This window comes from Balaenoptera ricei, chromosome 1 (genome assembly GCF_028023285.1).
Source record: "Balaenoptera ricei isolate mBalRic1 chromosome 1, mBalRic1.hap2, whole genome shotgun sequence".
Lineage (NCBI taxonomy): Eukaryota > Metazoa > Chordata > Mammalia > Artiodactyla > Balaenopteridae > Balaenoptera > Balaenoptera ricei.
In genome coordinates this window covers 78,535,769-78,607,857 of record NC_082639.1, presented here as the reverse complement: position 1 = coordinate 78,607,857, position 72,089 = coordinate 78,535,769, and the positions used below count along the sequence as shown (strand labels likewise).

General features: G+C 38.7%; 1 protein-coding gene across 3 annotated transcripts; it reads left to right on the top strand.

Annotated features, from left to right (window-relative positions):
* The first annotated feature begins 18,820 nt into the window (after positions 1 to 18,820).
* LOC132350628 (golgin subfamily A member 6-like protein 22) lies at positions 18,821 to 46,998 on the top strand. Of its 3 annotated transcripts, none has more exons than XM_059899962.1 (17): positions 18,821 to 18,906; positions 28,708 to 28,919; positions 30,016 to 30,064; positions 30,499 to 30,683; positions 32,120 to 32,168; positions 32,559 to 32,717; positions 33,071 to 33,255; positions 34,679 to 34,763; positions 35,125 to 35,280; positions 35,639 to 35,803; positions 36,152 to 36,339; positions 43,739 to 43,787; positions 44,170 to 44,334; positions 44,685 to 44,843; positions 45,201 to 45,356; positions 45,710 to 45,894; positions 46,844 to 46,998. In XM_059899962.1, exons 2-17 carry the CDS (start codon positions 28,869 to 28,871, stop codon positions 46,907 to 46,909), a joined length of 2,052 nt encoding a protein of 683 aa, XP_059755945.1. In that variant the 5' UTR covers positions 18,821 to 18,906; positions 28,708 to 28,868; the 3' UTR covers positions 46,910 to 46,998. The 3 variants fall into 3 exon arrangements, with proteins under 3 accessions (XP_059755945.1, XP_059755938.1, XP_059755930.1); XM_059899955.1 differs by having other exon boundaries at positions 33,065 to 33,255; positions 35,639 to 35,797; XM_059899947.1 differs by having other exon boundaries at positions 33,065 to 33,255.
* The last annotated feature ends 25,091 nt before the right edge of the window (positions 46,999 to 72,089 follow it).

Sequence of the window (72,089 nt, the reverse complement as noted above, 5' to 3'; positions counted from 1 at the left end):
CCATAAAACACACCTTAACAATTTAAAGGAATAGAAAGTTTACAATTTATGTTTCAGATCATGGTGGAATTAAACTAGAGACCAATAACATAAAGATATCTGGAAAGTCCTAAAATACCTGGATATTAAACAACACACCTCTACATTATACATAGGTCAAACAAGTCTCAAGAGAAATTTTAAAATGTATGAAATGAAATGAAAATGAAAATACAACTTCTCAAAATTTGTGAAATGCAGTGAAAGTTGAAAGAGACTTGTAAGTTTTTCTTTGCCATGATATATAATCTTATGGAGACTGTAAATGAAATTTTAGGAGAGAGACTAAGAAGACACCAAGCAGCTGTCTGGGTGTTTTAAAAACTCATCTGAGTGGATAAAATATCCACTCTGTTCCAATTAGTCTTTTCAGCCTCTGGTAGTTGCATTTGGGGTCCCTACATTTCTCAAGAGCTCCAGAGGAGAAGGAAGCCTAAAGCTTGAGTGACTGTAGAGAGTTTAAGGGCTAGAGTGGGAAGGGGAAATTCTTACAAGGGTGGATTGAGGGTTGAAGTATGTAGAAAGGGGGACATATTGACAGAGCTCAGGATAGGGATCTCCTAGATTTGTAGGGGAACATATTAATATCTCAGGTCTTGGAAGAGCCAGTACCATTTCCATTTGGATTTTTAACAGACAGAATGGAGGTGCTGCATGGGCTAGAAGTAGTAACCAGAAGTCCCTTATCTAATAATCCTTGAATTATTGGGCAGAGTTCCTCAAGTCCCTCTGGTGTTAAGTTATATGGGGGAATCCTAGGGAGGAGCATGGAGAGAGCTACCTCTACCTAACATAGCATTCAATTATGGGGTTCTGCACCACAAAATTGCCCAATATCAGTGGAAATTCCTTGTCTACAATGAGGAGAAATCCTGTCCACTAATTGGCTTAAATCCTTAGTAAAATGGGTACTAGGTTGAAGAGGACAGAGAAACTTAGGGAAGTCATGCAAAGCCATTAGAGAAAACAGGTGTGAAGGAAATGAGTAGGGGACTTGTGAAAGAAGTCCTTCAGTGTACAATGAAGTTTAATACTCCAATTCATGAAGTTTTTGAGATAGTTGATCTAAGAAGCAAACTGTGTCGATATTGAAGGGATCTCATAAAGATATTGAGGGACTGGCAGGCAAACTGTGAAGCAAATTGTCAAAGCCCACCACTGGCAGTTTGGTGATTTTGAAGGGGCCAGAAAAAGAAGCAGTGTTAAGGGTGAAATGTGTCACTCCTATATCTATGAGAAATGTGGTAGGGTAATTCACAAAGGTAACTAATATCACCTTGTGAATTTAGTGGGAATTAAGGACATGGAATGTCTGCTTTCTCCAAGCTAAGTTAATATTACTCCTGTGAAAAGGGTTTTGGGTTCTTTTCTTTCCATTTGAGAACAGGACATTCCTAAAACCAATAGACTTTTTCTTTGCAATACCAGCAAGCATCCTGGTCAATGGAGGCCCATAATTTGGGGTCCTGTCTTTGTTTAAGTTTTTCTAATTGCTTTAATTGTAAAGTCATATGATTTGGTTATGTATTTTCTCTTTTTTTAAGAAATGTTACCCTCACAGTGCTGGGCTAATGTCTGAGGTTCGGACACCTCAGCATTTTAACAGTAGACATTTTTTTTTTTGGTAGTTTCATGAAGCTCGAGTCTTAGACCATTCAGAAAGTTGTGGCTAGAGTAAAGCCTGCTTGGTAATTGAGTTCAAGCCCTGAATGCTTTTTCCAAGTAATGTCTAGTTGCTGGTGATAATTTGCCATAGTTTCATCCTTTAGTTGTTTTCAATTTTGAGTACATGACCAATCAATTTTAACAGGATAAAACTCAGAATGGCTTCTAATAATTTTTCTTTAATACTTTTACTCTCTGACTGGACTCTGCAGTGGTTTGAGATCTCTTAAGGTCTTCCAAGATAGTAGTCCATTTAGTTTCTGAAACTAAAGAAAGGCATCTCTACAAATAAGTGGATAAGTTGATATAAGTTGGCGGATCTCAGAGAGTAAGTACCCAACACCTCCTGAATTGCTAAAAAAATTTCTTTCTTTCCTTTTGGGACTTGGGGGAAATCTTTAGTCATGGAATGTGATTGAAGACCAGGGTTTAAATGTTACTTTCTCAGTTTGTTCCTGGTTGAAAGTAGGTAGTGGGCGTGGCTTGAGCATCGTCTACAGAACGTGGAGTTTCAACACATTTATCTTTGAGGTTAACTGAAAGGCAAGAGAGTATTTTGAGAGGGGAAGGAAAAGGGACAGTAGAGAGGGGAGTATGGAGACACTGGAGGATGGGGTGTAGGGGACTGTGTTTGGGGAAAGGCAAGAAGGGTCTCAGGTTCTGAATGAGTGATCTTGGAATCTTTTTTGTTCCAGACTTTCTCTAAGATAAAGGTAGTCAGCAGGGATTCAAGAAGGGGGTGTTCAGTCAACTGAGGAGTTCTCATGTTTTAGGTCATAGACGTCTGGAATTCTAACCCAGTTCCAAGATTATACACAGACTCTTAAGAATCAAAAATCTGTCCTTACTGTGCTGTCATCTGGAGCACTGGATCAGGAGTTGAACTCACTAATTGATCCCCCATCAATTAGTCAGGAATGAAGAAAAAGTCTCAACAGGTGCACAACTGAAGTTCAAGGTGAAGGTTCTGTGGGCACAATGGTGAATCTGATGCAACAACAGACTGTAATAGAAACATTATACTAACACTTCTTAAAATGGCAAGGAAGACTTTATTCAAGATTATTGCAATAAGGGTCAATGCTGTTTCAATAGAGAAGAAATATTGAGCTCTGTTACAAATATAGCAAAGTCAGTTGGGAATATATAGCTGACAAGCAGAGCTAGAGGGTCAGTGGATGAAAACTTACTGAAAGGTAAGGATAGGGAAATTCTTGCTAAACTGGTTTAATAGGACTCTTGCTGAAGACAGACCAAGGGCTTAAATATTGAGTCTTAGTTCAGGTGCTGTAACAAAAATACTATAGACTGGGTGACTTAAACATCAGAAATTAACTTTTTAATAGTTCTGGAGGCTGGGAAGTACAGGATCAAGTTGCTGGCAGATCCTGTGTCTGGTGGTTTGTAGTTACCTGTTTACTCATTGTATAGTCATGTGGCAGAGAGCAGAAAGAGATACTATGTTTAACTCTCTTTTTATTAGGGCATAATTCCATTCATGAAGGTTCTACCTTATGATCTAATTACTTTCAAAAACCCCCACTTCCAATACTATCACATTGGGAATTTAGGCTTTAACAGATGAATTTTGGGGGAACACAAACATGATGTCCATAGCATTCCATCACTGGCCCCACCAAATTCATGTCCTTTTCACATGCAAAATACATTCACTTTATCCCAACAGACTCCAAATTACAATTCTTAACACATTCCAACATCAGCTCTAAAATCTAAAGTCCAAAGTCTCATGTAAGTATAATCTAAATCAGATATGGTGAGGCTTGCGGTAAGAATCATCCTGCGACAAAATTCTCCAGTTGTGAACTCGTGAACACAGACAAGTTATATGCTTCCAAAATACAATGGTGGGACATGGATAAATAGCATAAGGATAGACATTCTATCCCAAAAGGGAAAAATGGAAACAAAGAAGGAAGGTGTGCGTGTCCCAAGCAGGTCTAAATCCTAGCAAGGTAAGCTCTACTAGATCTGAAGGCACAAGAATAATCCACTTTTTCTCAGTGCTCTGCCTTCTATATTTATTGGGGCAGAATCCTGCCCCAGGACCCACTGGGGCATCAGCCCTGCCTCCACAATTTTGCCTGGTGGGGGTTGTGTGGTTGAATCTCTTCCTGGCAGGGGTCATGTGTTCTGTGGCTCTGTTGGGTGGAGGTCATGCTGCTACAGATTCTCTGCTGGGCATTTTTCCCGCCCTTTGAAATCAAAATAAAGGCAGACCTGTACCCCTACCCCCCAAGTCCATGCACTTTGTGCTTGTGGTGCAAGTGGCAGCCCTGGTGATCTCTGAATTATATTTGGGTGTTCTTCTTCCCTTATCTTAAAGAATAGCACATATTAGCAGACATAGTCCTATGGTCCAGTTCTCTTGGGTCTAAGAAGTCCAACAGTCTTTCTTCATTTTATCCTATTTTCTCTGTTGCCTGTAGTTCCAGCTGGCAGTGTTTTTGCAATTACAGTCTCATCTCTATTCTTGCTTTTTGTTGAGATGGTTAATTAAATCCATGCTTCACACCACACTGATTTCCTTATCAAATGGTCTTGCCTCCACAACCTTACTGTGCTCTTCTGAATACATTTTCTTATTTTTTGTAATATGGTCAGCCTGAGAATTTTCCAAATCTTTACCTTCTGGTTCCTCTTTCCTTAACAATTACATCTTCATTATTTTCTCTCTTCTCATATTTTACTCTAAGCAGTTAGAAGGAATCAAGCCTCTCTCTCAACACTTTTCTTAGAATCTCTTCAGCTAAATATCCAGTTTCATCTATCTTCTACCAAATAGTAGAACATGAACAAATTTGGGCAGGTTCTTTGTCACTTTATAAAAAGAATCATCTTACTTTCAGTTTCAAAAAAGATGTTCCTCATTTCTGTCTGAGTTCTCACCAGTATCATCTTTTTAGTTCTCTTCACTGCAATATTGGCTTTTTTTTTTTTGCATCTACTTCAAAACTCTTCCACCTTCTCTCCATTACCTAATTCCAAAGCTGCTTCCACATTTTTAGGTATTTGTTAAACTTTAGCACCTCACTTCTTGATACCAAATTCTGTCTTGGAGGGAACAAGCATTCAGTCCACGGCATCAAGAGTAGGTGTTGAGAGTTTTGATCTGATATCAAAGGTGGGGAAATTCAATAAACTAACTTAGCAGGATTCTTATTAAAGTTGGGCTAGACAAGTTAAGGACAGGGATCAAGGTCAAGTCCTAGCTGAGAAGAGTGCTCAGAGGAAACCTAACTAATATTTGGTGAAAGAGAACATCTTTGTCACTGGGAGAGGGGCTATATGTTTAAGAAGCAGATTAGACCCAAATGAAGAGAAACTGATTGAGGTAGAGGAACATCAGAAAAAGTGATTCATGTTGAAAAATAGGGTAGTAATGGAGGGAATAGAGCAAGTTGTCTAACCTATATGTAATCAGAAGTAGTAGCAGAGGAAAGAGAAAAGGGACAGAGGTCATATTTGAAGATACAGTGTCAGAGAATTTCCCAGAACTTTAAAAATCAACCATGTGCAAATGGAAGATTAAGTTCAAGTAGAAAAAAATTGTAAATCTACACCTGGGAAATCAGAGCAAAATTATAGCATACAAATGAGAATGTCTGAAAAATATTTACAGAGGAAAAACATTTCATTTACAGCAAGACAAAAGAAAGCTGATTTCTCAGTAGCATCAGTGGAAGTGGAATGATAGTGCAAGAGAAAAAGTTCAAGGTAAAGAAAAAGATAGTTGTCAACCTAGATGTATGCAGGAAAAAAAAACCTTTCAAAAATGGGTATAAAATTCATATCTGGAGGAGAGTTTACCATGAGCAGACCAACTCTAATGGAAGTTCTAAATATTTTACTTTAAGCAGAAGTAAAAAGATCCAAGAGGAAGGAAGTCTGAAATGCAAAAGCAAATGAAGATCCAAGACAGCAGTACATATGTGAAATAATCAATAAGTGCATGAAACAATCATAATAATATATACTGGGATTGAAAAATGAGAAGACAGAATTAACATAAAATAATTCAGAAAGAGTGAGGTATAGATCAAGTGTTCTAAGGTCTTTGAATTATTCTGGAGGAGAGTAAAGGTAAATAATTTTGAGTTTGACGATTTAAGCATGAATTTTTTCACTTATATTGTAATCAGGTAAAGAACAGAGAAGGCTTTCAATTTCCATACTGTGAGGTATAAAAATGATTTTAACACATCTCAGTAATTCAGAAAATAAAAGACCAAAACATCAGAGAAGTTAGAAAATATTTTAAAAACATGATGAACAAACTTGGCCTAATGTTCAATTGTAGAACCTGCACCCCCAAACAGAATACTCATTCTTTTAAAACAGACTTGGAACCTTCACATGAAGTTTACTTATATTAAACCACAAGGCAGGATTTGTAATATCTTAGGTCAGTTTTCCTAGAAGCAGAGACTGAGAGATGTAGTTTTGTGCAAGTGACTTATTGAGGGAGGGCTTTCAACAGAAGGGGTCTGAGGGAAGCAGGAGAGGGCAAGAAAGTAAAAATTAAAAAAGGTTATAGTCTCAGGTAGAAACTGGCTTCAGGTTCGTTCCATGGGATCTCTGTAGCACAACCAGCACCAGAGTTGGTCCCTCCTTGAAGCAAAGGGTTGGATATCTATAGCCCACATCAAGCATTGCCCGTGGGTCATCCCCTTTGGGCAGAGCAGTTCCCATTTATTCAAGGGAAATTCTCCAGAGAAGAGGGCTCACCAAGCCTATTATGACAACCAAATATGTCTTCAGACATTGTCAAATGTGACCTGGAGGCAAAATCAGCACCATTGGGAGGTACTGAGCTGGAATAATTAAAACCATCTGTACGCAAACACATTCTGATCTCATAATTGGTGCTCCAGGGTTTGAACAGTCTCAAGGACTGAAGAAAAGCATTGAGGAAGGGGCCACTTAACAATGTCTACAGAAGATGTCTTGTTTGCCTTAAAATATGTTTAAATTGCCTAACTCTCTGTGTAGAAGATAAAAGTAACAGGGTTCAATCCACTGACTCAGGCTGTACTTCCTCAGGTCTCTGTTTTTTGTTGCTTTATTAATGGGGAAGGAAGGGTGCCCTATTTTACTAAATTTTTTCAATAACTTTTTGTTTCATTTTTTATTCAGAATGATATTATGTAAACAACTGAACTCAGAATAAAATCCAAAACTCTCAGTATTAATTCAAAATAAGGCTAAGTAAAATCCCTAAATTTCCCTGCTTTGTATAATACATTTATCTTTTAGAGAGAGTGCTTTCTTTTGAGACACAGAACCATCAAAGGCAAACCCAATGTAAATGACGATGGTGATGATGATAATGATGATGACAAGAGCAACAAATACAATACTAGCAAGATTCACCTTCATCAATTCATGCTTTGATTATTAATGATGGATTTTCTATATTTTTTAAAAACAAAGTTACACTGCAGAGAGTAAAAGTCATACACAGTTCTGAATGACATCAAAGTGGATTCTTTTAAATATAACTGCATTTAGTCACTCAGAAAATATGTATTGACCACTGACCATGTGCTGGGCACTGTGGGAGGTATTGGGAAGGCATCGAGCATTCTGTGGTTAGTATAACAACCGTGGTCCCTGCTCATGCATTTTTTTTAATTCATAAATAAGACATTAAATCAAGTTATACAAACAAGTATAATATTTGAATTTCTAGTAAGCAATGTAAAGGAATACAGCACAGGGTGCTATGAGTAAGTATGGAAAGGAGACCCAGTTTAGATTAGTCAGTCAGCAAGCCTTCCCTGACAGAATGAGAGTTCAGATGAATTTTAGTAAGAGCACAATTAGGAACAAAATGAGAGAAGTGAATTCTAGACAGAAGGAGAGTTTGTGTACAAAATTCCTGATTGGAGAAGAGTTGGGTGTGTTTGGTACCTGAAAGCAGGGCCATATGCTGAAGCTGAGATAACACGTGAGGAGGGGAGGGGCAGGCAAGAGCCAGATGATGTAGGATCCTGTAACCTCCATATGGAGAATGCGTGCTCTTAAGACTTTTATGTAGAAAGGTGACATGACTTACTTTGTATTCTAAGGGGCTTCCCTCGTGACGCAGTGGTTGAGAGTCTGCCTGCCAGTGCAGGGGACACGGGTTCGAGCCCTGGTCTGGGAAGATCCCACATGCCGCGGAGCAACTAGGCCCGTGAGCCACAACTACTGAGCCTGCGCGTCTGGAGCCTGTGCTCCGCAACAAGAGAGGCCGCGATAGTGAGAGGCCCGTGCACCGCGATGAAGAGTGGCCCCCGCTTGCCACAACTAGAGAAAGCCCTACGCACAGAAACGAAGACCCAACACAGCCATAAATAAATAAATAAATAAATAAATAAATAAATAAATAAATAAATAAAATTAAAAAAAAAAAAAACCTCACTGCGACTACTAGGTGAAAACGAATTGGGCACTGATAAAAATGATGATACCTGGCCATGCCATCAGCCCTACAAACAAGCCAGTCTGGGGCTTCCTAAAATTACTAGCCTGTTTATAAAAGATTTAAATGTTAAGTGCCATATACTTGCTCTTGAAAAATAACAATGAGAGGTGCTGTAACTCTTAGATGTAATTGTTGATGAAAAACTAATCAGTTGATCTATGAAAGAAATGGAAAATTTTATTCAAGCCAAATTTGAGGACTGTAACCTGGGAAGAGCATCGCAGAAAGCTCTGAGAACTCGTTTCACCCATTAGAAGTCAAAGCACAGTTTGTTTATTTTTTTTTAACTGGGGTATATTTGTTTTACAATGTCATGTTAGTTTCTACTGTACTACAAAGTGAAGTAGAGTTCCCTGTGTTATACAACAGGTTCTCATTAGTTATCTATTTTATACAAGGCACAGTTTTAAAAGATTTTTGAGACAGAGGGCTGTACATAAAATGACGTATTATTGGTAGTTCACACAATCAAGAGCTAAGCGTCATTGTGGCCCTTAACAAGATCAGGAAGGAATGTTACCTCTTAAAGAGTTGTCTTGGTGCTAGGAGAACGTTGTCCTTTATGGTTGAGCAGGTATTTCTGCCAAGGCTGGAAGTCTGGTTGATGCATAATGCAGTTACGCAATGCACAGAAGGAGGGAGACAGGCAACCAAAGGTCAGAGAAAATTTTTATGCTTAAATTTTTCTTCTCTTGCCATAAAATATAAACTTTATTTCACGTAATGTTTCTCCCCTTGCTCCCTCCAAATTGCACATGCTCCCAGTCATGACTTCTTTTTTATTTCTTCTAGCTTTAGTGAGATATAATAGATATATAACATAGTTTATGTTTAAGGTGAAGAGTAATTAGGTTTCAAAATGATCTAGAATAACGGTTGTCCAGCCAATCTCTTAAATCACTCAAGGCGACTTGAAATGGCATTTCTTGTAAACATAATTCAGGCTGAAACTGAAAGCATGGAAGAGCTCCTTTTATAACAGGCTCATTTCTGGGAAATCAGCATGTTTTCTGTATGAGCAAAAGGAGAGCCTGATTTTGAATATCTAAATCCGTAACAGGATGTGAAAAGTGTTCAGACAATTAAGTCAGTGTCCCTAAAGTGTTTCTGCAGATTCTCTTTAGACACCACACTCTTCCTCTGGGATACACTGTATTTCACTGGCCAGAAAAATCCCATGGAATGTTCAACTTCTGCTTAGTTGGGAATGAAACAAAGCAGGACCCTGTGGGGCTCCTGGGCATGGAAATCTTTCAAACAGTTGCCAACCAGGGAAGGGAGGGGATGCAGAGACAAGGGAGGGGCAGTCAAGAAACAATAGTGCAACCTTGGGGCAGGGTCCTGGTTCCACTTCAAGGGGCACACATAAGAATATCTTTGAGTTCTTCTGCAGAAACAAACCCCGCAACAAATGGAAGATGAAGTACTTGATGAAGCATTCTTCATTCCAGAGAGAAGGTGATAGTTTGATAACCTTGAGAACCACAGCTCATCAGGACATGGCCTGAGGCCAGATTAAAAGAATGTAGGCCCTGCACACACCAAGATCCTTATTAGCAACCCCAACATTGAACCATTGCTATAAAACTTCCCAGCTAATCCCTCCAGTTTGGGACACACAGTTTTTGAGGGCAAGAGCCTGCTGTGTCCCCCTTTGCCTGGCAAAGCAACAAAGCTATTCTTTTCTACTTCACGCAAAACTCTGTCTCCAAGTTTCAATTTGGTACCCGGTGCACAGAGGTTGAGTTTTCAGCATCAGGAACTTCACCAACTCCCAGAGTGGTATAATTCAAAATGTGTAATTCAATTTAAGCTGCATGCCTCTGTCCTCCTATGGTACATTTTGCCAAAGATTTCCAAAGCAAAGTTATCTGGCCACTATTTGAGCTCTTAGAATATAGCAGAATAGATATTGGGATAACATTATCAAAAGATAAAACAAAGGTTCATTATTTTAACATCTGACCCCCCCCCAAAACTTGATAGAGAGGAAAATGCACATGTTAGTAAAATGTTTTGGCAGGCCTTCTGGAGCAGAGAGGGAGAAAACAAGGATGTGTCAGTGTTGTCCAAGTTACTGTGCCTGACACACAGTGAGGCCAAACAAACCAAAACGTCAGAGTTTGGAGCAGAGAAAGTTTATTGCAAAGGCCAAGCAAGAAGAACAAGAGGCTCCTTCTCAAAAGGCCTAAACTCTCTGATGGTTTTCCTGGAAGTGTTTTTAAATGTAAAATTTGCAGGATGTGTGTCTTCCTTTGGATATGTTTGTTGTGAGGTAACAGGGTGATATCTCTGGAATCTCCACCTCTGGTTCCAAGCAGTCTGAGGTCTATGAGCTTATGGTCAACATATAGTCACCATCCTCCACCTGCCTGGGCATCTTAGTTTCTGTCTAAGAACTCAGAGATATGTATCCTTGTATTATCTCTATCCCTTCCGGAGGAACTAGGAGTCCTGTGACTCTATTGTCCTATTAACTGCTTGAGCCTGCTCTTTGGAACTCAGGGAAGGCTTAGGAGACTGAAGCCTTTTTTTTGTTCTTCAAACAAAGAACAGGAGACACAGATGGGTTTTTGTACCTGGGAGGGCCCCTCAGGGTCCTGCTAGGTTTCATCAGCAGAAATCTAAGCCATAAAGATGTTGCTAAATTGCTTTGTTAGAGAAATTTCAATTGCTCCCCAAAGAAGGGAGTGAGTAATGGAAAGAATGAAATAGGGAGAGGAGAAAGGATCCAGCAAGGGAGAAAGGGCTGGACTTTGATGGAATGAAGAGCTCACGGTTCCCTTCAAAGTTGAGTTGGGCAAATAAATCTTAGGAATAAAGTTGTTTTCCCCCATCTTCAGTAAAATCTATAACACTTACATGATCTTTTTGGATGGTCTTGCATTTTTCAGTGGGTTTATAGGAGGTGCTATCTGCAGCTCTGACTCTTATTGAATTACCATCTAAAAAGTGAGAGGTCTCTTTCCCCAGGACTGCAAAAGTCATGCTGCAAGTGACCAGACATTGAGAAAGCATGATGTCATCCAGCCCTAGAAATTGCCCAGATGCCACAGGAAAAAATAAAAGCACTCCTTGATCTGTTTTCCCCTTCGGGAGGCTGTGTAATTTAGACAGACTGCTTGAATTAGATAAATGAGTTTTTATTCCCATAAATTTTCTTAGCAGAGTGAAGAAGGCTGTCATGTACTAATCAACAACAATAAAAAAAAGAGCTCTGAACGTGAATTCCTAGGGAAAGGAATAGAAGTCCATGACACATAATATTGGACTGTTCTAAACTCTTTACTATGTCTCATGTGTCAAGACAGAGTGCCTTGGTGACTGGGTTCTCTGCATGAGATTGGCTCTGAGGTAAGTACTGAAGGATGAGCTACAGACTCATGTGCTGCCAAAAACTAGGGATGGTCTTAGAAGTATTGAAAAATGAAAGCAGCCTAAATGTGTTTCAGTGGGTAAACCCAAATGTTATATCCATATCTGTATAAACAGCTCTACAAGAATACATACATCCACACACAGATATCAGAACAAAACCAGAAAAAAGATCATGTGAATAAAGAAATGTTAAAAACAGCTACATACTGTGGACAAAGAATGCCACCTGCCATGTCAGCAAACAGAGGATGTTGTGGCTATCAAGCCATCAGCCACCACAGTTGCCCCCAAAGGTGAGCCCTGAGGGAACTAGGATGGATGAAATGGCACAGGACCAGGTGGGGCCCTCCCAGGTACAAATACTTTCTGTGTTCCTCCTTTCTTGTTTGTAGGAAACAGGCCTTATTTAGCCTCCTTGACCTTCCCTGAGTTCCAAAGCGCGTATTCAAACAGTGGCTTTTCCGGGAAGGGAGGAAATGAGGACACAAAGGAGGAGCAGTCAAGAAACAATAGTGCAGCAATAGGTCAGGGTTCTGTTCCTCCTCAAGGGATATGCATAACAATATCTTTGAGTTCTTCTGTAGGAACTAAGGCCCCCCCCCCCACCCAGGTGAAGGATGGTAACTTGAGGCTGAGCACAAGATTCCTGGAACACCGCCCTGTTACCACATCACCAACCAATCAGAAGAAAGTCTCCACACAGTGGAAGATAAGGAAGATTCTGCTGTCCTCCCCAAATGTTTCTCCCTGTAAAAAGTATCATGGTCCAGCAGGATCTTTGTAGTTGGCTTCTGGACACAAGTTGCCTTCTTCCCAGGTTGCTGGCCTCCTGAATAAAGCAACCTTTTCTTTCCAACCAACACTTGCCTCTAGAGTATTGGCTTTCAACTGATGATCAGCTGAACCTGCATTTGGTAACATGGAGATAAACAGGCTGTCAACCACCAAGCCACCACCCACTGCAGCTGCCCCCATCAGGTGATTCAGGGTGGAAAAGAACAGTATACTGGCCTTAGATAGTTACATTGCATATCAAAGGAATGATTTCAGTGAACCCAGACACTTGCAACTTCCCACACTTGGAAAAGTGCTAAATTCATTAACTTGAGACATCTGGTTTTCTTTAATTAACAGTAATCTTTTGCTGTTCTGACTGCCTGGTTTTTGTTGCAAAAACATATATACTGCTCCTCCCTTTCCTCTTCTGAGCAGTCTCTCAGAGCTATCTGAGAGGCTGCCTTCCAGGCTTAAGTCCTCAGAAAATCTGCTGAATAAAACATGATTCTCAACTTTTAGGTTGTGCAGTTCTTTCAGTGGACAATACATAAGTGATATCATTTTTATAACAAAGTCACAAAAGCAGATGTCAAATGGCCAATAGAGATGTGAAAAGATGCTCACTATATGAGTCATTAAAATTACAATATGTTACCCTACACATCTGCCAGTATTTAGGATTGATGAGGTTGTGGATCCCGTGGAAATCTCCACACTGCTAATGCAAATACAAATTAGTACGACTATAAGATTGTTTGACAGTGTCTGCTAATGTTGAACATATGCTTTTACAGCTCATTTTCTATGTATATATAAAAGAAGAATGTGCACATATGTGCATATTTGAACTGAAAGATATGTACAAGTATTTTGATAACAATTTTGTCATAATAATCCAAAAAACTGGACAATGCTTAAATGTCCATCAACACTCATGTGGATAAATAAAATGTGGTGTATATTTAGAATGGAATACTATATAGCAATGAGAATAAATGATCTACATCTACATATAAAATATAGACTAACCTTACAAGCATAATATTGAAAAAATATACTAGAAGTGCACATTTTATTATTAAATTCATATAAAATGCTAAAGCAGGATAGTGGTTATGCTTGATGGGGAGAGATGGGAGTTGGTAGAACCAAAATGTGAGCATGAGGAAAACTTTGGGGGGTCCAGTTATGATCTAATTTTTGTATTTAGGTGTGACAATGTGGATGTGTCGTGTTTGAAAATACATAGAGTTCTACACTTATGAAATGTGCACTGTTCTGTATGTATATTTATGCCCTAAGAAGTTTGTGTAAAACATATGTGGGAATAAATCTAACAAATATATACAAAGGCTATACATGGAAAAGTACAGACTATTACTGAGAGATTTTAAAAGGCTTAATAAATGGTGGAACATATAAAGATCAAAGAATGCAAGATTCATTTTTTTAAAAAGTCATTTATTCCCAAATTTATCTATGGATTCAATGCAATTCCGAACAAAATTCCAAAGGGTATATATTTGTGAACATAAAGATAAGGTTAGGGCTTCCCTGGTGGCGCAGTGGTTGAGAGTCTGCCTGCCAGCGCAGGGGACACGGGTTCGAGCCCTGGTCTGGGAAGATCCCACATGCCGCGGAGCAACTAGGCCCGTGAGCCACAACTACTGAGCCTGCGCGTCTGGAGCCTGTGCTCCGCAACAAGAGAGGCCGCGATAGTGAGAGGCCCGCGCACCGCGATGAAGAGTGGCCCCCACTTGCCGCAACTAGAGAAAGCCCTCGCACAGAAACGAAGACCCAGCGCAGCCACAAATAAATAAATAAATAAATAAAATTAAAAAAAAAAAAAAGATAAGGTTATTCTAAAGCTTACATGAAAATGCAGAAACCCAAGAACAGCCAAGGCAATTGTGAAGAAGAACAAAATGAAAGAACTTATTCTGTCAGATGTCAAATCTTATTATAAAGCTAGAATAATTAAGATATCATGATATTGGTGCACACGTAAAGAAATGGATAGATGCAACCAGCTAGAGAGCTCAGAAACAGACTGACACATTTATGGAGAGGTGATTCAGGGCAACTATAGGAAAACCATATTTTTTTGAATAAATGGTGCTGGGTCAATGTTATATCTACGGAGAAACAAACCCCAAAGCCTGATTTTTTCATCACAACATTCACAAAGTCAGTTGCACAGGGATTGTAAATCCAAAGGTAAAAGGCAAAATAATAAAGTTTTAAGAAAATGTTAAAGAGATTATTTTCATGTCCTCCAGGCTTAGAAAAAGGACACTAAAGTACTGACCACAAATAAAGAATTGAAAAATTTAACCATTTAAAATTAAGATTCCCAGTACATCCAAAGACACCATAAAAGAATGAGAAGCAAATCAAGGATTTTATATATATATATATAAATATATATATATATAAATATATATATATATAAATAAATATATATATATAGACAGCTTTGTTTGTAGACATGTATTATGTATGTATATATGTATGCATACACACACACAGAAAGAATCTCAACCTCAGAATATATAAAGGGATCATCGAGTGAAGAATAAAAGACAGAAAACACCTAAGACTAATAAGCAAGACATTAAACAGGTAAGACCAAAATAAGATATCCAAGTAAGCAATAGATGTGAAAAGTTGCTGCACCTTCCTATTTATCAATAATAATTATCTAAGAGAATCAAACTTATCTGCAACTTAAACTAGACACTCACAAAAATGACTACAGTTTTGAAGTCTGGCATTTCCACATGATGGTGACAATATGAAGCACTGGAAATTTTATACATTTTTGGTGAGAGTATAAATTGGGATATCCATATTGGAAAATTGTTGGATAATATCTACCATTAAAGGAACAAATGTATACAATAGGATGAACTAATTTTAGTCCTAGATAACCAACTGAAATATTACTCAACATTATAACTGTGAGGTTAATCCATGTTGTTGGGTTTAACTATAGTTTCACTATTTTCTTTACTATAAGACATTCCATTGTACAAATACATCACAGATTATTTAGCTATTTTACTGTGGGTGGACATTTGGGTTACATTCACTTCAGAGCTTTTATATATACTGCTGCTAAGATCATTCTGCCCCTATTTTTTTATGCACATGTAACCACATTTCTGTTGGATGTGTACTTAGGAGTGAAATGGCCAGGTCATAGGGAACTTAAGTTCAACTTAAGTAGATGATTCCAAACAGTTTTTCTGAGTGTACGTTGAGTCATCTTGAGATAAACATATGTTTCCTAAAAGAGAAATAACCTTTCAGAAGCATTACTAGTCTGAAATAATGTGTGTATATTTAATGATTCTATGTCTTCATAGTGGCAGACAGTTTATATTTATTTGGATACGGTGTATCCATGGCAGCTAACAAAATAATGTGTGGAATGAACTTTGCTGTAAGTAGATATCTCTGACTCAACAGGCTGTGTATAATATCCCAGAAGTGGGAGGAGCAAAATGGATGAAAAGGAGAGAAGAGGAAGAGGACAAGACAGAAGAAGGAAAAGAGAAAGGAAAAAAGGCATCAAGGATGCTGATTCTGTCAAACTTTGGTGAAATATACTGGGCATACAATCTTAGCAAAAGTTAGCCACAGCTTTCCTCAGTTATAAGGACTTGATCTCTTTCTTCAGGTTTGATCATTTCTCCTACACTTTGGGAAGAATATTTGCTGGGTAGCTCTGCCACTGTGACCTAACTCTGGTGGTCAGGTTTGGGGTGGAGCACCTCAAGATACACAGAAGTAGCCCATCTGACAACCGGAACCCACTACGACCTGGGGCCCTGGACCCTTCAGAGAGCACTCATACACCTGAAACTAATACATTGTTAATCAACTATACTCCAATATAAAATAAAAAATTAAAAAATAATAGATAACCAACAAGGACCTGCTGTATTACACAGGGAACTCTATGCAATATTCTGTAATAACCTATATAGAAAAAGAATCTGAAAAAGAATGGATATATGTATATGTGTAACTGAATCACTTTGCTGTACACCTGAAACTAACACATTATAAATCAACTATATGTCAGTATAAAATAAAAATTAGATAAAAAAAAAACAATAATGAGAGAGAGAAAGAGGGAGGACAGGCAGCATTCCTTGACTCAGTTGGTCAGGAAGGACTCTTTCTTTGGGCTTGGATCAGTGCCCAACCATCATCCCCTCATTGTCATTTGCTGTGTCTCAGTAAGTACAAGGTCACTATCCTTTATCCCAGTTAAGTTTCAACTCTAGAAATTGCCAAGTTTAATTTAAGGCATTTTAAAAAAGCTGTCTCTGATATTGTTGCATATACTTTTAGAGATAGGACCAAATTTTAAGCTGTAAATATGATTCTGTTTTATGAGATGAGCTCAGGATAACCCAGGTAAAGATTGTAGTTTTCTAGCTGCTCTTGTATCTAGGTGTGACCATGTGCACACGGAGGATGAGCAGAAGTATATGTTCCTTACTTGTGGGTCTGGGCCAGAGAATTTTGAGCCTGTTCTCCACCAGTCACTCCTGTTCAACTTACTGTCTGGATACCAGATGATGTGGCAGTAGTTAACCTTTGAACTTGCAGATGTGTACCATGTCTTAGGGGGTACCGAACAACAAATAGAAGGAACCTGAATCTCTGAATGACTCTGTGGAACCTAGAGTAGTGGGACCGTATAGTAATATGTCCTCTAAGCTGTAGTACCAACCTCCTGAGCCATCTCTATCTCTAGTGTTCTCACCTTATTCTCTCTTCCTGCCATTAGAGAGAGGAAGCTCAAACGTGACTCTGAGCATGCCTAGTAACCTTCAAAGTCTCTATCTGCCTGTGGATTATAGTCCATGAGCCAGGTCTTTCAACTTTATTCTCAGTGAGCCTATTACACTGGCTACATGGACCTGGCTGTTTCCCAGCACCTAGCCCTTACATGTGTATATTTGGTCATTGCCTTCCTTTGCTTTAAAATATGTTTCCTCCAATTACCCTTTCTGAAATCTGAATCACCCTTTAAGATCCAACAGAAATGATACCTCCTCAATGAAGCTATCTATAACCTTCCAAACATAATTAACTGTTGCTTTTGCAGAAAATAAGCACTTTATTTATGACATCATATTTTACACCCAATCACGTCTTGCTTTATTTTATAATATTTGCCTCCTTCAAGGTATAGGTTGGATGTAGGTGAGAACCTTGCTCTGTTCATCTTTAAATATGCAATAGCGATGGGCTTCACAATTGTATTACATGTACCAGTAAGTTGTACCACCAAGTGTTGCAGGAAAAAAATCAAGTATTAAAAAATACCAAGTAAGACAATTATTAAAAATTGCTCAGGGACTTCCCTGGTGGCACAGTGGTTAAGAATCTGGCTGCCAATGCAGGGGACATGGGTTAGATCCCTGGTCTGGGAAGATCCCACATGCAGCGGAGCAACTAAGCCTGTGCACCACAACTACTGAGCCTGCGCTCTAGAGCCCTCAAGCCACAACTACTGAGCCCATGCACCGCAACTACTGAAGCCTGAGTGCCTAGAGCTGGTGCTCTGTAACAAGAGAAGCCACCGCAATGAGAAGCACACACATCACAAGGAAGAGTAGCCCCCTCTCGCTGCAACTAGAGAAAGCCCTAGCGCAGCAACGAAGACCCAATGCAGCCAATAATAAATAAATTAATTTAAAAAATTGTTCATACTAAAATTCAAATATGAGGGGAAGAACCTTAATAGACAATAAAACCAGAAAACTGAGAGAAAATATTTGAAGCATTTGCCAGCTTTAAAAACTTTGTTGATGATTATGATTTCTTTACTCATTTTGAGTAAATAAACACTTTTGAATTTGTACCTTTATATTATTTTATTTGAAATAAACACTCAAAACATATAACCTCCAGACCGCCATTCCCATAGATCCACTACAAAAAAAAAAAAGGAAAAGTATGCTACAAAATAATAGTGATTATTTCTGGACTGTAAAATTAGGAGTTTCATAAACTCACTTATTGTTAATGAAAAAGTACTTATGTTAATAACAAGAGTACTTTAAAAAGAGGGAGAGCGAGAGAAACGAAAAGAGATTCAAAGCAAAAAAATTGAAACCAAAAAAATCCTGCTTGCCTCCCACCAGAAGTATCCCTGAGAGACAGGCTGCTGAACGATCTCAGCCCACTGCTACTTTGTTCACATTCACACCTTCTGCTCTGTCCCCACTGTGGTGTCAAGGACACCTAAGCCAGCCGTGGAGGAGGGGCTGGCCTGGATTTCGCCCGCACTCTGGGGTCCCTCGCCTCGGTTAAGAAAGATAAAAACCTGTAACAATTAAACCCAGGAGAAGCGCGTGTCCTTTCGATTTCGTTTCTTATAAACCTCACCCATAACAGGATGGCTATAATAGCTTGCTTGCTTTTCAGCTTCTAAAGAGAAGAGTTTGTTTCCGGAGGAACCAGACGCAAGGGGAACCCCAGCGTAGAGCCAGAGCGGCTGAGAACTTGTCCCCCGACTGCAGCGCCTGCGCCAAGTAAGCTTGCTTCGAAACTTTACCTTCCAAGCACATTTCCGTTAAATAACAAAAATAAATCCCCCAGCCCAGACCCCACACTGCAGGAGGGAAGGGTGCCAGCGGCCGGGGCGGGACTGTGTGAGGTCAGCGGGGTGCTTTGCTGGGGTAGCTCAGCGTCTTCGTTTGGATCTGGGGCGGCTGCGAAGCATGTCCCCAGATGGCGCTGCTCTCCCTGGGGCCTCAGTCCAGGGCTGCAGCAAAGAGACCTGCTTGGGAGGAGGAGTGCATCCTACCTCATCTGAGGAAAGGGAGCTGACTTCCTTTTAAGGACTGAGGGACCAAATCCCGCCTCCTAGTAGGGGAGCCGGGTGGGGAGCTCCCTCCTGCCCCCTCCTTCCATCCTCAGACACTTCCTGGCTGCACTCCGCTGGGCAGTGTAAAAACAAAAAAGAAGGTCCTCGACATACAATTTAAACATTTCAAAAAAATTCTTGTATTGACCATATGTAATATTCCAAAGATTCTGCAAAGCTGTATTTATATGAAATAATTCATTCTCACACTTTCTAAGCAACCCTTAAAAATAACTATAAGGTCTAAGCCTGTTTTCTGATGCTTCGTTGCTTCCAAATGTGTAGTCCCTACCAAACAAACAAAAACAATCCATAAATTACTGTTATTTTCAGTTTCAATTTTTTGCTGTTTCCTTTGTGAGAATGAAAAAAATTCCTCAGTTTGCTATCAACTTCCTTAAGATAGCAGCAGAAAAGTGGAAGGAGGACAGAGAGGAAGGATGAGTGGGAAACAACCAGGAGCTTTTTCTGGAACTCACTGATCTGAAGAGCTGTGGAGCAGAAATGCTGATTTGTCAACTTTCTTTTGCATGCAAATTAGTCTTGAGCTCAAAACTCTCAATTTCTGATTCAAAATGGTATGTGAGGAATGAAGAGGTCCGGGGAATGTAGCGGGGAATGTAGCCTGATAGTCTATACTGCAGGGTTCAGATGCTGGCTTTAGTTCTGAGAAAGCTCAGCTTTTCCATTTGGACCAGTGGTAGGTACGAGGTGACAGCCTCACACTGTGTCACATAACCAGGACAGCAGCAGGTGGAGTGGAAAGAACCCTGCCTGGAGAGATGAGAGATTAGGGTCTCCTCCTGGCTCTTTGGAGGGGGGAGCAGGGGAGGGAAGCATTTTTTCCATCCATGACCTCAAGCTTCCTCAGTGTATATGCATTAAGAGAGACTTATCGCTGGTTCTCAACCAGGGCTCCACACTACATTCACCTCCTACACTTTTTTTTTTTTTTTTTGAATGAAGACCCTACTTGGCTCAGACAGTTCTGCCTGCCTTTATGTATTGAATAAGGAAAAAAATGAGACCCCCCCCAAAACAAATGGACTACCTAAGGACTGCAGCCTCACTCTCACCCCCAGTTGCATCCTTAAAAGTTGGGAAACAAGCATGTTGTCTCCTGGTCTTGGCTGTAAGTCATTGCTCAGGCCCAAGCTTGCCTCTGACACCTCCCAGGGCAGCTTCTTTCTGGGTACAGTTTGAAAATTGGGAAGGACCAACTCAGCACTCCTGGGAAATAAGTAATTCTTTCTTCTTCCTTAATGAAGTCCTGTGATAGACATATCCAGGAGTTATGCAGACCCACCTGAGGGCAGAGTTTGGTTCTGAGTCTTTTCACATGGATATTTTTGAACAGTTACGTGTAGGGTGCAGAAATCGGTCTCTTGTTATTCTTCATTGACTTTTTAATTAAGATACACTTTTTGTTGGCTTATTACATACATCTTTTTCTTGATGTTGATGCACATTTGTATTTCGAAAAACAAAATCAATTTCCCAATGACTCAATTTCCCTGCACAGAGGATGATTCTTAAACTGTGTGGCCAAAAGGATTTTGATGACTTCTAAAAAAGAAGAAACAAAAGCTGTTTCCCTTTTGGAATCCCAAACTCCTTCAGTCCCTTGAATAGTATAAATAGTTCTATAGATATTGCGTTTCATTGATCTGTCATATGTCAAACTGGAATTGTCAATTTAAAAGCTCAGATTCTGATGAATACTTGCTATCCTCATCACTAGTTCTACAGCTGTTCTCAACAACTAAGATCAAGGGACAGAAGAGATGCATGAAAACCATGTTTTAACATTTCATGGCTTGTGTTCCCAAGGTCATCGTAGTCCCAGGTCTTCCCTCAGCATTGTCTTCACTGATCAGTTTTCTCTTAGCATCTGCTTAAGCCTTAGGTTTGGGGAGAGGACGGTCAGGTGAGGCGATGACGGCTTCTCAGTAATGATGGTTGCCCTCCACCCCCTCCCCCGTCCCATCTCCTTGGCTTTGGGTAGAGCCACTGTACTGCATCATAGGATGTGACTGCCCTGTGCCAGCAATAACATCCAACCTGAGATCCTCACAGTATTAAGAGCACTTTCACCCTTGTGGAGTCATTATAAGGGCAGAATTAAAGATAGATGAATTTATTTATTTATTTATTTATTTATTTATGGCTGTGCTGAGTCTTCGTTGCTGCGTGCGGGCTTGCTCTAGTTGCGGCGAATGGGGGCTACTCTTCACTGTGGTGTGCGGGCTTCTCATTGCGGTGGCTTCTCTTGTTGCGGAGCACAGGCTCTAGGCACACGGGCTTCAGTAGCTGTGGCGCATGGGCTCAGTAGTTGTGGCTCATGGGTTCTAGAGCTCAGGCTCAGTAATTGTGGCACACGGGCTTAGTTGCTCTGCAGCATGTGGAATCCTCCTGAACCAGGGCTCAAACCCGTGTCCTCTGCATTGGCAGGCGGATTCTTAACCACTGTGCCACCAGGGAAGCCCGGAAAAATAGATGAGTTTTTAATTGTAGGCCTTAGCCTATGCATACTGTGTCAGGCATGCAGGAAGAAAGAATGACTAAACTCAGAGACTGCTGAAGTGCAGCCTAGATATGAAGACCTTCTTCCCAGAGAGGCACAGGTGGTGATTATCCCTGTTGGTGTTGGAATGGTGGTTTGGGAACCCCAGAAAGAGTTGTTGTTTTTCAGCTTTTCCTTTTGGTTACTCATTTTGTGTCTCTTTCCTCCAAGTTTCCCTGAAATATAATTAAGGAATAGAGTTTCCACTAGGACCAGAATGTAGGCTGGCCTCAGAAACCATCAGGGCATTGATGGATATTTGAAGGGAAAGGGCCAAGCATTTACAGTTACCAAACTTGTTTTAATGAAGACTCTCTTATTTTATCAGCCTGTGGCTTGGACAGCAAGCTTATCTTTGGTCCTATGGTTCCCTGCCCTGTGCACATGAACGTGGTCAGGGAAGAAGTCAGTATTAAGAGCTTGGAATGACTGAGATTTTTTTCAGGGCCCTTCTATGCACTTTTTCTTCATGGCAGAAGCACCAGTGAAATAAATAAAGATCTCATTAAAGGTAAATATGTGACCAAGTATAAAAGCTAGTATTACTATAACAACATTTTGTAACTCTATTTTTTGTTCTCAACTATATTTAAGAGATCAATCTCTTAAAGAAAATTAGCCTAAAATCTAGTATCATTTTATCTTTGATTTGTAAATGCACATTTTTTTCTACATAATTTAAGAGACTAACGCTTTAATGAAAACACTGATTAGTTCATGTTTTTGGACACACAATATAAAAGTGTCATTTGTGACATCAACAACTGAAAAAGATGGGAACAGAACTGTAAAGGAGCAGAGTTTTTGTATATTATTCAAGTTAAGCTGGTAAACTTAAAGTACAGTGTTACAGCTTTAGGATATTAAATGTAATCCCCATGATAACCACAGAGAAATTAGCTATAAAATATACACAAAAGGAAATAATTGGGGAATTAAAATATTTTAGTACAAAAAGTCAGCTAAACATAAAAGAAGATAATGATGCAGGAAATGAGGGACAAAAGAATCATAAGGTGTATAGAAAACAAATAGCTAAATGATAGAAATAATCGCTCTTTAACAGGAATTACTCTAAATATAAATAGATTAAACTGTGCAATCGAAGGACTGAGATTGGCAGAATTGATTTTTAAAAAATGATCCAACTATATGCTGTCTGCAGGAGACTTACATTGGAGCCAAAGACACAAATATGTTGATAGTGAAAGGATGGAAGAAGATATTCATGAAAACAGTAACCAAAGGAGAGCATAGGTAGCTATATGGATATCAGAAAAAATAGACTTTAAAATAAAAAATCTGTTACAAGACACAAAGAAGGACATTATACATCAATAAAAATTTCAATATAGAAAGAAGGTCTAAGAATCATAAGCATTTGTATACCTAATAACAGAACCTTCAAAATATACACAGCAAAAATTGACAGAATTGAAATGAAAATAAAGAGTTCTATGATAATATTTGGAGACTTCAATATCCAACTCTCAATAATGGATAGAATAACCAGACAAAAGAAAATTAAGGAAAAAGAGGACTTGATAAATAAAGTAAACCGATTAGATCTAACAGACATATACAGAATGCTCTACAAACAACATCTGAATACACATTCTCCTCAAGGGCATGTTGGAATATTTTCCAGGATAGACCAAATATATGTTAGGCCACAAATAAAGTCTCAATAGATTTTAAAAGGTAGATATCATATAAAGTATCTTCTATGACCACAATGGATGAAGTTAGAAATCCATAGCCAAAGTAAAACTGGAAAGTTAACTAACTTGTGGAAATTAAACAATGCACTCTTAAACAATCAGTAGATCAAGGAAGAAATCACAAGAGAAACTGGAAATACTTAGAGATGAGTGATAACAATAACACAACATACCAAAACTTATGGTAAACAGTTAAAGCAGTGTCAAAAGGGAAATTTATAGGTATAAATGCTTATATTAAAAAAGAAGAAAGACCTCAAATCAAAAATAGAACTTTACTACTTGAAAAAACTAGCAAAAGAAGAACGAACTAAATCCAAAGCTAGCAGAAGCAAGTAAATAATAAAGATCAGAGTAAAGATAAATGAAATATAGTAGTCTCCTCAGATAGGGCCAAACCCTACATATACTATGTTTTTCCTATATTAACAATCAGGTAACATATACAGGGTGGATACGCTGGACAAAGGCATGATTCATATCCTAGGAGAGACAGAGCAGGATGGTGTGATATTTCATTATGTTTCTCAGAATGGTGCACAATTTATAGTTTATGAATTGTTTATTTCTGAACTTTTCTATTTAATATTTTTAGGCTGAGGTTGGCTGCAGGTAACTGAAACCATGGAAAGCAAAATTGTGGATAAAGGGGGCTACTGTAGAGAATAGAGAAACAATAGAGAAAATCAATAAAACCAAAAGTTTGTTCTTTGAAATGATCAACCAAATTGGCAAACCTTTATCTAGATTACCTAAGGAACAAAAAGAGATGACACAAATACTAAAATTAGAAATGAAAACGGGAACATTACTACCAATATTTTAGAAAGAGAAATGGTTGTAAGAGAGAACTATGAACAATTGTACACCAACAAATTAGATAACCTAGGTGAAATGGACAAATTCCTAGAGACAAAACCTACCACGATTAAGTCATGAAGAAAATCGTTATGGACCTATAATTAGTAAGGAGATTGTATCAGTAATCAAAAATTTCCTGGAACCACCCCCCACCGAGATCTGAGAGCTTCACTGGTGAATTCTACCAGACCAACTGAACTTCTTCAACAATGCTATCAACAGAATAAAAATGCGACTCAGATAGTGGGAGAAAATGTTTGTAAGTCATATATCTAATTAGGGATTAATATCCACGATATATAGAGAACCCCTAAAACTCAAGAATGCAGAAACAGACAACCGTATCCAAAGAGGGGCGAAGGACTTGAATAGACATTTCCCCAAAGACGATATACAGATGACCAGTAAGCACATGAAAAGATGCTTTACAACACTAATCATTAGGGAAATACAAATAGACACTAAAATGAGAAACTACCTCACACCCATTAAAATGACTACTATCAAAAAATAGAAAATAACTAGTGTCAGAGAGGATGTGGAGAAATTGCAATCTTTGTGTGCTGTTGATCGGAATGTGAAATGATACAGCCATTGTGGGAAACAGTATGATGGTTCCCCTCAAAAATGCAAAATTGAATTTCCATATGATCTAGCAATTCTACTTATGAATATATATTCAAAAGCATTGAAAGCAACATCTCAAAAAGATATTTGTATATGCATTTTCATAGCATCATTATACACAATATGTAAAATGTGGAAGTCACCCAAATGTCCATCAGCGGATGAATGGAAAAGCAAAATGTGATATATGCATATGATGGAATATTTTTAGCCTTACTTAGAAATGAAGGAAATTCTGACATATAGCACAACATGAATGACTCTAGAGGACATTATGCTGAGTGAAATAAGCCAGTCACAGAAGGACAGATGCCATGTTATTCCAGTTACATGAGGTACTTTGAGTAGTAAAAATCATAGATACAGAAAATAGAATGGTGGTTACCAGGGGCTGGGAAAATGGGGATTGGGGAGTTATTGTTTAATGAATATAGAGTTTCGGTTTTATAAGATGAAAACTGTTCTGGAGGTGGATGGTGGTGGTGATTGCACACAGTATGAATGTACTTAATACCACAGGGCTATATACTTAAAAATGGTTAAGATGGTAAATATTACATTATGTATATTTTACCACAATTAAAGAAATGGGAAAAAAAAAAGCACTCCTATAACAATTTTCCAACCGATTTTCAAAAGGGGAGGTTCAATTCTCTTTATGGACCTCCTTGATCAAATACCATCCCCTTACAGAAATGGTGGTTTGTAGATCCAGAGAACAAATACAGTCTTCATCCAGGAGGCTACAAACAATTATCATTGGAAGAGATTGTTTCACATTTATAGAGCACTGCTGTAAGAGCTTTGAAAATCATCAGGTAGGAATGAATTTAGTCCTACATAACAGAACTTTATCAGATAAAAATAACCAGTCAAAACTGAGTTTTTTTGTAGACGTTTCCCTTAGAAACTTCAGTGGTGGCTTTTGTTACACGTGTAGACTCGGGCTTGGGAATCTGGGTTTTACAACCACTCCGGGTGATTCTTGTGTACATCAAATTTGAAAACTACTTCTTTTTTTAAAATTTATTTTTATTTATTTATTTGAATCTTTTACTTTTAATGTAATTTTTAAATGTTACACTCCATTTACAGTTATTACAAAATATTGACTATATTCCCCATGTTGTACAATACATCCTTGTAGCCTATCTTCTGAGCAGGAGTGAACAACACTACTTTGTTAATGTGAAGCTAAAATTTGTGATTCTTTCATAGCTGAGACAACACAGATTAGTTTTATACAAAAGACTTTGCAGTAAAATCCACATTTTTTGCAGGTTCCCTTAATCTTGTCCCTGAAAAGGGGAATCCAAATCTAGTGATTATAATGCGGTGATTAGGGGTTACATTTTACCTTCATATGACTTATTCCTCAGAGCCTGAAGAATCTAATAAAGGAAGGGTGAACAGAAACTGTGTGTTTTCAGCAGATTATTGTTTTGTTCTAATGAATAATTTATTCTCACAACTCATATCTCTGGAATTTACAGTTCATAGACTGCATTAAAATACATTAATGGACTAATTTGTCACTGTAGTTTTTGCAGGTTAATTTTCATCTAATATCAAGGAATAAAAACATGAAAAAATGTCTTTCATAAACCTGAGGTGAACTAGAGCCCCTGGTGAGCACTACCTGTGCCAGGAAAGAGCCAGGTCTGGAAACTGTGGAGTGGTGTGTGGTGTGAGGGCTGACTCTGCAGAAGTAAGAGGAGCCCATCAGGTCACAAGAAGACACTAGTGAGAATCTTTTTGGTACAGGAGAGTCTACAGAAAGCCCCAGGAAGTTACTGATCAAGGAGTGTGGAGGAACCAATGTTTTTGAGGAGGGTTATTTTGTCAGATATTTGGGTGCAAAGCGCGGAATATGCAAACAGACCATCCAGGTTTCAAATCCTGGTTCTACCACTTATTCACTATGTGCTTTGGGCAAATACCTTAGATTTTCTGAGCCCCACTAATCTCATTTGCAAAGTGGGTATAGTAAGGGATGTAAGTAAGGCATGTATGGGGAATGTAAGCAAATATTAGACTGTCAATAAATGCTTAAATATTATTATTTTACAGAAGCAAAACACTAGAGACAATACCCTGTATTTCATCGTTGGCTTCAGCAGAGACTTGGGAAATAATGAGGCAGCACTCTGTGTAGGTCTAGCACTAGCCGACATCTTGTGCCATAGAAAAGTACAGAAGTGCTGACATACACATGCTTTGGATGACTCTGAAGCAAGAGAATAACTCTGTGATTATATTGCACTGTGAGACTCTCTTGGGTTTTCAAGTTACCATAGCCTCCAAGGAGACATCTTATGTAATAAGTGCTAATCTCAGAGAGAACACAAACAACATATATATTTTTTAATCCAGAGAAATCTAAATTTCAAACAATTGGTTCCTTAAGGTTAGGTGGAATTTCAATAGGGACAAATGTAATCTCATATAACTGCCCTAATTGTTTACCTCTTATCTATTTAATTTTTTAAAAAATTATTGTTACTGAGATAAAATTGATATATAACATGGTATAAGTTTAAGGTGTACAAGGTGTTGATTTGATACATTTATATATTGAAGTATGATTATCACTGTAGCTGTAACTAACATCTCTCTCACATTACCTAATTATTAACGTATTTGTTTGTAGTGGGAAGGATTAAGATCTAGTCTCTTAGCAACTTTGAGATTTATAATGCAGTATTGTTGTCTATAATCTCTATGCTGTGCATTAGATCTCCGGGACTTATTTATCTACTAGTTGAAATTTTGTACCCTTACACCATATACCCCCAACTCCTCCACCCTACCCCCATCCTCTTGTAGCCACCATTCTACTCTGTTTTTTACAAGTTCAGCTATTTAAGACTCCACACATAAGTGATATCATACAGTATTTTTCTTTCTCTGTTTGACTTACTTAGTATGATGCCCTCAAGGTCCACACATGTTGTCATAAATAACAGCATTTCCTTCTTTCTCAGGGAGAAATTATATTTCCTTATATAGATGTACCACAACTTTTAATCCATTCATCCATTGATGGACACTTAAGTTGTTTCCATATCTTGGCTATTGTCACTAACACCACAGTAAACATGGGAGTGTATACATCTTTTCAATATCTTGTTTCCATTTCCTGTGGGTATATACCCAGAAGTAGAAGTACTGGATCATATAGTAATCCTACTTTTAATTATTTGAGGAATATTCATACTGTTTCCCATAGTGGCTAAACCAATTTCTATTCCTCCCAGCAGGGCACAAACGTTCCTTTACCTTCACATCCTCACCAATACTTGTCTCTTGTCTTCCTGATAATAACCATTCTAGCAGGTGTGAAGTGATCATTCATTGTGGCTTTGATTTGCATTTCCCTGATGCTTAGTGATGTTGAGCATCTTTTCGTATACCTGTGAGCCATTGGGATGTCTAATATGAAACGTTTTTTTCATTCCTATGGCCATTTTATAATTGAATTATTTATTTAATTTTGTTTGGTTATAGAGTTGTATGATTGTGCAGTAACCTGGAGAACCGTAAAGATTAATAGAAAAAACCACTAATTTAGTAGGAGGAGATGTGGTTTATGAAGATTTTCATACTACATAGGATTAAAAAATCATTTTAGATTTGTAGTTTCAGATTTATTGATCATTAATCATTGCTTCCCTAAATTTCCTACCTTATTCAGGACTGTGGATTCTCGTGGTGATCTTCTGGATGCCTTCAACAATGGGAGGTTCCTTGTTTGGAGAACTTCTGTCCCAGTGTGGAAATTAAGTGGCTATACAGAAGGAGGTTCCCACCAAAACTGTCCCGGCACTGTCAACGGCGGCCAATAAACAAGACGCAATGGAGTACTCCATCAAATATGACAAATCGGAGTCGCTAAAACAGTACATGGTAATTTGTCTCAATAGTTGATTCTTCATGTTACTTCCGCTACCTTGAGCCCACCTTACTGTCCACAGGTTTATTACCATTCGTAGTAGAAGGATCCTGATTCTTTTGAGTAAGAGAGTTCTAATAGACTATATTACTCCAATTTATCTCCTCCTCTCCCAAGCTCAGGCACTTTTTCTGGAAATCTGTCTGACCTCTGAAACAAAGTCAGTAAAGAGACTCAGATGTCCTCCTTGACTGAATACTTGAAAACACACAAGTTATTTTGAGCTTGTTGCTTTTACTGTGTACTCTCTCCCATTCATAGTAAGCCAAGTTCCTCTGGGAAGATTCTCTTATCAGATCTTTCTTTACCTTTGCTTTTAGTTGTCTTACTGTTAATCATGCCCTGTTAATAGAACCTCAGGATGCTACAGCTGCAAGGAACCATAGAGTTATGTAGTACAAGCCCAACATTTCACACGGAAGGCTCAGGGAACTTAGAAACTTCCTAGTAGTCTTAAAGAGAGTATAGTAGTCTTAAAGAGAGTATTTCAGGTTTTTTTTTTTTTTTTCTGAGATGGGAGTAATTCAAGTTTCTTTAACTAGTTTTATTGAGCTATAAAACAAACACCACAAATTTAATGCATTTAAAATGTACAGTTGATACACATGTACCAAGGTCAATGTCCAATGATTTCACATGGGGAAGGTGTATTTGGAAATCTTCCTGGAAGAGGTGTGGTATGTAAACTGTGAAATATTTTTACGTATTATCCAGGGTGGGATGTCTCCAGAAGAACTGTAAGTGGGAAAAAAATTATGAAAAATATGAAAGTGTTCAAGGTTACCTATGTGTAAAACTGCACATTCTTCTGACTGGTAGAAGCTAGCATGTGGCAGGGATGGGGTGGGAGGGGTGGGGGGCAGGGTGCAGGAGGCAGCACTGGCAAGGAGGCTGCAGTGGGAGCGAGGTAGGCAGAATCTTGGAAACTTTACTTGTAGGCAGTGGGAAGCAACCAGCGAATGTTATTTGAAACAGTTGATTTCTCAGAATATTTCAATGGAATTCCAGGTTTGACCTGCCTGACGTGTTTTTGCCCCTTTCTGTCTCCAGAGCTCAGGGAAGACAAAAGAGGAACTAGAGGAATGCTTCATGAATAAAGGTGAGCTCCTTCAGGACACAGAAAAGACCTTAGCAGGTACAGGGGAGAACTCAGCTCACACAGGGGTGGGTAGGTTCCTGCAATGCCCTCTGAGACTCTGACAGGAGGAACTTCCAGAAGCAGGGACCTCCTTCTATGAACACACTCTGTTTCATCTCAAAATAACAAGGACAGTTGTGGTTATAGGTCCAGGCAGCCAGTCAGGGCCTTTCCTAGCAAAGGAACTGCCCTTGATGTGTGGTCACAGGTGAATTCAGACATGTCCATTCCCAAAACTGCCCTTGATGCATGGTCACAGGTGAATTCAGACATGTCCATTTGCTTGTTTAAGACAGTTTGGTCACTGAGAAAGTGGAGGTTTGGGGGATGGGGGTTGTAGCTCTCAGGGCTGACTTTTGTTTTCTTCCCTCTCTAACATCTTCCTGGAGCAACAGAGCAGACCAAAAGAGAGTCAGCTGAGAAGGAAAAGGATCCTCTTGAGCAAAAGTTTAAAGAGCTGCTGCAAATGTTAGAGGACCAAGAAAGAGCCTTCAAGGGATTTAGAGTCAAAATCACAGACGAGATGAGAGAAAGAGACAACCTTCTGAGAAAGATGAATGAGAGGATTCAGATGCTGGAGGTAACCTGGTCTGGATCTGGGCAGTGACTGTGGAAATAGTCCTCGAACCTCAGGAAGGGGTGGGTGAAAATTAAAACAAAGTCCTAGGGAGAAGCACCATTGCCCTTCACTGCTTTTGATTCATTAGAAGCTCTGAGATTTTAATGGCTTATATCCAGGCATTTGAGTTCTGATCACAGCAAGTTTTCTGAAGATTTCAGGAGGATCTTTGTACCTCCAAGCATTTATAGAATATAAATAACTTTTCCAGGGCTTGTGCTGCTCTTTTGAGGGATTCCTGGATGACCTCACGGAGTCAATATTATATGGGTTCTCAGGATTATCAAGTAGTCAGTCTGAGAGTATCTAATATCAGCAGGAGAAGTTACTGAAGCAGTACATGTAATTTGTCTTAATAGTTGATTTTTCATGTTACCCCATCTACCTCGAGGCCACCTTATTGGCCACAGATTTACTACTATTCATAGTAGTAGGATCCTGATTCCTGTGGGTAAGAGTCTAAATCACTATATTACTCCAAGTGATCTCCTCCTCTTCCAAACACAGGCACTTTTTCTGGAAATCTGTCTAACCTCTGAAGCAAAGCAAAAGCACTCAGATGTCCTCCTTGACAGAACATGTCCAAAGTTTCCTTATGTGCTTGGAACACACTTAGGTTATTTTGAGCTTGTTGCTTTTTCTGTACTTCTTTCCATTCACAGTAAGCTAAGTTCCTCTGAGAAGATTCTCTTACCAGATCATTCTTTATCTTTATTTTACTTTTAGTTGTATTACTGTTAATCATACCCTGTAGATGGAATCTCAGGATGCTACAGCTGCGGTGAACCATAGAGATTATATAATGTAAATCCAACATCTCATAAGCATGGCTCAGGGAGTTGACACTTACTAGTAGCCGTAAAGAGAGTATTGCAATATTTTTTCTGAGATGGAGTGATTCAGTTTTCTTTAAGCAGTTTTATTGAGATATAATTTAAAAACTATCAATATAAATTTTGTTTATTAAAAATATACAATTGATGCAAATGTACCAATGTAAATGTACAATGATTTCACATGGGGAAGGTGTTTTCTGAAATCTTCCTGGAAGGGGCATGTAAAGTAAGTTTTGAAAAATTTGTACGTCTTATTCAAGGTGGGATGTATCAGAAGAACCACAAGCAGAAAAAACAGCATATGAAAAATATAAAAACCCCCCAAATTACCTATTTGTAAAACTGCACATCCTTCTGACTGGTGGAAGCTAGCATTTGGGGGGAAGCCACACTGGCAAGGAGGCTGCAGGGGTAGAGAGATAGGCAAGACCTGGAAACTTTGCTTGTAGGCAGTGGGAAGCAACCAGGGAATGTTACTTGAAACAGTTGATTTCTCAGAATATTTCAGTGGAAGTTCAGGTTTGACCTGCCTGACATGTCTTTGCCCATTTGTGTCTCCAGATCTTAAGAAAAATGACAGAAGAACAAGAGGAACACTACATGAAGAAAGGTGAGCTCCTTCATGTTTCAGAACAGACCTCAGCAGGTACAAGGGAGGGCTCAGCTCACAGTGGGGTGGGTAGGTTCCTGCAATGCCCTCTCAGACTCTCACATGAGGAACTCCCAGAAGCAGGGAACTTCCTCTCCTCTTGTGGACTCACTCTGCTTCATCTGAAAATAACAAGGAGAGTTGTGGTTATAGGTCCAGGCAGCCAGTAGTGGCCTTCCCTAGCACATTCCCACATGTGTCCTGATATGTGGTCACAGGTGAATTCACACCTGTCCATCTGCTTTTTCCAGTCAGTTTTGTCACTGAGAACGTCGAGGTTTGGGGGATGAGGGGTTGCAGCTCTCAGGATTGACTGTTGTTTCCTTCCCTCTCTAAATCTTCCTGGAACAGAAGAGTGTGCCAAAAGAGAGGCAGCTGAGAGGGAAAAAGACCCTTCTGAGCAAAAGGTTAAAGAGCTGTGGCAAAAGTTGGAGGACCAAAGGAGACTCTTGGAGGGGTTAAGAGCCAAAATGACAGAGGAGATAAGAGAAAGAGAGAAGACCTCAGCAGGTACAGGGGAGGGTTCTGCCCACAGTGGGGTGGGTAGCTGCCTGCAGTGCCCTGTGAGACTGGGACAGGAGGAACTTCCTGAGACAGGGACCTCCTTCTCCTTCCCTGAACACACTCTGCTACATGTGAAAACAACAAGGCAAGCTGGTGTAGGTCCAGCCCGGCAGCCAGGACCGTTCCTAGCACATTTCCAAAACTGCCCTTGATGTGTGGCCACAGGTGAATTTAGATGTGTCCACCTGCTTTACCTACAGTTTGGTCACTGAGAAAGTGGAGGGTTGGATACAGGAGGGTGTAGCTCTCAGATCTGACTGTTGTTTTTTTCCTACTTTAAATTCTTCCTGGAGCTGAAGAGTGGGCCAGAGGAGAGGCAGCTGAGAGGGAAAAGGAGCCTCTTAAACAAAAGGTTAAAGAATTGCAGCCAAAGATGGAGGACCAAGAAAGAGCCTTCAAGGGATTTAGAGTCAAAATGACAAAGGAGATGAGAGAAAGAGACAACCTTCTGAGGAAGATGAACGAAAGGATTCAGATGCTGGAGGTAACCTGGTCTGGTCAGGGCAGTGACTGTGGAACAAAGCCCTAGAACCTCAGGAAGGGGTGGGTGAAAATTAAAGCAAAGTCATAGAGAGAAAAACCATTGTCTTTTATTGCTTTTGATTCACTAGAAGCCCTGAGATTTTAATGGCTTATATCCAAGAACTTGAATTCAGTTCACAGTTTTTGAAGAGCCCAGGAGGACCTTGGACCTCTAAGCATTTATAGAACATAAATAACTTTCCCAGGGCTTGTGCTGCTGTTTTGAGAGATTCATGAATGGTCTCATGGAATCAATATTAAATGGGGTTCCCAGGTTTAACAAGTAGACATTCTGAGTATATTTAATATAAGCAGGAGAAGTTACTGAAGCAGTACATGGTAATTTGTCTTAATAGTTGATTCTTCATGTTTCCCTCACTACCTAAAATCCATCTTATTGGCCACAGGTTTACTGCTATTCATAGTAGAAGGATCCTGATTTCTCTGAGTAAGAGAGTTCTAATAGACTATATTACTCAATTCCAAACTGAAGCACTTTTCTGGATACATGTCTGACCTCTGAAGCAACGTCAGTACAGGCACTCAGATGTCCTCCTTGACTGAACACTTGCAAAATTTCCTTATGTGCTTGGAGAAGACTTCAAGTTATTTTGAGATTGTTATTTTTCCTGTGCACTCTCTCCCATTCATAGCAACTCAAGTTCCTCTGTGGAGCTTCTCTTACCAGATCTTGCATTATCTTTATTACTCTTTCAGTTGTATTACTGTTAATCATACACTTTAGATAGAATCTGAGGAATCTACAGCTGTGAGGAACTATAGACATTATATAAAGCAAACCCTACATTTCACCTGGAAGGCTCAGGGAATAAAGACACTTACTAGTAGTCTTAAAGAGAGTATTTCAGCACTTTTCTCTGAGATGCAGTCATTCAAGTTTATTTAAACAGTTTTATTGAGATGTAATTCACAAGCCATAAATTTCACACATTTAAGTGTACAATTGATACAAATTTATGAATGTAAATGTACAGTGATTTCACATGGGGAAGGTGGTTTAGCGAACCTTCCTGGAAGAGGTGTGATGTAAATTTTGAAAATTTAGTACCTATTATCCATGGTAGGATGTTACCTGAAGAGCCAGAAGCAGAAAAAACAGCATATGAAAAATATGAAATTGCCCAAGGTCAAGTATTTGTAAAACTGCACATTATTCTGACGGGTGGAACCTCCATGGATGGTGGAAGCAACACTGGAAGAGGAGGCTGGAAGGGTAACAATGTAGGCAGGATCTTGGAAACTTTACTTGTAGGCAGTTGGACACAACCAGGGAGTGTTATTCAGAATAGTTCTTTTCTCAGAATATATCAATGGAAGTTCAGATTTGACCTGCCTGACATGTCTTTGCCACTTTGTGTCTCCAGAGCATAGGGATGATAAAGAAGGAGCTAGAGGGATGCTGCATGAAGACAGACGGGCTCCTTCGTGATGCAGCAAAGACCTTAGCAGGTACAGGGGAGGCCTCAGCTCACAGTGGGGTGGGTAGGTTCCTGCAATGCCCTCTGAGAACTCTGACAGGAGGAACTTCCAGAAGCAAGGACTTCTTCCCCTTCTGTGAACACACTCTGCTTCATCTGAAAATAACAAAGCCAGGTGTGGTTTTAGGTCCAGCCAGCCAGTCAGTGTCTTTCCTAGCACATTCCCAAACCTGCCCTTGATATGTAGTCACAGGTGAATACAGCCTCGGCCATCTCCTTTCTCACGGCAATTTGGTCACTGAGAAAGTAGAGGTTTAGTGGATGGAGGAGGTTGTACCTCTCAGGGCTGACTGTTGTTTTCTTCCCTCTCTAAAATCTTCTTGGACAAGCAGAATGGACTGAAAGAGAGCCATCAGAGGGGGAAAAGGAGCTTCTAAAGCAAAAGTATAAAGAGATGTGGCAGAAGTTGGAGGACCAAGAAAATGGCTTCGAAGGATTCATAGGCAAAATGACAGAGAAAATAAGAAAAGGAGAAAAGACCTCGGCAGGTACATGGATGGGCTCAGCACACAATGCGCTGGGTAGTTTCCTGCAATGCCCTTTGAGAAGTCTGATGGGAGAAACTTCCAGAAGCAGGGAGCTTCCTCTCATCTGTGAACACATTCTATTACATTGGGAAAGAACAATGTGAGGTGTGGTTGTAGGTCCAGCCTGCCAATCAGGGATCTTCCTAGGAGATTCTCCACCCTGCCCTTGGTGTGTGGACACTGGTGAATTCAGACATTTCCATCTGCTTTTTCATGACAGTATGGTCACAAAGAAATTAGAGGATGGGGAGCGGTGAAGGGTTACAGCCCTCAGATCTGACTATTGTTTCCTTCCCTCTCTAACATCTTCCTGGAACAGAAGAGCGTGCCAAGAGGGAGGCAGCTGAGAGGGCAAATGAGCTTCTCGAGCAAAAGGTTAAAGAGCTGCAGGAAAAGTTGGAGGACCAAGAAAGAGTCTCTGAAGAATTAAGAGTCAAAATGACAGAGGAGATAAGAGAAAGAGAAAAGACCTCAGCAGGTACAGGTGAGGGCTCAGCTCACAGTGCGGTATGTAGGTTCCTGCAATGCCCTCTGAGACTCTGACAGGAGGAACTTCCTGAAACGGGGACCTTCTTCTCGCTCTGTGAACACACTCTGCTACATCTGAAAATAACAAGGAGAGTTGTGGTTGTACCTCCAGGTAGCCGGTCATACCCTTTCTTGGCACATTCTCACGCCTGTCCCTCTGTGTGGTCACAGGTGAATTTAGACATGTCCATCTGCTTTTCCCAGACGGTTAGGTGACTCAGAGAGCAAGGGTTGTTGGTTGGGGAGTTGTAGCTCTCAGTGCTGACTGTTGTTTTCTTTTCTCTCTAAAATCTTCTGGGAGCAGAAGATCTGGCCAAAAGAGAGGTCGCCAAGTGGGAAAAGGAGCTTCTCGAGCAAAAGGTTAAAGAATTGCAGCAAAAGTTGGAGGACCAAGAAAGAGCCTTCGAGAGATTTAGAGTCAAAATCACAGATGAGATGAGAGAAAGAGACAACCTTTTGAGAGAGACGAATGAGAGAATTCAGACGCTGGAAGTATGTCTGGTCTGGGTCAGGGCAGTGACTGTGACACAAAGCCTGGAACCTCAGGAAGGGATGGGTGAAAATTAAATCAAAGTCATAGAGAGAAGCACTATTGTCCCTTACTGCTTTTGATTCACTAGAAGCCCTGAGTTTTTAGTGGCTTATATCCAGGCACTTTAGTTTGGTAAACAGTGAGTTTCTGAAGAGTCCGTAAGGACCTTGGTATCTCCAAGCATTTACAGAATATAAATAACTTTCCCAGGGATTGTGATGCTGTTTTTTTTGTTGTTGTTGTTTTTTTAACATCTTTATTGGAGTGTAATTGCTTTACAATGGCGTGTTAGTTTCGGCTTTATAACAAAGTGAATCAGTTATACATATACGTATGTTCCCATATCTCTTCCCTCTTGCATCTCCCTCCCTCCCACCCTCCCTATCCCACCCCTCTAGGTGGTCACAAAGCACCGAGCTGATCTCCCTGTGCTATGTGGCTGCTTCCCACTAGCTATCTATTTTACGTTTGGTAGTGTATATATGTCCATGCCACTCTCTCACTTTGTCACAGCTTACCCGTCCCCCTCCCCATATCTTCAAGTCCATTCTCTGGTAGGTCTGTGTCTTTATTCCCATCTTGCCTCTAGGTTCCTCATGACCTTTTTTTTTTTTCTTCTTAGATTCCATATATATGTGTTAGCATACAGTATTTGTTTTTCTCTTTCTGACTTACTTCACTCTGTATGACAGACTCTAGGTCCATCCACCTCACTACAAATAACTCAATTTCATTTCTTTTTATGGCTGAGTAATATTCCATTGTATATATGTGCCACATCTTCTTTATCCATTCATCTGTTGATGGACACTTAGGTTGCTTCCATGTCCTGGCTATTGTAAATAGAGCTGCAATGAACATTGTGGTACATGACTCTTTTTGAATGATGGTTTTCTCAGGGTATATGCCCAGTAGTGGGATTGCTGGGTCGTATGCTAGTTCTATTTTTAGTTTTTTAAGGAACCTCCATACTGTTCTCCATAGTGGCTGTATCAATTTACATTCCCACCAACAGTGCAAGAGGGTTCCCTTTTCTCCACACCCTCTCCAGCATTTATTGTTTCTAGATTTTTTGATGCTGGCCATTCTGACCGGTGTGAGATGATATCTCATTGTAGTTTTGATTTGCATTTCTTTAATGATTAATGATGTTGAGCATTCTTTCATGTGTTTGTTGGCAATCTGTATATCTTCTTTGGAGATATGTCTATTTAGGTCTTCTGCCCATTTTGGATTGGGTTGTTTGTTTTTTGATATTGAGCTGCATGAGCTGCTTGTAAATCTTGGAGATTAATCCTTTGTCAGTTGCTTCATTTGCAAATATTTTCTCCCATTCTGAGGGTTGTCTTTTCGTCTTGTTTATGGTTTCCTTTGCTGTGCAAAAGCTTTTAAGTTTCATTAGGTCCCATTTGTTTATTTGTGTTCTTATTTCCATTTCTCTAGGAGCTGGGTCAAAAAGGATCTTGCTGTGATTTATGTCATAGAGTGTTCTGCCTATGTTTTCCTCTAAGAGTTTGATAGTGTCTGGCCTTACATTTAGGTCTTTAATCCATTTTGAGTTTGTTTTTGTGTATGGTGTTAGGGAGTGTTCTAATTTCATTCTTTTACATGTAGCTGTTCAGTTTTCCCAGCACCACTTACTGAAGAGGCTGTCTTTTCTCCACTGTGTATTCTTGCCTCCTTTATCAAAGATAAGGTGACTGTATGTGCGTGGGTTTATCTCTGGGCTTTCTATCCTGTTCCATTGATCTATATTTCTGTTTTTGTGCCAGTACCATACTGTCTTGCTTACTGTAGCTTTGCAGTATATTCTGAAGCCAGAGAGCCTGATTCCTCCAGCTCTGTTTTTCTTTCTCAAGATTGCTTTGGCTATTCAGGGTCTTTTGCATTTCCATACAAATTGTGAAATTTTTGTTCTAGTTCTGTGAAAAATGCCATTGGTAGTTTGATAGGGATTGCACTGAATCTGTAGATTGCTTTGAGTAGTAGAGTCATTTTCACAATATTGATTCTTCCAATCCAAGAACATGGTATATCTCTCCATCTGTTTGTATCATCTTTAATTTCTTTCATCTGTGTCTTATAATTTTCTGCATACAGGTCTTTTGCCTCCTTAGGTAGGTTTATTCCTAGATATTTTATTCTTTTTGTTGCAATGGTAAATGGGAGTGTTTCCTTAGTTTCACTTTCAGATTTTTCATCATTAGTGTATAGGAATGCTAGAGATTTCTGTGCATTAATTTTGTATCCTGCTACTTTACCAAATTCATTGATTAGCTCTAGTAGTTTTCTAGTAGCATCTTTAGGATTCTCTATGTGTAGTATCATGTCATCTGCAAACAGTGACAGCTTTACTTCTTCTTTTCTGATTTGGATTCCTTTTATTTCTTTTTATTCTCTGATTGCTGTGGCTAATACTTCCAAAACTATGTTGAATAAGAGTGGTGAGAGTGGGCAACCTTGTCTTGTTCCTGATCTTAGTGGAAATGGTTTCAGTTTTTCACCATTGAGGATGATGTTGGCTGTGGGTTTGTCATATATGGCCTTTATTATGTTGAGGAAAGTTCCCTTTATGCCTACTCTCTGCAGGGTTTTTATCATAAATGGGTGTTGATTTTTGTTGAAAGCTTTCTCTGCATCGATTGAGATGATCATATGGTTTTTCTCCTTCAATTTGTTAATATGGTGTATCACATTGATTGATTTGCATATATTGAAGAATCCTTGCATTCCTGGGATAAACCCCACTTGATCATGGTGTATGATCCTTTTAATGAGCTGTTGGATTCTGTTTGCTGGTATTTTGTTGAGGATTTTTGCATCTATGTTCTTCAGTGATATTGGCCTGTAGTTTTCTTTCTTTGTGACATCTTTGTCTGGTTTTGGTATCAGGGTGATGGTGGCCTCGTAGAATGAGTTTGGGAGTGTTCCTCCCTGTGCAATATTTTGGAAGAGTTTGAGAAGGATAGGTGTTAGCTCTTCTCTAAATGTTTGATAGAATTCGCCTGTGAATCTATCTGGTCCTGGGCTTTTGTTTGTTGGGAGATTTTTAATCACAGTTTCAATTTCAGTGCTTGTGATTTGTCTGTTCATGTTTTCTATTTCTTCCTGGTTCAGTCTCGGAAGGTTGTGCATTTCTAAGAATTTGTCCATTTCTTCCAGGTTGTCCATTTTATTGGCATAGAGTTGCCTGTAGTAATCTCTCATGATCCTTTGTATTTCTGTAGTGTCAGTTGTTACTTCTTTTTCATTTCTAATTCTATTGATTTGAGTCTTCTCCCTTTTTTTCTTGATGAGTCTGGCTAATGGTTTATTTGCTGCTGTTTTGAGGGATCCTTGAATGATCTCATGGAGCCAATATTAAATGGGGTTCCCAGGGTTATCAGCTGGATATTCTAAAGGAGTGTATCTAATATAAGCAGGAGAAGTTACTGAAGCACTACATGTAATTTGTCTTAATAGTTGATTCTTCATGTTACCCCCTCTACCTCAAGGCCACCTTATTGGCCACAAATTTATTTCCATTCATAGTAGAAAGATCCTGATTCCTCTGAGTAAGAGAGTTCTAATAGATGATATTACTCTATTTTACCTCCTTCTTTTCCAAACTCAGGCACTTCTTCTGGAAATCTGTCTGACCTCTGAAGCAAAGTCAGTATAGTACAGGCACTCAGATGTCCTCCTTGACTGAACACTTGAAAAGTTCCCATATGTCCTTGGAACACACTTAAGTTATTTTGAGCTTGTTGTTTTTCTGTGCACTCTCTCTCATTCATAGCAACCCAAGTTCCTCTGGGAAGATTTTCTTACCAGGTCTTTCTTTATATTTACTTTGCTTTTAGTTGTAGTACTGTTAATCATACCCTGTAGATAGAAACTCAGGATGCTAGAGCTGTGAGGAAGCATAAAGATTATATAATGTAAACCCAACATTTCACAAGGAAAGCTCAGGGACTTAAGCCACTTACTAGCAGCCATAATAGAGTATTTCATTATTTTTTCTGAAATGGAGTGATTCAAGATTCTTTTAACAGTTTTTTGAGTTATAATTCACAAACCACAAATTTCATGCATTTAAAATGTATAATTGATACAAATTGACCAAAGTATGTACAATGATTTCACTTGGAGAAGGTGCTTTAGGGAATCTTCCTGGAAGAGGAGTGTCGTGTAAAATTTTTCTTTTTTTTACAAGGTCCTACTGTATAGTGCAGGGAACTATATTCAATATCCGGGGATAAACCATAATGGAATAGAACATTTGAAATTTTGACTCTTGTCTTAAGTATCTCTCTGATCCAGAGTTTCTTTTTTTTTTAACTTTTTATTTTATATTGGAGTTTAGCCAATTAACAATGTTGTGATAGTTTCAGGTGCACAGCAAAGCGACTCAGCCTACATATACAGGTATCCATTCTCCCCCAGACTCCCCTCCCATCCAGGCTGCCACATAAGACTGAGCAGAGTTCCCTGTGCTATACAGTAGGTCCTTGTTGGTTATTCTTTTTAAATATAGCAGTGTGTACATGTCAGTCCCAAACTCCTTAACTATCCTTCCCTCCACCCTTCCCCACCTGGTAACCATAAGTTCATTCTCTAAGTCTGTGAGTCCATTTCTGTTTTGTAAATACATTCATTTGTATCATTTCTTTTGAGATTCCCCATATAAGCAGTATCATACGATATTTCTCTTTCTCTGTCTGACTTACTTCACTCACTATGACAATCTCTAGGTCCATCCATGTTGCTGCAAATGGCATTATTTCATTCTTTTTTATGGCTGAGTAATATTCCATTGTATATATGTACCACATCTTCTTTATCCATTCCTCTGTCAATGGACATTTAGGTTGCTTCCATGTCTTGGCTATTGTAAACAATGCTGCAATGAACACTGGGGTGCATGTATCCTTTAAGACCATATTTTTCTCTGGATATATGCCCAGGAGTGGGATTGCAGGGTCATATGGTAGCTCTATTTTTAGATTTTAAGGAACCTCCATGCTGTTCTCCATAGTGGCTATACCAATTTACATTCCCGCCAACAGTGTAGGAGGGTTCCCTTCTTACCACACCCTCTCCAGCATTTATTGTTTCTGGATTTTTTTTTAAATTTTTATTTATTTATGGCTGCGTTGGGTCTTCGTTTCTGTACGAGGGCTTTCTCCAGTTGTGGCAAGTGGGGGCCGCTCTTCATCGCGGTGCACGGGCCTCTCACTATCGCAGCCTTTCTTGTGGTGGAGCACAGGCTTCAGACGCGCAGGCTCAGCAATTGTGGCTCACGAGCCCAGTTGCTCCGTGGCATGTGGGATCTTCCCAGACCAGGGCTCGAACCTGTGTCCCCTGCGTTGGCAGGCAGATTCTCAACCACTGCGCCACCAAGGAAGCCCTGTTTCTGGATTTTTTGATGATAGCCATTTTGACTGGTGTGAGGTGGTATCTCATTGTAGTTTTGATTTGCATTTCTCTAATCATTAGTGATGTTGAACATCTTTTCATGTGCCTCTTGGCCATCTGTATGTCTTCCTTGGAAAAATGTCTATTTAGGTCTTCTGCCCATTTCTTTATTGGGTTGTTTGTTTTGATGATATTAAGCCACATGGGCTGTTTGTAGATTTTGGAGACTAATCTGTTGTTGGTCGCATCATTTGCAAATATTTTCTCCAAATCTGTGGGTTGTCTTTTCATTTTGTTATGGTTTCCTTTGCTGTGCAAAAGCTTTTGAGTTTAATTAGCTCCCATTTGTTTATTTTTGTTTTTATTTCCATTACTCTGTGAGCCAGATTGGAAAAGATATTGCTGCAATTTGTGTCAGAGAGTGTTCTGACTATGTTTTCTTCTAGGAGTTTTATAGTGTCTGGTCTCACATTTAGGTCTTTAATCCATTTGGAGCTTATTTTTGTGTATGGTGTTAAAGAATGATCTAATTTCATTTCTTTACATGTAGCTATCCAGTTTTCCCAGCACCATTTGTTGAAGAGACTGTCTTTCTACCATTGTACAGTCTTGCCTTCTTTGTCCTAGATTAATTGACCATAGTTGTGTGGGATTATTCCTGGGCTTTCTATCCTGTTCCATTGATCTATAGTTCTATTTTTGTGCCAGTACCATACTGGTTTGATGACTATAGCTTTTCAGTATAGTCTGAAGTCAGGGAGCCTGATTCCTCTAGCTCTTTTTTTCTATCTCAAGATTGCTTTGGCTATTTGGAGTCTTTTGTGTCTCCCTACAAATTTTAAGATTTTTTGTTCTAGTTCTGTGAAAAATGCCATTGGTAATTTGATAGGAATTGCATTGAATCTATAAATTGCCTTGGGTAGTATAGTCATTTTGACAATATTTATTCTTCCAATCCAAGAACATGGTATATCTTTCCATCTGTTTGTGTCTTCGATTTTTTCATCAGTGTCTTATAGTTTTCGGAGTATAGGTCTTTTGTCTCCTTAGGTAAGTTTATTCCTAGGTATTTTATTCTTTTTGATGCAATGGTAAATGGGATTGTTTCTTGAATTTCTCTTTCTGATCTTGCATTGTTAATGTATAGAAATGCAAGAGATTTCTGTGTATTAATTTTGCAACCTGCAACTTTACCAAATTCATTGATGAACGCTAGTAGTTTTCTGGCAGTGTCTTTAGGATTTTCTATGTATAGCATCATGTCATCTGTAAACAGTGACAGTTTAACTTCTTCATTTCCAACTTAGATTCCTTTTTCTTCTCTGATTGCCATAGCTAGGACTTCCAAATCTATGTTGAATAAAAGTGGTGAGAGTGGGCATCCTTGTCTTGTTCCTGATCTTAGAGGGAATGCTTTCAGCTTTTCAATGTTGAGTATGATGCTAGCTGTATGTTTGTCATATATGGCCTTTATTATGTTGAGGTAGATTCCCTCTATGCCCACTTTCTGGAGAGTTTTTATCATAAGTGGGTGTTGAATTTTGTCAAAAGCTTTTTCTGCATCTATTGAGATGCTCATATGATTTTTATTCTTCAATTAGTTGATGTGATGTAGAGTGTGATGTAAATTTTGAAAATTTTTACATATTATCCAAGGTGGGATGTTACCAGAAGAGTCACAAGCAGTAAAATACAGCATATGAAAAAAAATATGAAAGCACCCAAGGTTACCTATTTGTAAAACTGCACATTCTTCTGACTGGTGGAACTTAGCATGGGTGGTAGAAGCAAAACTGGCAAGGAGGCTAGAGGGGTAGAGAGGCAGGCAGGATCTGGTAAATTTACTTGAAGAGTGGGAAGCAACCAGGGAACATTATTCAGAACAGTTCATTTCTCAGAACATTTCAGTTGAAGTTCAGGTCAGACCTACCTGACATGTCTTTGCCTCTTTCTGGTCTCCAGTGCTTACTTAGGATACCAGAAAAACCAGAGGAACACTACATGAAGAAAGGTGAGCTCCCTTGTGATGCAGAAATGAATGTAGCATGTACAGGGGAGAACTCAGCTCACAGTGGGGTGGGTAGGTTCCTGCAATGCCCTCTGAGACTCTGACAGAAGGAATTTCCAGAAGCAAGGACCTTCTCCTTCTGTGAACACACTCTGCTACATCTGCAAAAACAAGGCTAATTGCTGTTGTAGGTCCAGCCAGTCAGTCAGGGCCTTTCCTAGAAGGTTCCCAAACCTGCCCTTGTGTGTGGTCACAGGTGTATTTAGACATGTCCATCTCCTTTTTCACAACAGTTTGGTCACTGACAGAGTGGAAGTTTGGGGGTATGGTGAGCTCCACCTCTCAGGGCTAACTGTTGTTTTCTTCCCTATCTAAAATCTTCCAGAAGCAGAAGAGCAGGCCAAAAGAGAGGCAGCTGAGAGGGAAAAGGAGCCTCTTGGACAAAAGGTTGAAAAATTGCAGCAAAAGTTGGAGAACCAAGAAAGAATCTTCGAGATAGTAAGAGTCAAAATGACAGAGGAGTTGAATGAAAGGAAAAAGGCCTTAGCAGGTACACGGGAGGGCTCAGCTCACAGTGGGGTGGGTAGGTTCCTGCAATGCCCTCTGAGAACTCTGACAGGAGGAGCTTCCAGAAGCTCCTCTCCTCCTGTGAACTCACTCTGCTTCATCTGAAAATAAGAAGGAAAGTTGTGGTTGTAGCTCCATCTAGCCAGTCAGGGCCTTTCCTAGCACATTTCCAAACCTGCCCTTGTTATGTGGTCACAGGTGAATTTAGACATGTCCAACTGCTTCTTCACGACAGTTTGGTCACGGAGAACGTGGAGGGTTGGGAATTGGGGGGGTTGTAGCTCTCAGATCTGACTGTTGGTTCCTTCCCTTTCAAACATCGCCCTGGAGCAGAAGAGCAGGCCAAAAGAGAGGCAGCTGAGAGGGAAAAAGAGTCTCTTGAACAAAAGGTTAAAGAGCTGCAGAAAAATTTGGAAGACCAAAAAAGAGCCTTCGAGGGATTAAGAGCCAAAATGACAGAGAAGATAAGAGAAAGTGAAAAGACCTCAGCAGGTACTGGGAGGGCTCAGCTCACAGTGGGGTAGGAAGTTTCCTGCAATGGACTCTGAGAACTATGACAGGAGGAACTTCCAGAAGCAGAGACCTTCTTCTCCTTCCCTGAACACACTCTGCTACATGTGAAAACAAGCCCAGTTATGGTTGTACATCTATCTATCCAGCTAGTCAGCGCCTTTCCTAGCACACTCTCACACCTGCCCTTGATATGTGATCACAGGTGAATTCAGACATGTCCATTTGCTTTTTTCAAGACAGTTTGGTCACTGAGAAAGTGGAGGGGTGGGGGATGAGGGTTGTAGCTCTCAGGGCTGACTATTGTTTTCTTCCCTGTGTATAATGTTCCTGGAGCAGAACAAGCCAAAAGAGAGGCAGCTGAGAGGGAAAAGGAGTCTCTTGAACAAAACGTTAAAGAGCTGCAGAAAAATTTGGAAGACCAAGAAAGAGCCTTAGAGGGATTAAGAGCCAAAATGACAGAGGAGATAAGAGAAAGTGAAAAGACCTCAGCAGGTACTGGGAGGGCTCAGCTCACAGTGGGGTAGGAAGTTTCCTGCAGTGTCCTCTGAGAACTATGACAGGAGGAACTTCCAGAAGCAGAGACCTTCTTCTCCTTCCCTGAACACACTCTGCTACATGTGAAAACAAGCCCAGTTATGGTTGTACATCTATCCAGCTAGTCAGCGCCTTTCCTAGCACACTCTCACACCTGCCCTTGATATGTGATCACAGGTGAATTCAGACATGTCCATTTGCTTTTTTCAAGACAGTTTGGTCACTGAGAAAGTGGAGGGGTGGGCGATGAGGGTTGTAGCTCTCAGGGCTGACTATTGTTTTCTTCCCTGTGTATAATCTTCCTGGAACAGAACAAGCCAAAAGAAAGGCCACTGAGAGGGGAAAGGAGCTTTCTGAGCAAAAGTTTAATGAATTGCAGCAAAAGTTTGAGGACCAAGGAAGAGCCTTTGAGGCATTTAGAGTCAAAATGACAGAGGAGATGAAAGAAAGAGACAGTCTTCTGAGAAAGATGAATGAGAGGATTCAGATGCTGGAGGTAACCTGGTCTGGGTCTGGGCAGTGACTGTGGAACAAAGCCCTGGAACCTCAGGAAGGGATGAGTGAAAATTAAAGCAGTCATAGAGAGAAGCACCACGGTCTTTTACTGCTTTAGATTCACTAGAAGCCCTGAGATTTTAATGGCTTGTATCCAGGCACTTGAGTTCTCTTCACAGTGAGTTTCTGAAGGGTCTTGGTACCTCCAAGCATTTACAGAATATAAATAACTTTCCCAGGGCTTGTGCTGCTGTTTTGAGGTATTCCTGCATGGTCTCATGGGGCCAGTATTAAATGGGGTTCCCAGGGTTTTCAAGTGGATTTCTAACCAACTGTATCTAATATCAATAGAAGCAGGAATTGGTTCAGTTTATCAAGCTTCCTGCCAATTTTCAGGAATCCTACTACCCCCAAAGACCCTAAGACAGATCCTTGCTGACCTAAAACTGTCAAATATTCACAGACTTAGAAATATTGGCAACTGACAGCTCCTAATCTGGCTGCAGTTGTCTGCAGGTGAGGATGACCTTCAGAACAGCCTTCAGTAGAGGGGCAGTTCTCTCTTCTTCCACCTGGAACTTAGCTTAGGAGTTCTGGGTATTTTTAATATGTGGGTGAGAATTCGTACCATTCACAGGGAGGGCTCCCACCCAAAGAGCATAAATTTGGCTGGAATATCTTATAACAGTTGTCCTTATGCCTGGTTAGCACTCTAGGAAACCCCTAGTGATGAGTGAGTATGAGTAAGGTTTTGCTATGCTTCCTCTCACCTTCCGAGCCTAAACCAGGAGATATTCTTGATGAAAATAATATCTTCTCATGATCTATTCAGAAAGAACTTTTTAAAAGAAATCACAGATGATTTTATAAATTGTTAATGGAAAACCTTGTTTTTGAAATATTGAAACTTTGAAAAGTTTTCAGTGTACTAACACATCATACATTTTTAGGTCACAGGGAGCAATGATAATGACAAGGGTTATGAGCAAAATACTGAAAACGACTGCACTTCATAGACACAGGAAGACAGTGACAAAGAAAATACTTCACGGCCTTTTGTTTTGGTCTCAGATTTGGGAGAAGATAAAACATGTGTGGTCACTAATTACCCAGTTTTTTTCTTGTTTAAATTCTGGTAATATTAAAAGTTTTTATAACAGCTTTGTGATCTGGATTATTTTTATTTATGTATGCACTTTTTCTTTTTTCATCAAAATTTTAATATAAAAATAGCAAAATTATCTACTATAGGACATCAATGCCTGGCACACAAAGTATAGAATTAATGTTGCTGGATAGTTAATTTAAATGGAAATGGAAACAATTGAGTAGAAGACAAAAAGAAGATCAAATTTGTAATATCTTGAAAAAAAAGCAACATTAGAATATACTTATTAAATAATGCTTCTGAAGGTCACATATAAATAATTATACAAATGAATATGTATACTGATTTCTTGAGAGGAAAGGACTAATTTCTTATATAAAACAATTATCTTTTACTTCACCTGTAAATTTTATGTGTTTTGAGTTAAAATTTCACAAAGGCTGATTGTAAATTTTAAATGGAGCTGATCAAACAAATTAAAAAGCCGTGACAATTCAGAAGGGGTACAATGAAGTTTATAGAACTGCAATAAATAGAACAATGTATCATTGAGGCAGAAATATGAAAACAAAGAATAAGGACATGCTACATAGTCTAAAAATAGAACCAAAAATACACCTAATCAACTGTATGTGAACAGTGTTATTTCAGATCAGTTGGAAAATATAAACTGTATATAAAGTGTTGTCAGCCAACTGGACAGTCATATAGAATAAGAGGGTGACTAGATCACTTACAAATCCTGCACAAAGAAAATTCCAGCTTGATTTTAGACTTAAACATTAAAAAATCTTGATAAAAACAGTAAATGTCAGAGAATTGTAAAATAAACTTGGAACATCAAATTTATTTTTAAGTGACATAAAACTCAGACACACATTTTATGACTTTGATGTCCTCTTTTACATCTTCATATTTATCATTTTGCTATTCATTGTGGTTATCACTTCTTTCACAGAAATTTCTTGATTTTTTAAAAATCTGTGTACTGACTTATTTAAGATATTTACTTTCCAATTGTGATGTTCTTTTTCCTATAGATACTTCTTTTCTATTTAGAGAAGACCTTTCAATTTCTTTTAGGATAGGTTTAGTATTTCTGTATTCTTTTAGTTTTCACTTGTCTGAGAAATTATCTTTCCTTCTGTTCTAAATGATAATCTTGCTGGGTAGAGTATCCTAGGTTGCAGGTTTTTCCCCTTCAGGACTTTGAATATATCTTTCAACTCCCTTCTGGTCTGCAAGGTTTCTGTAGAGAAATCAGCTAATAGACTTACTGGAGTTCCCTTGCAATTAACTCTTTGTTTTTCTCTTGCTGCCTTTAGAATCCTCTCTTTAACTTTTTGCCATTTTAATTATAATATGTCTTTGTGTAGGTCTGTTTGGGTTCATCTTGTTTGGGACCCTCTGTGGTTCCTGTACCTGGATATCTGTTTCCTTCTTTAGGTTTAGGAAGTTTTCAGCTGTAATTTCTTCACATACATTTTTGATCCCCTTCTCTCTTCTCCTCTGAGATCCCTATTATGTGTAGATTGGAACCCTTTATATTATCTTATAATTGCTTTCATTTTTCCTCATTTGTCTTTCTGTCTGCTGTTCTAATCTGGGTAATTTCCATTATTCTGTCTTCCAGATCACTTATTCATTCTTCCGCATTACGCAGGTTGCTATTTATTGTCTTTAGCTCAGGTTTTGTCTCTGCAAGTGAGTCTTCTAATTTCTGTTGGCTCCTCTTTATAGTTCCTAGTTCCATTTTACAGTAAACTGCATTTCTATGTAAAGCCTTTCTTCATTCCTTCAGTATTTTCATTACCTCCTTTTTGAGCTTGTGATCTGGTAGACTGAATGAGACTCTCCTTCTTCATTTTACTTATATTTCTCTGACTCTATGAGTTGAGGAGAAATGGTTACCTACTGTGGTCTTGAAGTGCTGTTTTTATGTGGGAGTGTCCCTGTGTAGTCTGTGTGAGTCTAATATTTTAGGTGCGGGGGCTATTTTTTTGTATGAATGCCTGCCACATCTTTCCTCCATGTGTGCTGACTGTTCTCCCCTTGATAGGGGCTGTTGTTGTTGTGATGACCAGAGCCTGCACTGGTTGTTGAGTGGTGACTCCTCTTTGCTCTGTGGTGGTCACAGCCCTGTTGGGAGCAGGGTCAGCTCCACAGTTGTTGGAATAGATGCCTCCAGATCCATTTCTGAACTGTGGTGTGAGGTAGGTGGGACTGGAGTGCTCCTGCTGGGAGAGGAGCCACTGAGTATTATACTGCAGGAACTGCCCAGTGAGAAGTGCCCTGTGTGGTGTTGCCTGTCACCCATTGCTCGGATTCACAAAGCACACTGTTTTGGCCACCACCCTTGGCTGCACCTCAACTGTGGATATTCAAACAATCGGCCTGGGTGTTCATCAGGTGCTGTGCTCACAAAGCCACTAGAGCAGATCTGTTGGTGCAGAACTGCTGAGGTCAGGCATGGGACTGCTGTAGTCTTGCACCTGGACCTGCCGTGAGTCAGCCCAGGCCCTGGCCCAGCCTCCATGTGCACACATCCTCAGAGCCTTCAGCCAGAACCGCTGCAGCCAGGGAAGTACCAGCAACCACTTGGATGTCCCAAAGGCACTTATTTTACAAAGCTGCAGGTGATACACAAATTCATGGATTGCACAGCCCTGGGGAGAGTGCTCAGATTTTAGCCCTGCTTCCTAAGTATGGTGAGAATGAGGTAGCTGCTGTGGCAGGAAACACCCTCCCTTCAAGCACACATGTTAACAGTGGGGTTTCAGTGGTGGACCCAGGCTCCTCACGTTGCCCCCTGGAACACACTCCAGCCCCTTTAGGCTGTCTCTGAAAAGTCAACTGCAGTCCTCTCTTGGGTTTGTCCTCTGAAGCTCAAGTTTCAGCACCCAGCTCCAGCAAACACCCACAGATGCACATCTGGGCTGGGGAATGCAGTGAGGTGGCATGGACCCTCTGTGCTGGTCTCTATCTATTCTGCCTGCCACAAATTGGCTGCTGCACTCTCTTCTGAGCCTCTGAAACTCCCTTTCTGTCCCAGTTGATCTCCGTGCTGGTGAGGAGGCTTCCAAGGGTGAGGGAATCTTTCTTCTTTCACAGCTCCCTCTCAGGGGTACATGTCCTGTCCCCATTCCTTTTTTCCTTTTTGTCCCACCTGGTTACATGGTGATCTGTTTTGCAATTTTGGTTTTATGAGATATTCTGCCAGCATTCAGCAGGTTTTCTGTGAGAATTGTTCTGCGTGTAGATATATTTATGATGTAAATATTTGTGGGAGGAGGTAAGCTCTTGTCCTTCTGTGCCATTGTCTTGATTCGGCCCCACATATATCCATTTGTTTTTTAAATTTTATTGGAGTACAGTTGATTTACAATGCTGTGTTAGTTTCAGGTGTACAGCAAAATGATTCAGTTATACATATACATATATTCATTTTTTTTCAGATTCTTTTCTCATATAGGTTATCATAGAATATTGAGTAGAGTTCCCTGTACAATACAGTAGGTCCTTGTTGGTTATCTACCTTAGGTATTGTAGTGTGTGTATGTTAATCACAAGCTCCTGATTTATCCCTCTCCCCCACGTTTCCCCTTTGGTAAACATAAGTTTGTTTTTCGATATCTGTAAGTCTGTTTCTGTTTTGTAACTAAGTTCATTTGTATCATTTTTAAAAGTTAGATTCCCCGTATGAGTGATATTTGTCTTTCTCTGCCTGATTTACTTCACTTAGTGTGATAATCTCAAGATCCACCCATGCTGCGGCAAATGACATTATTTCGATCTTTGTTATGGCTGAGTAATATTTGATTGTATGCATGTAACACATCTTCTTTATCCATTCCTCTGTACATGGACATTTAGGTTGCTTCCATGTCTTGGCTATTGTAAACAGTGCTGTAATGAACATTGGGGTGCATGTATCTTTTTGAATTATGGTTTTCTGCGGATATATGTCCAGAAGTGGAATTGCTGGATCATGTGGTAGTTCTATTTTTAGTTTGTTAAAGAACCTCCATACTGTTCTCCACAATGGTTGTACAAATTTACATTCCCACCAACAGTGTAGGAGGGTTCCCTTTTCTCCACACCCTCTCCAGCATTTACTGTTTGTTTTTGATGATGGCCATTCTGACTGGTGTGAGGTGATACCTCATTGTAGTTTTAATTTACATTTCTCTAATAATTAGTGATGTTGAGCATCTTTTTCATGTGATTTTTGGCCACTTGTATGTCTTCTTTGGAGAACTGTCTGTTTAGATCTCCTGCCCTTTTTTTTTTTTGATTGGGTTGTTTGTTTTTTTGACATAGAGCTGCATGAGCTATTTTGGAAATTAATCTCAGAATATTTTGGAAATTAATTCCTTATGGGTCACTTCATTTGCAAATATTTTCTCACATTCTATGGGTTGTCTTTTCATTTTGTTTATGGTTTTCTTTGCTGTGTAAAAGCTTTTAAGTTTAATTAGGTCTCATTTGTTTATTTTTGTTTTTATTTTTATTACTCTAGGAGGCAGATCCAAAAAGATATTGCTGTGATTTATGTCAAAGAGTGTTCTGCCTATGTTTTCCTCTAAGAGCTTTATAGTGCCCAGCTTTACATTTAGGTCTTTGATACATTTTGAGTTTATTTTTGTGTATGGTGTTAGAGAATGTTCTAATTTCATTCTTTTACACATAGCTGTTCAGTTTTCCCAGCACCACTTATTGAAGAGACTGTCTTTTCTCTATTGTATGTTCTGTCCTCTCTTGTCATAGATTAATTAACCATAGGTGTGTGAGTTTTTTTAAAAAAACATTAAACAAGTACTGGCTTGTATGCTTAAGTTTTTTTGGTTTTTTTTGTTTTGTTTTGTTTTTTTAAACTTTTGGGTTTATTTATTTATTTATTTATTTATGGCTGTGTTGGGTCTTCACTTCTGTGTGAGGGCTTTCTCTAGTTGCGGCAAGTGGGGGCCACTCTTCATCACGGTGCGCGGGCCTCTCATTATCGGGCCTCTCTTGTTGCAGAGCACAGGCTCCAGACGCGCAGGCTCAGTAATTGTGGCTCATGGGCCTAATTGCTCCACGGCATGTGGGATCTTCCCAGACCAGGGCTTGAACCCGTGTCCCCTGCATTGGCAGGCAGATTCTCAACCACTGCGCCACCAGGGAAGCCCCGGTGTGTGAGTTTATTTCTGGGCTTTCTATCCTGTTCCATTGGTCTATATTTCTGTTTTTGCACCAGTACCATACTGTTTTGATTATTGTAGCTTCGTAGTATAGTCTGAAGTCAGGGAGCCCAATTCTTCCAGCTCTGTTCTTCTTTCTCAAGATTGCTCTGGCTATTTGGGGTCTTTTGTATCTCCATACAAATCAAAAATTTTTTTGTTCTAGTTCTGTGAAAATGCAATTGGTAATTTGATGGGGATTGTACTGAATCTATAGATTGCCTTGGAAAGTATATTCATTTTGACAATATTGATTCTTCCAATCCAAGGACACGGTATATCTCTCCATCTGTTTGTATCATCTTTAATTTCTTTCATCAGTGTCTTATAGCTTTCTGCATACAGGTCTTCTATCTCCTTAGGTAGGTTTATTCCTAGGTATTTTATTCTTTTTGTTGCAGTGGTAAATGGGAGTGTTTCCTTAATTTTTCTTTCTGATCTTTTGTTGTTAGTGTATAGAAATGCAAGAGATTTTTGTGCATTAATTTTGTATCCTGCAACTTTACCAAATTCATTGATTAGCTCTAGTAGTTTTCTGGTGGCATCTTTAGGATTCTCTATGTGTAGTATCATGTCATCTGCAAACAGTGACAGTTTTACTTCTTCTTTTCTGAATTGGATATCTTTTATTTCTTTTTCTTCTCTGATTTCTGTGGCTAAAACTTGCAAAACTATGTTGAATAATAGTGGTGAGAGTCCTACCTTTACTTTATGTTTGTCTTTACTGGTGAGCTTTCCCATTCATAATTTTCTTGATTCTAGTTGTGGCCTTTTCTTTTCTGCCTAGAGAAGTTCCTTTAGGATTTGTTGTAAAGCTGATTTGGTGGTTCTGAATTCTCTTACCCTTTGCTTGTGTGTAAAACTTTTGATTTCTTCATCAAATTTGAATGAGAGCCTTGCTGGGTGGTGTATTCTTTGTTGTAGGTTTTCCCCTTTCATCACATTAAGTATATTGTGCTACTCCCTTCTGGTCTGAAGTTTTTCCCTTGAAAAATCAGCTGACAACCTTATGGGAATTTCTTTGTATATTATTTTTTGCTTTTCCCTTGTTGCTATAACTGTTTTGATTACAGTGGCTTTGTAGTAAGATTTTAAATCAGGAAGTGTGATCTCTTAAATTTTGTTCTTCTTTTTCAAGATTTTTTTTCTTTGTCTATTTTGGACAATCAAAATTCCCTATGAATTTTAGGATGAGTTTTTTTTTTTTTTTCTGCAAACATAATCATTGTGATTTTGATAGGGATTGCATGGAATCTGTAGATGGTGCTGGGTAGTACTGACCTCTTAACAATATTTAAACTTCCAGCTGATGAACATGGCTGTCTTTTCATTTATTTATGTCTTATTTAATGTCTTTGAGCAATGTTCGTAGTTCTCAGTGAAAAGTTTTTTACCTTCTTGGTTCAATTTATTTTTAAGTACTTTGTTCTTTTTGATTCTATTTTAAATGAGATTGCTTTCTTAATTTTTTTGAATTTCATGTTAGTGTGTAAAAGTGCAACTAATTTTTGAGTGTTCATTTTGTATCCTCAAACTTTTCTGAATTTGTATATTTTTTCTAATGCTTTTTTGGTAAAATCTTAACGATTTTCTACAGTAAGATTATGTCATCTCTTAACAGATGAATTTTACTTCTTTTTTTTTCAATTTTGAATCCATTTTCTTCTTGTTTTATTGCACTGGCTAGTACTCTCAAAACTATGTTAAATAGAGTTTGCAAAAGTGGGCATTCTTTTCTTGTTCCTTATCTTAGGGGAAAATGTTTCATTCTTTCACCACTGAGTTTTATGTAGCTGTGGATTTTTCATACATAATTTTTATTATATTGAGGAAGTTTTCTTCTATTCCTAGGTTGTTTTTTCTTCTAGAAATGTTCATAAATTTTGTCAAAGATTTTTGTGCACCAATTGGATGATCACTTTTTTCTTTATTCTATTAATGTGGTATATTATATTGATTGATTTTTGTCTTTTGAACCCACAGGATGTAATTGACATTTATAGAATACCAAAAAACACTGGAAGACACATTCTTCTCAAGCTCACATGCAACATTCACCAAGATAGACCGCATTATGGGCTTTAACAAATTTAAAAGAAAAGAAATGTTACAATGTATGTCTCAAACCACAGTGGAATTAAACTAGAATCCAATAACAGAAAGATATCTGAAAAGGTATCTGGATATTAAACAACACACTTCGACATTATACATAGGTCAAACAAGTGTCAAGAGAAAATTTAAAATGTGTTAAATGAAATGAAAATCCAACTTACCAAAATTTGTGAAATGCAGTGAAAGTTGTTAAAGGACACTTGTAAGTTTTTTCTTTTGCTGTGATATGTAATCTTATGGAGACCATAAACTAAATTTTGGAAGAGGGACTAAGAAGACACCAAGAAGCTGTCTGGGTGTTTAAATATCCATTCTATTTCAATTAGTCTTTTCAGCCTCTTTTAGTTGCTTTTGGGGTTCCTGCATTTCTCAAGAGCCCCAGCTGGAGGAAAAAATCCTAAAGGTCAAGTGACAGTAGAGAGTTTAAGGGCTAGAGTGGGAAGGGGAAAGTCTGACAACGGTGGATTGAAGGTTGAAGTATGTAGGAAGGGAAACAATTTGAAGGGGAATCTATTAATAGATAGATAGAGAGAGATCCCATGTTTCATTCTTTGTATTAGGGCATAATTCCATTCATGAAGATTCCACCCTATGATCTAATTACTTCCAAAAAACCCCACCTCGAAATACTATCAAAGTTTAAATGTTACTTCTCAGGTCTTGGAATAGCCAGTACCCCTTTCCATTTGGCTTCTTAACAGCCAGAATGGAAGTGTTGCATGGGCTAGAAGTAGGAAAAAGAAGTGCCTTATCTAGTAGTCCCTGAATTATTGGGCAGAGCCCCTCAGGTCCCTCTGATGTTAAATTATGTTGGGGAATCTTAAGGAGGGGCATGTAGAGATCTACCTCTACATGTTATAGCACTTTATTATGGGGTTCTGCACCCCATAAATGCCAGATATTAGTGGAATTCCTTGTCTACAAACAGGAGAAATACTTCCACTAATTTACTTAAATCCTCAGTAAGATAGGTATTAGGTTGAAGAGGACAGAAAAACTTTGGGAAGTCAGGCAAAGCCATTAGAGGAAATAGGTGTGAGGGAAATGAATAGGGGACTTGTGAAAGAAGTCCTTCAGGGTCATAATTAAGTTTAACACCCCAGTTCATGAAATTATTGGGGTAGTTTGTCTAAAAAGAACATTGTGTTGTGCCTGAAGGGATCCTATAAAGATAATGAGGGACTGGGAGGCAAATTGTCAGAGCCCACCATTGGCAATGTTTGATGAATTTGAAGTGGCTGGGGGATGAAGGAGTGTTCAGGGTGAAATGTATCACAGAAATATTGATAAGAAATATGGTAGGACGCCCTTTAACTCACAGGGTAATAGTATCTTGTGAGTTTATTGGGAATTCAGGGTATGGGATGTCTGCTTCCTCAGACCTGAGTTAGTATTCCTCCTGTGAAGAGGTTACTTGGGTCTTTTCTTTCTTTCTGAGGAATGGACATTCCCAAACCCGATGGACTTTTTCTTTGTAATACTAGCAAGTATCCTGGTCAATGGAGGCTGGTTTTGGAGGTCCTGTCTTTGTTTAAATTTTTCTTATTTATTTATTTATTTTTTAGAAATATAACTCTCACAGTGCTGAGATACTGTCTGAAGTTCATACATCTCAGCATTTTAAACATAGACTTTTTTTGGTAGTGTCATGAAGCTTAAGTCTTGGAACATTTAGAAAATTGTGGCTAAAGCGAAGGCTATATGGTAAGTTCAAGCTTTCACTGCTCTTTCCAAGTAGTGTCTAATTGCTGGTGATAATTTAGCACAGTTTCATCCTTTAGTTGTTTACAATTTTGAATACATGTCCAATCAATTTTAAGAGCATAAAACTTGGAATGGCTTCTAAAATTTTTTTTTAATTCCCTTACTCTCTGACTGGACTCAGCAGTGGTTTGAAGTCCCTTAAGGTCTTCCAAGATCATTGTCCATTTAGCTTTCATAAACCAGAGAAAGGCATATCCACAAATAAGTGGATAATTTAATATGTTAAGGGAGTCTCAGAGAGTAAGCACCCAACACCCCATGAATTGTTCAGTAAATTTCTCTCTTGCATTTTGGGACTTGGGGAAATCTTTAGTCATGGAATCTGATCAAAGCTCAAAGTTTAAATGTTACTTCTCAGTTTGGTCCTGATTGGGAGTGGCTTGAGCGTCATCTACAGAAGGTGAAAATCCAATACATTTATTGTTGAGGTATACTGAAAAGCAGGAGAGCATTTTGAGAAGGGAAGGAAAATGGAGAGTGGAGAGGGGAGTATGGAGGCACTGGAGGATGGGGTGTAGGGGATTGTGTTTTGGGAAGTCCAAGAAGGGTCTCAGGGTCTGAAGGACTGATCTTGGAACCTTTTTGCTCCAGGCTTTCTCTAAGATATAAGTAGTCAGCAGGGATTCAAGAAGGGGGGTTTTCAGTCAACTGAGAAGCTCTCATGTCCTAGATCATAGAAGTCTGGGATTCTAATGCACTTTGAAGACCATACACAGACGGTTAAGAATCAAAAATCTGTTCTTACTGTGCTAACATCTGGAGCACTGGATCAGGGGTCAAACTCACTAATGGATCCCCTATCAATCAGTCAGGAATGAAGACATAGTATTAACAGGTTTATACCTGGAGCACAAGGTGATAGTTTTGGGTGTACAATGATGAATCTGATCTTATATGAGATGCAGCACAAGACTGTAATAGAAACATTACACCAACACTTGTTAAAATGGTAAGAAAGACTTTATTCAAGATTATTGCAATAGGAGTCAAGGTTGTTGCAATAGAGAAAAAAGATTGAGCTCAGTTCCAAATACAGCAAAGCCAGCTGGGCATATATAGCTGAGAAGCTGAGTTAGGGAGTCAGTAGATGGAAAATTACTAAAAGACAAAGGTAGGGAAATTCTTGCTAAACTGGCTTAATAGGATTCTTGTTAGGACAGGCCAAGGACTTAAACACTAAGAAACTTAGTCAGTTTGGGGTGCTATAACAAAAATACTATAGACTGGGTGGCTTAAACAACAGAAATTACTTTCTCACAGTCTGGAGGCTGGGAAGTCCAGGATCAAGGTGCTGACAGATCCTGTGTCTGGTGGAAGCCTAATTCGTAGTTTGTAAATACCTGTTTTCTCATTGTATCCCTACGTGGCAGAAAGTAGAGAGAGATCCCACGTTTCATTCTTTTTATTAGGGCATAATTCCATTCATGAAGATTCCACCCTATGATCTAATTACTTCCCAAAAACCCCACCTCCAAATACTATTACACTGGGAATTTAGGCTTTAACATGTGAATTCTGGAGGGACACAAACATGAAGTCCAGAGCGTTCCATTCCTGACCCCTCCAAATTCATGTCCTTTACACTTGCAAAGTATATTCATTCTATCCCAACAGTCTCAAAAGTCTTAACACATTCCATCATCAACTCTAAAATCTAAAGTGCAAAGTCTTATCAAAGTATCATCTAAATCAGATATGTGTAGGAATTTGAGGTAAAAATCATCCTGAGGCAAAATTCTCTAACTGTGAACCCGTTAAACCAGATAAGTTATATATTTCCCAAATACAATGGTGGGGCATGGACAAATAGCATACGGATACACATTCCATCCCAAAAGGGAAAAATGGGAAAGAAAGAAGGAAGGTGAGAATGTCCCAAGCAAACCTAAATCCTAGCAAGGCAAGCTCTACTAGATCTTAAGGCACAAGAATAATCCTCTTTTTCTCAATGTTCTGCCTTCTATATTTATTGGGGCAGAGTCCTGCCCCAGGACTCACTGGGGCATTAACCAACCTCCACAATTCTGCCTGGTGAGGGTTGTGTGGTTGAGGGTCTGCCTGGTAGGGGTCAGGTGCCTGTGGCTCTGTGGGTTGGAAGTCATGTTGCTATAAATTTCTCTGCTGGGCATTTCCCCCACCCTTTGAAATCAAAATAAAGGCAGCCCCGTACCCCTACCCAACATGTCCATGCACTCTGTGCTTGTGGTAGAAGTGGCAGCCCTGATGATCTCTGAATTGCATTTGGGGTTCTTCTTCCCTTGTCTTAAAGAATAGCACATATTAGCAGAAGAATGGCTCTATGGTCCAGTTCTCTTGAGTCTAAGAAGTCCAACAGTCTTTCTTCCTTTCATCCCGTTTTCTCTTTTTCCTGTTGTTCCAGCTGGCAGCCTTTCTGTGGGTATTGTCTCATCTCTATCTTTGCCTTTTGTTGAGATGGCTAATTAAATTCATGGTTCACACACAGTGATTTTCTTATCAAATGGTCTGTCTGCCACCACATCCTTACTATTATCTACTGAACACATTTTCTTATTTTTTGTAATATGGTCAGCCTGAGAATTTTCCAAATCTTTGCATTCTGGTTCCTCTTCCTTAACAATTGCATCTTCATTACTTTCTCTCTTCTCACATTTTACTATGAGCAGTTAGAAGGAACCAAGCCTCTCTCTCAAGAATTTTCTTAGAAATTCCCTCAGCTAAATATCCAGTTTCATCTACCTTCTACCACATATTAGAAAATGAACACATTTGGGAGGTTCTTTGTCACTTTATAAAAAAGATTATCTTTCCTCCAGATTTGAATAGCATGTTCCTCATTTCTGTCTGAGTTCTCACCAGAATCACCTTTCTAGTTCTCTTCATGGCAATATTGGCTTTTTCTTGCATCTACTTCAAAACTCTTCCAGCCTCTATCCCTTACCTAGCTCCAAAGCTGCTTCCACATTTGTAGGTATTTGCTAAACTTTAGCACCTCACTTCTTGATACCAAATTCTGTCTTGGGGGAACACAAGCATTCAGTCCATAGCATCAAGAGTGGGTGATGAGGAGTTTGATCAGATATCAGGAGTGGGGAAATCTTGATAAACTAACCTAGCGGGATTCTTATTAAAGTTGGGCTAGGCAAGCCAAGAACAGGGACAAAGATCAAGTCCTAGTTGAGAAGAGAGGAGAACTCAGAGGGAGCATCACTAATGTTTGTTGAAGGAGGGCCTCTTTGTCATTGGGGGAGGGGCTATGTGGGAACTCTCTGTATTCCTGAAAACCTAAAATAGCTCTAAAAAATAAAATCTATTAATTTAAGACATGGGCAAAAGTCTTGAACAGACACTTCACAAAAGAAGATATATAAATGGCCAATAAGAACAAGATCAAACATTCAACATATTTATTCAAATTAAATCACAATTAGCCAGCACTACATACCCATCAGAATGGCTAAAACTGAGAAGACTGCTCAATATTGGTGAGTTTGTGGAGCAACTAGAACTGTCATATATTTCGGTGGGAGCAGATCAACTCTAACGGAAGTTGTAATATTTTACTTTTGGCAAAAGTATAGAGATCCAAAATAGGAAGCCTGAAGTATAAAAGCAAATGAAGATGCAAGACAGCAGTTGATATGTGAAACAATCAATAAATATTGACTACACTAAACATCATACTGTATGCTGGGATTAAAAAATAAGAAGATAGAATTAAGATTAAAACATTCAGAAAGGGTGCAGATACAGTCCGAGTGTTCTAAAGTCTTTGAATTATTTTGGAGGAGGGTAAAAGTGAATAACTTTGAGTTTGATAATTTAAGTATGAATATTTTCACTTGTAATTAAAGAACAGAGAAAGCTTTTAATTTCCATATCATGAGTATAAAAATGATTTTAACAGATCTCAGTAATTCAAAAAATGAAACACCAAAAATGTCAGTAAATTTTAAAAATGCTTTAAAAACATGATGAACAAACTTGACTTAATGTGTTAATGTAGCACCTGCACCCAACAACTGTAGAACACTCATTCTTTGAAAACACACTTGGAACTTTTCATGAAGTTTACATATACTAAACCACAAAGCAGGATTTGTAAACCTTAGGTCAGATTGCCTAGAAGCAGAGACTGAGAGACGTAGTTTTATGCAAGTGACTTATTGCGGGAGTGCTTTCAGTAGAAGGGGTCTGAGGGAAGCAGGAGAGGGCAAGAAAGTAAGAATGAAAAAGGCTGCAGTCTCAGGTGGAAACTGGCTTCAAGTTGGTCCCATGGGATCTCTGTAACACAAAGAGCACCAGAGTTGATCTCTCCTTGAAGGAAAGGGCTGGGCATCTGCACCCCATGTCAGGCATTGTCTGTGGGCCATCCAATTTGGGCAAAGTAGTTCCTGTTCAGTCAAGGGAAATTTCCTGAGAAGAAGACTAACCAGTTATGAGAAGCAAATATGTCTCCAGACATTGCCAAATGTCACACAGGGGCAAAATCAGCACCTTTGGGAGATACTGAGCTGGAATAATTAAAAGTATCTTCATGCAAACACATCCCAATCTCATAATAGGTGCTCCAGAGTTTGAATGGTCATAAACGCTGAATAAAAGAGTGGAGGAAGGGGCCACTTAAAAATGTCTACAGAAGATGTCTTCTTTGCCTTAAAATATGTTTAAATTGCCTGACTCTCTGTGTAGCATGTAAAACTAACATGATTCAATCCATTCACTAAACCCGTACTTCCTCAGGTCTCTGTTTTTTGTTGCTTTATTAATGGGTAAGGAAGTGTGCCCTATTTTATTAAATTTTTTCAATATCTTGTCCTTTTTTTAAAAATTAAGAATGATATTAAGTAAATAACTGGGCCTAGAATAAAATCTGAAACTCTCACTATTAGTAGAAAACAAGTCTAAGTAAAATCCCTAAAGTTCCTTGCTTTGAGAAATACATTTATCTCTTAGAGAAAGTGGTTTCTTTTGAGTCACAGAACCATCAAAGGCAAACCTTATGCAGATAGTGATGGGGACGATGATAATGACGATATGACAAGAGCAACAAATACTTGCAAGACTCACCTTCATCAATTTATGTTTTGCATATTACTGATGGATTTTCCATATTTTTTAACAAGGTTACACTGCAGAGAGCAAAAGTCATACATAGTCCTGACTGACATCGAAGTGGGCACTTTTAAATGTGACTGCATTCAGTCACTCAGTAAATATGTATTGACCACTGACCATGTGCTGGGCACGGTGGGAGGTATTGGGACGGCATTGAGCATTCTGTGGTTAGTATAACAACTGTGGCCCCTGCTCATGCACTTTTTTAGTTCATAAAGAAGACATTAAAACAAGTTATACAAACAAATATAATATCTGACTTTCTGATAAGCAGTGCAAAGGGTGCCATTAGTAAGTATCGAAAGGAGACCCAGTTTAGGTTAGTCAGTCAGCAATCCTCCCCTGATACAATGAGGGTTCAGATGAATTTTTAGTAAGAACACAATTAGGAAAGAAATGAGAGAAGTAAATTCTAGACAGAAGGAGAGTTTGTGTACAAAATTCCTGATTGGAGAAGAGTTGGGTGTGTCTGGTACCTGAAGGAAGGTCCATATGCTGAAGCTGAGACAACATGTGAGGAGGAGAGGGGCAGGCAGGAGCCGGATGATGTAGGATCCTGTAACCTCCATATGGAGAATGCATGCTTCTAAGAATTTTGTGCAGAAAAGTGCCCTGACTTACTTTGTGTTTTAAAAACCTCGCCATGACTTCTGGGTGAAAATGAATTGGAGACTGCTAAAAATGATACCAGGCAATGCCATCAGCCCTACAGATAGACCAATCTGGGGTTTTCTAAAATTAACAGTCTGTTTGTAAGAGAGTTAGAATGCTAAGTGCCATAGACTTGCTCTTGAAAAGTGATAATGAGAGGTGCTGGAACTCTGAGATATAATGTTCTTCCCCTTGCTCCCTCCAAACTGCACACGCTTCCAGTCATAGCTTTCCCCCCCCCCCCAGCTTTAGTGAGATATAGTTGACATATAATATTGGGTAAGTTTACGGTGAACAGTCATTAAGTTTTTAAATGTTCTAGCATAACAAGTTTTCCAGCTAGAAAAATAATATCTTATGTCACTCAAGGCCACTTGAAATGATATTTCCTATAAACATAATTCAGATTGAAACTGAAAGCAAGGAAGAGCTCCTTTTACAACAAGCTCATTCCTAGGAAATCAGAAGTCTTTCTGTATGAGCAAAACAATAGCCTGATTTTGAAAATCTAAATCCATAGCAGAATTTGAAAAGTGGTCAAGCAATAATTAAATCACTTTCCCAAAATGCTTCTGCAGATTCTCTTTAGACACCACACTCTTCCTCTGAGGTACATTGTCTTTCACTGGCCAGAAAAATTCCAAGGAATGTGCAACTGCTTCTTGGCTGGGAACTTCACTAATTACAGAGTGGTGTAATTCAAAATGTGTAATTCAATTTAAGCTGCATGTCTCTGTCATCTTGTGGTACATTTTGCCACAGGGTTTCCAAAGCTAAAGTATCTGGGCACTATATGAACTCTTAAGAGTTTTCCACACAGCCTCTTTCCTCTTCTAGCAAAATATGTATTGGGATAACATTATCAAAAGATAAAACAAAGGTTTATTATTTTAACATATGACCCCCAATTCTTGATAGAGGGGGAAATGCGCATGTTTGTAAAAATTCATTGAATGCCTTCTGGAGCAGAGGGGGAGAAAACAAGGATGTAAGTGTCAGCGTTGTTCAAGTTACTGTGCCTGACACAGTCAGGCCAAACAAACCAAACACTGGAGTTTAGAGCAGAGAAAGTTTATTGCAAGGGCCAAGCAAGGAGAACAGGTGGCTCCTGCTCAAAAGGCTTGGACTCTCTGATGCTTTTCCTGGAAGAGTTTTTAAATGTGAAATTTGCAGGGTATGTGACATCCTTCTGATATGTTGGTAGTGAGGTAACAGGGTGATATCTCTGGAATCTCAACCTTCTGGTTTCAACCAGTCTGGGGTCTACAAGCTTGTGGTCAGCACATAATCACCATCCTCCACCTGGGTGGGGGGGGTCTTAGTTTCTGTAGAAGAACTCAGAGCTATATATCCAACTGTTATCTATACCCCTTCAGGAGGAACTATAACTTATTTATTTTATACACAGTAGTTTGTATTTCTTAACACCTAGCCCTGTATTGCTCCTTCCCCCCTTCCCTCTCCCCACTGGTACTCACTAGTATGTTATCTATATCTGTGAGGCTGCTTCAGTTTTGTTATATTCATTCATTTGTTTTATTTTTTAGATTCCACATGTAAGTGATAACATAGATTATTTGTCTTTCTCTGAGTTATTTCACTAAGCATAATACCCTTCAGGTCCTTCCACATTGTTGCAAATGGCAAAATTTCATTCTTTTCTATGGCTGAGTAGTATTCCATTGTGTGTGTATCTATCTATCTATCTATCTATCTATCTATCTATCTATCATCTATCTATCTATCTATCATCTATCACATCTTCTTTATCCATTCATCTGTTGATGGATACTTGGGTTGTTCCATATCTTGGCTTTTGTAAATAATGCTGCTATGAACACTGGGGTGCATGTATATTTACTAATCCATATTTTCATTTTCTTGGATATATACCTAGTAGTGGGATAGCTGGATCATATGGTAGTTCTATTTTTGTTTTCTTGAGAAACTGTCATACTGTCTTCCATAGTGGCTGCACCAATTTACATTTTCACCAAAAGTATACCAGGATCTCCTTTTCTCCACACCCTGGCCAACGTTTTTTGTAGACTTTTTAATGATAGCCATTTGACAGGTGCGAGGTGATATCTCATTGTGGTTTTAAGTTGCATTTTTCTGATGATTAGTGGTGCTGAGCATCTTTTCATGTACCTGTTGGCCATCTGTATATCTTCTTTGGAAAAATGTCTATTCAGGTCTTCTGCCCATTTTTCAATCAGGTTGTTTATTTTTTTGGTGTTGAGTTATATGAGCTGTTTATGTATTTTGGATATTAACTCCTTATGGGTCATATCATTTGTTTATCTTTGCTTTTATTTCCGTTGCTTTAGGAGACAGATCCAAAAAAAACTATTGCTATGCTCTATGTAAAAGAGTACCCCCATACATATCTTCTTCTAGGAGTTTTACAGTTTCCAATCTTACATTTAGGTCTATTCCATTTTGAGTTTTTTTTATTTTTTGTACACAGTGTTACAGAATGTTCTAATCTCATTTTTTTACATGGAGCTGTCCAATTTTCCCAGCACCACTATTTTTTTTTTCCTTCTTGCGTCTCCCTCCCTCCCACCCTCCCTATCCCACCCCTCTAGGTGGTCACAAAGCACCGAGCTGATATCCCTGTGCTATGCGGCTGCTTCCCACTAGCTATCTATTTTACATTTGGTAGTGTATATATGTCCATGCCACTCTCTCACTTTGTTCCAGCTTACCCTTCCCCCTCCCCATGTCCTCAGGTCCATTCTCTAGTAAGTCTGCGTCTTTATTCCTGTCTTGCCCCTAAGTTCTTTATGACCATTTTTTTTAGCTTCCATATATATGTGTTAGCATACAGTATTTGTTTTTCTCTTTCTGACTTACTTCACTCTGTATGACAGACTCTAGGTCCATCCACCTCCCTACAAATAACTCAACTTCGTTTATTTTTATGGCTGAGTAATATTCCATTGTATATATGTGCCACATCTTCTTTATCCATTCATCTGTTGATGGGCACTTAGGTTGCTTCTATGTCCTGGCTATTGTAAATAGAGCTGCAATGAACATTGTGGTACATGACTCTTTTTGAATTATGGTTTTCTCAGGGTATATGCCCAGTAGTGGGATTGCTGAGTCGTATGGTAGTTCTAGTTTTAGTTTTTTAAGGCACCTCCATACTGTTTTCCATAATGGCTGTATCAATTTACATTCCCACTAGCAGTGCAAGAGGGTTCCCTTTTCTCCACACCCTCTCCAGTATTTATTGTTTGTAGATTTTTTGATGCTGGCTATTCTGACTGGTGTGAGATGATATCTCATTGTAGTTTTGATTTGCATTTCTCTAATGATTCATGATGTTGAGCATTCTTTCATGTGTTTGTTGGCAATCTGTATATCTTCTTTGTAGAAATGTCTATTTAGGTCTTCTGCCCATTTTTGGATTGGGTTGTTTGTTTTTTGATATTGAGCCACATGAGCTGCTTGTAAATTTTGGAGATTAATCCTTTGTCAGTTGCTTCATTCCAGCACCACTATTGAAGAGGTTATCTATTCTCCATTTTATATTGTAAGAGGGAAGTTTATAGCTATACGTGCCTTCCTCAAGAAACAAGAAAAATCTCAAATAACCTAACCTACTACCTGAGAGAATTAGAAAAAGAAAAACAAAATCCAAAGTCAGTAGAAAGAAAGAAAAATAAAGATCAGATTGGAAGTAAATAAAATAGAGGTTAAAAAAATAGATAAAATCAATGAAACTTTGATCTGATTTTTTGAAAAGATAAACAAAATTTATAAACTTTTAGCCAGGCTTATCAAGAAAAAAAGAGAGGACCCAAGCAAGTAAAATAAGAAACAAAAAAGGAGAAATAACAACTTATATCACAGAGATACAAACAATCATAAGAGGATACTATGAACAGTTAGATGGCAACAAATTGGACAATCTAGAAGAAGTGCACAAATTTCTAGAGATATACAACCTTCCAAGACTGAGTCAGGAAGAAATAGACAATCTGAACAGACTGATCACTTATAGTGAAATTGAATTTGTAATTAAAAAAAAAAAACAAACTTCCAGCAAAAAAATTCCAGGACCAGATGGCTTCACAGGGGAATTCTACCAAACATATAAAGAAGAGTTAATAACCTAATTCTCAAATTACTCAAAAAAAAGTGTAGAAGAAGGAACACTACAAAACTCATTCTATGAAGCCACTATTACCTTGGTACCCAAACCAGACAAAAACAGTACAAAAAAAAAAAAAAAAAAAAGAGAGAGAAAACTACAGGTCAATATCTCTGATGAATATAGATGCAAAAGTCCTCAGCATCATTCACTTCTTTTAATAGCTAAAGAAAGCCCTGAGAGGTCTTACTGTAAACACCAAAGCTGAGGTTTAAACTTAAGATTGTCTTCAAATGTTATGTTTTTTTGCCCTACTATTTAGCTATATATAGTATAGCAGAAATAGTGAATGAGCTATCGAATGAAGAGTGGATGCCTAAATCCCTCTCTACAATATGCTTTCTAGGCTGACTGTAAGAATGGAGCATGGATCTTTGCCTTGACTGTACTTCTGAGCAGCACTGTTGCCCACTACATGAGTACCATCAGCCATCAGCCTCTGAAGCAACTACAGTATCCTTCCAGGAACTAAACCACCGAGTTTTATGTAGTTAAAGGAAATGATAACTAAGACTGTTTCTCTTTCCTGTGACTCAAAATCAAGATTGGAGATAAGGGGATAGAAAGCCAAAGGGAACGTTCATAAAATTTTTTTCTGGGTGAGACATGGAAACTGTCTTGTAGAGTGCTTCTCTTTCCTTAGATAATATCCTGTCTCTATGGCTGAACTACCAGAGCTAATCAGGGCAAAATCCTTTCCTATACCCCCCAAAGTAGATGATTTCACTGAGTTTTTGAGTTTCTCTCTAGGCTTTGTTTAGACTGTGTGGGATTTCATAATAAAACTGAAGATAAATAAACACCCCATCGCCAAAGATTAATAGCTTGTGGATGTCTTGAAAAAGATTCCAGGTAGCAGAGCATAGCCTGGGTGGTAGAATTTTCAGTAGGATGTGGGATTCAGCATTGATGTCAACTTTCATTTGAGACTGAATGGAGACCCAGGCTAATGATGATTATTGATTGTTGAAAAATGACTAGGAATACTTTTTAATGGGTTATTATTTCCTGAGGAGTTTCAGCGATTAGAGTTTAAGCACACTAAGGAAATTTAACCTCAATATTGGACCATATAATCTTAGACCAATTTGTATCATGAAAAAAGGACAGGTTACCATCAGTGCTATAACTTCCCAAGGCTCACACGCTTGTCTTCCTTAAAAAGTGCTCTGTTAGTTCTATTAACAGAAAAGAAGAAAAGAAGCTAATCAGATTGGAAGTTGCTAAGCAAAAAATCAAAATGAAAGAAAAGGACTTAAAATTAAAAGCATATATCACACAGCATATTTTCCTACTGCCTGGGTAGTTACATATTTCGGAGGAATGATATTTATACTTTAAAAAGTCAAGAATAAAACACTGACATACCCTCCAGTCAGATGACCAAACCCTTCATTTTACCTTTCTCATGACATCACCTCTTCCTTCTTACAGCCTGTCCAGTAAATGCCAACTCAGTAGGTTTGGGGCTTCTTCAAATTCCAAAGAAAGGTCTGGCCCTTGACTGGCTCCTCTAAGTCCTTGAGATATCCTGCCTAATAAAAATGTTTTGTATATATATGTGGAGGTGTTGGGCCATACCAGGTAGTTTATGCTGACAATGTAATGTGTGATGGGTGTCTTGTGCTTCACTGCATCAGTTTGACGTCTAAAGGGACTGGAGTCTGAGTAACTAAGATGAGTCTGAGAAAATAAGAGGACTCCATGCCCACTTGACTACCTCCAATTATAATACTGGATGCCAAGGCTTGGGCCAGCTCCCTGGTTGGCAATATCCCATACATCTTGTCACACATTGTTTCTGGGAGAATTAGATGTTGCCTGTACAACTCCACTGGGAGAGGAAAATTAGAAGTCTGTGCCTGGTCTCTCCTGGAATCCATTCTACACACCTTTTGCTTTTTCTGGTTTTAACTTATATCATTCTAACAAACTGTAACTTTGAGCATAATATTTTTCTGAGTTTTTTGTATGTTTCTACTGAATCATTGAACCAGAGGGTGGTCTTGGAGACTCCTGAGTCCAGTTGGCCCTCAAAATGGGATTTTCTAGAATGACTCTGACTCACTGAAACAAGGCAAAAGCATGGTTTGGGGAAAGGAAGAAGGAGTGGTGATGAGGATGGCTTACTGCTCCAAATGAATAGGGTCTTAGTCTTCTTGATCCATAATCTTTAAATAGCCATTTAACAGGATTCTTGCTACAGCCATGAAGGACATCTGAAATAGAGCCTTACAATTTGAAAGTATCATATTTGACCTTATACTAAATATGGGATGCTGAAAGATATAAAATTTGCTTCATTTGTTTCTAGGTCTGCCTGTGTCACCCTATCAAGCCCAGAAGAAAATTCTTTCTTTGACCCAACATGGAGCTTGAAAATCAATTTTTCGCACAGGGTCAGCATTTCATTATTTTTTAGATATGGGTGGCCATGTTGCCTCAATTGGAATTGAGAATTCATTAGCATCAAACCTACATTTCCTCTCAAAGTGCTCATTTGGACCAGAACACATCTCAGGCCTGACCTATCATCAATGTTTCCTCATTCCCAGTGAGATTGTACTGAGGGAATATTAGAAAGATCCAAACCATGGATACTCTCACTATCTACGTGCAAAAGTATGAAAATATTGGATGACCTCATCAAAGTGTATCCTAAGGTGGTAAAGATGTAGACATGTATGCTTCACTGCTGAATTTGTTAAATGCAAAATCCCAACTCCTGATAATTGTAATTTTCAAAAAATGGACTCTTTCACAAGTTCAGGAAGAACTGCTTAATGAAAGAGTTAAAAAAAATCTGAGGAGTAAATTAAGAGACAAATCAACTGAAAAAAAGAGATTGAAATAACTAAAAACAATGGAATTTCAGGATTTTCACAGTTTCTTGATGAAGCTGGCAATGGGTTCATTATCGGATTATTGCTGTTGCTATGCTAGTTTGTGTAGGGAAAAAATTCTGAGCCCATAAATGAAATAGATTTTAGAATTCCTGTTAAAGTAATTATAAAATGAAGCTTCTTTTGTTTTAATATTGTAATACTGTGGCTCATTTTTGAAGTACACGTGTCATGCTTTTTTTCATTTATAAAAATTAAAAAAAAACTAATTTCCATAGAATATTAGTACCTGTTATACAGAAAACATATTGCATGTTGATTGAAATAATTAATTTAAAGGAAAGGGAAATAAGTTAGAAGATATAATGGAAGAAAGACTAAATTTATAATATTGTCAAAACAAATTGAAAACTTTAGAGTAACATTATCAAGAAGTATGTGATATTCATTTGAAGAAATGTTAAAATGTTACTGAAGGAAACAAAAATCTGTAAAAATGGATGGAAGGGCTTCCCTGGTAGCGCAGTGGTTGAGAATCTGCTTGCCAATGCAGGGGACACGGGTTCGAGCCCTGGTCTGGGAAGATCCCACATGCCGCGGAGCAACTGGGCCCGTGAGCCACAATTACTGAGCCTGCGCGTCTGGAGCCTGTGCTCCGCAATAAGAGAGACCACGATAGTGAGAGGCCCGCGGACCACGATGAAGAGTGGCCCCCACTTGCCACAATTAGAGAAAGCCCGCGCACAGAAACGAAGACCCAACACAGCCATAAATAATAAATAAATAAAAATAAATTTAAAAAATGGATGGAAATGAAAATGTTAATCCTTATAAGTTAATATGATTCAAATAAATATGGCAAAAAGATTCTTTGAAAGAAGAAAAACTTATTTTAAATTAGACATGTAAAATCTAATAGCAAGACTATCCAGTGCAATTCTGAAACAATGATTATACATGAGGAGGATCTCTCTGTAATCACATGATAAAACATTCCAACAATTGGCACACTGGTACTGACACCGGAATATTCAAGCAGCGATCAAACAGACAAAAAGTTTAGAAATAGGCTCAAATTCATACTGAAATTTAGTATTTGATGGAATTTGTGTTTTACATTAATGAAAGAATACAGAATATTCAGTAAATAGTATTTGGATTATAGGTAGCCATATGAAAAAAATATAAAATTGGAGACTCCCTTATACCTTTTACTACAGTGGTTTCATATGAATCAAGTTGAAAAAGGGAAAAATTGAACAAAGAACTTAGACAAATGGCAAGATGAAAAAAATATTTGCAACTTAGACAAGGAGATAATTTCTTTGTTATAAGGAGCCCTGCATATATCAGTGAGAAAAAGAACAATGGCTTCACAAAAATAATGAGCAAAAAATAGTAGAAGGAAAAACGGATGTTTACATTTACTGATAACAAGGAGATGTGCAAATCAAAACTATGAGTTACATGTTTCACTTCTCAGATCATCAAGAAATAACACATTTGTCGAGACACTGGGCTGGCAAGGCTTTGGGGAAACAGGAATCTCTCATATTTGTTAGTTACAGTGCAAATTGGTACAATTATTTATCAAAATTTTAAATGCATGAAAACTTTTGACTCAGCAACTCTACATTAGGAATCTGTCTTATAAATATATTTGCCCTCGTGGAGAATGACTTACATCCTAGGCTATTTGTTGCAGCATGGTTGTGATGGCAAAAGATTAAAACAACTCCAAAGTCCATCAGTCAGGTACTTGTAATGTGAGTCATGGGACATATGTATAAAGTAATACTCTACAGGCACTAAAATAAAGAGGGAAATATTATTTTAACTAATATGAGAAAATCTCTAGGATTTAATATAAAGTGAAAAAAAAAGATGCAGAAACTGCGTAATTTAAATCATCAGATGGATAAAGTAATAATTTGTTCCACTCCCAATCTGTTGTCGTCATGAAGCTTTGCCTCCTTATTTGCTCACCAGGATAAAATACCTTTTTTGGTCTATGCAACTACATCAAATGCCCAGGTTCTGTCCAAACCGTGGGGGCCAGGACAATCTTTCAGTCCAAGCAGCCTTTCCTATGACCTCTCTTAGTATAAACAACATAAATATGGCCAGTTGGGCCCTAATGTCTGATAGAGTTTTGGATGTAGTTAGTGCATTTTAAATACTTTAGCAAATAAATGACCAATTGAATTGCAATACCTGCTACATAGAAAATACTCAGAAAATATTACTTGAAATAGCTTTCTTTCTCAAATTGGAAAATATCATCATATATGTGTACTTTTATAATTAACAATAATTTATATTCATTGAAAATAAATTTTCAAAACACACAAAAATATAAAAATACCCTTCAATCCTTGCAATTACCAAGGTTGTTGACTTTAGTGTGCTTATTCTTCTAGGATTTTATCCTCGCCTTATTGATTTATGTTTCTTTTAATTAGATCTATACTGTACATACCACAAATTAAATGATTTTTATCAACATTTCCAAGTTTATCTGCATGCAATAAATCACTTTGGGTTATCTGGGAAGGGGTTAGATGGGTAGGCAGGAAATTCAGTTCACAAAATTCACATAAACTTTCAGTCATCTCTGAAATGATTTTTGGTTCTCTGTCACAAAGACTTTATTGGGCAGAAGAAAGAGCATCTGATTTCTGAGCACTAGACCGATTTCAAAGTAGCCCTGCTCCACTTACACTTTCATTCTCAGTTATATTAATAGAAAATTGAGTAACAAATTTTGTCCTGAAGTTGACTCAGAAATTTCACATCCACAAGAAGGTGAGGAAAAACTTTAGATCTTATGATTTGTAAAATATTAATTAGACAGAAGAAAGTTGGAGAGGGCAAGAGGAGAGATAGGTAAATAGAGTTCTTCCCCAATTTCTTGCAGATGAGCACTGCATTTAGCCACAAATCTATTGACGTACTGGTCATTTTCTCATCTGAGCTTATATTCTTGATAGCTTGGATAAGAATCTGAATTTTAGATCAAGTTTTAAATTGTCCAGATTTTCCACAAAAGGGTCCAAATTCTATTTGCCAACTGTGATATAAAAGAAGCAACAGTTTTTCTTTTCTGTTTTTTGTTTTGTTTTAGCTTTGTTTTTGTGGTACAGCATTTATACCTAAATGTCCTAAGTGGCCTTTTTATTAGTATAAGAACTTCTGCTGTAATTTTTAAAGCTTTAAATGAAAGCATAACATAGA

Coding starts and splice junctions, on each gene's coding strand:
- LOC132350628 (XM_059899947.1), top strand. CDS start 28,869: ATGGAGTACTCCATCAAATATGACAAATCGGAGTCGCTAAAACAGTAC. Junction 28,920..30,015: donor AGTCGCTAAAACAGTACATG/GTAATTTGTCTC, acceptor TTCTGTCTCCAG/AGCTCAGGGAAGACAAAAGA. Junction 33,256..34,678: donor AAAGGATTCAGATGCTGGAG/GTAACCTGGTCT, acceptor TTGTGTCTCCAG/AGCATAGGGATGATAAAGAA.